This window comes from Stegodyphus dumicola, chromosome 9, assembly GCF_044657685.1.
Source record: "Stegodyphus dumicola isolate Sdum_Otavi_A_Nest chromosome 9, ASM4465768v1".
Taxonomy (NCBI): Eukaryota; Metazoa; Arthropoda; class Arachnida; order Araneae; family Eresidae; genus Stegodyphus; species Stegodyphus dumicola.
The window spans coordinates 55,947,565-56,019,653 of NC_140776.1; the positions used below are offsets into that span (position 1 = coordinate 55,947,565).

A 72,089-nucleotide genomic window follows, 5' to 3' on the forward strand; every position below is an offset into this window, starting at 1 on the left:
GTTACTCATAATATTCGACGATTTTCAGCTGTTAATGAAATAAAGATACCAAAAAATTGAGCATTGTTATATGAACCATTTTCTTCACCATTATCTCATGAATACTAATAGGTATTATTGAGTTAAGTTGACTGACATCTAGTAACATATAAGAGTGAATTTGCTTACCTTTCTTGAGGTTTTTTGAAACCAAATACTGTTGCAACAACTTCTTCTAGAAACTCCATTTTTGCTAATCTGTCTTGAATAGCTGTAAAATTACAACAAAAATATACTTCAAAATGTTAATCTTTCAAATTAAAGTTACTATAGTTCATATGTTTCATGTACATGTAATGATAATTATGCACATATTATCCTGGCCTCTAACTCAGCCGGATATTAAATGAAATTCATTAGTTTCTTCCTCAAACCTCTACAGCACAGATGCCATTCCCACCTTTTGACAAAGAATGATGGTCAGAAAAAGAAACGTGTTTCAGTGTATAAGAAGAAGTCATATACTAATTTAATTTTCATAGTCTAGGTCACCCTGACTTGTATAGGTGATTCTCAATTAATATAAGAATATGAGAGTGGCCATTGGATATTGCGAGTTCCATGCCCAAAAGAATTCTATGAACTTTCCAATGTATCATCCAACAGACCAATACGATATACCATCCAACAGATTGCGAGGAACATAAGCATAATTTTGATATACATCCAAACCATCTGTACACGGAAAACAAATAGGGAATTCTCCAATAGACCATTTCCCAATCCAAATCTATACGAACGGATCAGAAACTAAAATGTCTGTTGGAAGTGCCGTATGTGCCTACAGAATTTATTTGCTCTTTAGAATATTGCAGGCAAAGACAAATTCAGTATTCTAAGCTGAACGTTTAGCCATCAGAGAAGCTGTGAAATTTACCAGGAAACAACAAGAAAAAAGCGTTATAATTACCGACAGAGCCTCAAACCTACTACAGGCAATAATCGGACTGAGCCGCTCGCCTCTTGTAAGGGAAATTCAACATTTACTACCTTCTTTCCCAGAGAATAGCCATCTCAAGCTACACTGGCATGCGCTCGTGTGAGAACAGTGGGCAAAGAAGCAGCCGACTAACTGGCAAGAGACTTGATCCAGCCAACTCTTTGCCAATTCCATTATCACATCTTAAATCAAGACTGAAACGAGAACTTATGTGCCTGTGGAAAACTAACTGGACACAAGAGCTAACAGGCAGGACATTTAACTTCTTCCCTATGCTCTCAAGGGAATTAATCATTACATGGAGAACAATGACATATTTCCTTACGGCGCATAGCCCTTTTGCAGCATATCTCTTTTGCTTCAGATTGCACCACACAGATTCATGCATATGCGGCTTAACAAGTACCATCGATCACTACATGTCCGAGGGCGAAATCATCAAAGACCTACATTTTCGGCAGTATAGTATACAGCTGAAAATGCCCAGTTATGCCTGAAACTACTCCAAAAAAATAAGCTACTACGAAATAAACTTAAAACTTTCATAGACTACCTGGCAGTGAACTGCGGAAACCTAAAAGCTGTCTAAAATTTACAAAATAAAAAAAAAAAAAAAAGCTCTCAGCATAGATCTTGCGGTGAGTAGTGGTGAAATTACCTTCATATTTTCTAGTCCCATCTTCAAGTGTTCTGTACTAGCAACCGGTACAAAATGCCGAGGAGATATAAAGTGGTACTCCGTGTATAAGTAAACCGCACATGAGTTTCAGTGAACGTAGAAATTTCCAACTCTACACACTGATTTGTATTTCTTAGTTATCAGGCATACTATGCGTAAGTGAATTGTAAGCGAACCATAATTAAGGGACTAACTCAAGTGACTATGATGAATGTGACAAGCAAATATTACACAGGAATTCTGCAAATATATAAACAGCACATATGATACACCCTAATATACCAAGTTGGATATTGTTGAGTATAATATCAACAATCTACTATTGTTCAGTATAATGCATCTGAATAACTTTTTATATCCAAGTTACAGCTGACTTCTAGAGCAAGCATTCTCTGTAAACTCAGAATGGAATTGCATGAAACATTGATAAAATCCTCATTCAGCTCAGTCAAAGTCTTGACAGGGTCTCTTCAATAACAACAAATTTCCATCTTCCAAAGTTACTCTTAAATTCCGCTATAGAGATTTTGGCTAGGACTAGCGACAATAGAATGCTCCATCAATTTGAGTACAAATGCTGATAGTCATGTAACAGGGGATACAGTATCTCAGGTGGTGGGTAAGTAAATCTGTAACAACGGTGATGCTCCGTTTCGAAATACTTTTTCTTAATCATCGAACCATAGTCAAATTTTATTAAAATCGCTAAAATCAGCAAACTTTCCCATTACATACACCTCTAATCTACAAACTAATGGCTCTTTTCCTAGCAATCGTTCAATAGCATTTTAATTCATCACCTGCTATTATATTATATCATTCGAGCGAGCACCTACTCATAGGATAGGGGTGATCAGCTTTTTTAAAAATATGTGCTGTTGGAAAACTTACACGGTTCTAGTTAAAGTATGTTTCCTTGGCAACTAGAACTTGAAACGAGTATGGAGATTATTCGCTGTTCTCCTTATAACTGTAGAAACAATGCCCAAAGAAGGGATAAAATACCTTTTTATTCCACTCCTGAGTAATAACAATTGGCCCCTCTCGGGCTTACAGGAAAGCCTTCACTTGGGCTGTAACGTAAGATAGAAAATAAGAAACTAACGTAACTAAATAAATCCTAGCCGAAAGCTGTACAGAAAATAACTAACCGAGTTGGCCCTTAATTAAGCCTCACCCATGAATACTTACAGGCACGTAAAGATACGATCGAATGCAGTAAGATAGGCTTAAAACAATGTCGTGGCCTCGAAAACAGAATACGAACAAGAAATGTTTAGCTTTTTTACGAAAGTGCTTGAACTTCCCATTAAATACTGGTTCTACCTCCTTTGCCCAAAACGTGATACTGAAAACTCATTCTGGTAGGTAGTTGTAGGTGGAGAAACAAGATAATATAGGAAAGTGTTTCAAAATTCAAAATAATTATTAAAAATTTAAAATAATCCCCACAAATTAATTGATGTATCTAAAGCTAATATACACGTAAGAAATTGAAAAGGCTTTCTTTTACTTCTCGTATACGGTACATTTTACTGCACATATATGGTATTATGTATATGAGGTGAATTTAACAGAGATATTATAAAGATTATACATTCATTGCTTATTTTCAATAATAAGTTTCATATTATTTTAACAATAAAGGAACAGAATAAAAATAAAATGCCTTATAACAAACATAGATTATGAATTTTAGCCTGCTAGTTTGTTAAACTGGTGAAGAGTGTGCTGCTATAATTTGAAAATAAATAGGCCGTCTTATGTCTCAGACATTGCAATATCTTTAAGAATATGCTATGTCTCATACGATGTTGATGTATAATGCCAAGGTAGGATTAAATTAATATATCATCATTATAGACATTTCTAACATGTCAAATTCATGCCAAGAGAAACAGTGCTTATTAATAGGTCATGCTAAAAATCTTTCGGAACGGATTAATACAAATTTATTTCGTTTCCCAGAGATATTATGTGAAATTCTGGAAAAATGGTTAAACATATTTACACTCCCTGCCTGATTAGAGCTAAAGAAGTACAGTTTGCACCGCATAACTATATTGTAAAAGTAGTTTTTGAGTTTGTTCTAGCCTCACTTAGTACTTTCAAAATCAACAAATAATTCAGCAATCAACATAAACATAATACTTCTGTTATTATTTGAAGCAGGTGATAGTCAAATAAACATATTGAACAACTATAATTTCTATTGCAGCTTTTAATGTTTATTAAGCATGTTTAAACAGTATAAACCATATATTTAAGTAATAATTTAACTTTAATTTACACACCCTCCATGTCTTTGGGATCCAAAAGTGCTGCAGAATTGTCGCCATCATCGCAGTTTGCGATGGCAAACGCACTGGCCACTAAGAGTACCCAAAATACTTGCATCTGGAAAAAGTTATGAAAAATTAGATTCTTTGTTCTATAAAAAACAAAAATTCAAATTGATTGAAAAGATTTTATGAAAATTGTAAAAAAATATAACATGTAACTCAAACGTAATGTTTTGCACTTAATGAGAGAGTAATTGTAAATTAGTTCAATATGATCATCTAGAAATGGAAAGGCTAAAATATATATTTAGTTTTTTAAATGTTTCTCAAGTTAGGCGTAATTCCTCTTTGATGACTTTCAAACAGATTTTACACTATTTGTAGTATAATGCTATTGTAGAAGACTACAAGTCTATTGTAGCTACAAGAGAACTATTTGTAGTATAATGCTAAAGCAAAATAACAATAATAATAATAATTCAGCAAATGATAATAATAATTTTTATAATAAAGCACAGATGGTCTCTTTTGAACCTCTTCCTGTGTAACAAGTTTTGTGTTTAATGGATTTTGCCATCTATAGCTTAATATAATCCACCTGAGCACACAGAGATAAATTTATAATGTTTGTTAAGTATATTAAATATATCTTTAGCTTAACGTGTCAGAACTTGTGTTTCTCTTGATTTGCTTTGGAAACATGGTATGCCCTGAATAAGAACAGGGAGCTTACTCAAGCTATGTTCAAGATTTGCGTATAACAGACGACACAAGCAGGAAGGGTATACGAAACCCTTTATTTTCAACACTTTACAGGCACTTCCGAACTTCGGAATACAGAGACCAACCACTTGTGGTCTGAACGTAAGAATATAAAACTACTAACTAAAACTCTAACTAAAAGCTAACTTTGAATTAGTATACAAATGCCTAGCACTAAAGCCACAACTTAAGTACTTGGGCGTTAGCAAGACAATTTGCATAAAAAAGTTAAAGCATTTAATTCTGGCCGGAAGTAGAAAATAAGATGTGATAGTACTGTTTTAAAATAAAATAAACGTTAGTAAAACTTAGGATCGTTACAATCGATGCATTCTTTCGAAGATGGAATAATGATGATGAAGCCTTATCTTAATTTGCTCAGCATCCGTTTGAGCATAAAACTAATAAAAATGTTTTACAACTTTCTTAACCATTAATAAATAATTAACATGCATTAACACCCAGCTTACAACTAAGCTTGCGACTTAGTTCTTAGTATTAACAAAATAGTACTTTATTCTTTTCCAAATTTCTTGAAATTAGTTTACGATAAGGTACTCGAGTAATTAGTAATTCTTAATAGTACATTTCGTAAAGTCAACGTTCCGATTTTTACAAATCTATAGGACGTTTCTGAAGTAAGCTGTTTCAAGTATTATATTTATAACTGAGCAAGTGCTCTTTTAGTTTTTAAATTTATAAACTGTTACTTAAAATATTCAGGTGTTCCTAGCTTTTAAAATGCACTTTAAACTTGCACAATATTACTCAAGAATACATACAGATATTTTTACATATTAAGTAGAGTAAGCCAAGACTTCTACAGGAATTTGAAAAGAGTTTATTTCTTAAATTTTCATATTTATTAGCTGAACCTAAAAAATGAAGAAGAATATCTTAAAATTAATTATAATTTAATCTTTTTCTTTTATGAGAAATATCCAATGTTTGGAAAATTAAACGTTTGGAAAGAAATTTTACTTCAAAGTTTGGAAAATATTTTTCCGAAGAACTGCAGAGTGGCGTACTGCTAGATAGTGATTAGGATAGTATATAACAAATGGAAAATAATTAGTGCATACTTTCTCTTAATTAAACTTATTTAGAGCTGCTAAAGAACGAGAATAGAATGCGTAATTCAGTTTCAGTGATATTTTGAATTCGACAAACGTGATAAATAAAATCTATTAATTGTTCCTAAGAAATGCTTCGGAAACTTTTCTTACCCATAGAGCCCGAAATATTAGGAAAAGAATGTTATAAGAACGTTTTAAAATCTGTATGCGAAACACTTTTAAAATTTTTTAAATATTTCAAATTTTTTCAATAAAAAGATCCACAGTTTTGTATTTCCATTGTGATAAATTAAATGTACTCATCTGAATCTTAGAATTCACGAAGCTCAGAAAGGCACCTTATCCACGAGGCATGTTTCTATATATTTTCAATTTTTTTTTTTTTTTTTTTTTTTTTTTTTTTTTTTTTTACAACTGCACAAAATATTGGCACTAGTATTCCTTATATGCTGGTAAATTTCGTACCGAAAGATTTACTAAGTAATATAGACAAAAAAATTCTTGTTTAAAAAATCTAATGAAAATTTGAATTCCTTCAATAATGGTTAACTGCTTTGTGTTCAACTCATCGTAAACTCTTCAATTTTTAGTAAATTATTAGTAGTTTATAGACATTGTTTTAGTATTATTACTAATACATTTTTAATTTCGATATACTCCATTATGTAATAATATTAATGCTCTCCTTTCTAACTATTATCCATACGAGAAGGCTCTCAAATTTACAAATTTAACACTCTGCGCCCTGTGTAGATCAAAAAAACACACTCTTCAATTATTACGACAACAACTGCGATTTTCTAACTACTCTCCTGTGTGAAATTACAAAACTGCTTCCATACAATGCTCATGCACTTATTAATAATACTACTGTGAGATAGACATTTTATTATTGTCTGATTAAACTCAGTAGCTACTTAGAATGCAAGAAACTGCAGTCATCTAACAATTGCCTTTGGCTGAGAATGAAGTAAGTAAGACTCCCGTAAAATATAGACAACAAAAGAAACCTAAACACAATGTGTAAGACATTGATGGAAAGGTACAGATATAGTTATTCTTAACTACAGGAAAATATGTGAAATCTTCTTATTTACGATAACCTCTTTCATTCTGATGTTTTGTTGAACCAGAGATCTTGAATAGTTTTGTGAAAGCAAAATGTTCTCGAGATCTCACCGATTTAAAGAAAATTGAATCAGTATTGAGGTCTTGATGTTTCTATAGTTTAGTTTATGCCAGGAGATTGCATGTAATAAAATCTAATACCAACGATTACAGATTTTGATTTGAAGTTGGCAGTAAATCAATAAATTTAAATTTAAAACTATGATTTTTTGTTAACCACCTATTTTTCAACTCATCGTAAACTCTTCAATTTTTTCAAGCCAAATTTATTTTTCAGTTATTTTGACAGTAGAAATGATAAATTAGTAGTTTTCGCAATTATTCAAGTAACATTCATGTAATAAAAATATAAAATATTTTGTCCTGAAAAAATTCGGAAATTGCTACTGCTATTCCTACGTCATCAAAATAAAATAATAAAAATGGTCTCATTCAAGGCACCATCTTTAACCTGTTAACAAATATTTTTGCACATACATCCCATCCGGATTAATAAAGGAATATTGCAGGCCAAAATAAAAATTTTAAATGCTCTTAGTTCATCCTTTTTAAAATCAAATTACGTTTAATCAGCCAACATTAAACTAACTTTATATTCCAATTTATAAAAAACAGAAATACAATCGTGATTATTTAGTTTTAGGAAAAACGCGAGAAGAATCTCTTCCGGAACTTCATGTCAGTTTTGACAAAGAGCACCCTCCAGATTATGTACACTGGTGTGCAAAACTTAAGCAACATATGTTCTTTTTTGCATAACTCCACGAGAAATCATCTGAGAGACATGAAATTCAAAATTAAGAAACAGCATTTTGTATTTAAACGATGACGAAAGCATAATTGCGCTAAAAATGAATACAATGCACACAGTATGAAATCAAACAAAAACAGGCTTTATTGAACTCATAGTATCGTTATACATGATTGTATAAGACAAAGAACAACAAGCAGATGTTCCTTACTATGGGATATGCCCTCCCCTTACTGCAATGGTTACTTCAAACGGTCTCTCCATACTCAGCACCAGATTGTCGAACAGCACCAGATTGTCGAACAGCACCAGATTGTCGAACAGCACCAGATTGTCGAACTTGAGGTAAGAGTGCCCATTCCTCAATCAGCATCTGTTTCAGTTGCTGGGTGTTCCCCGAAGGATGTAATCGTGCCACAAGACATCTCCCCAAAGTATCCAACACATGTTCTACGGGATTTAAATCAGGGCAGCACGCTGGCCAATCCATTCGAGTAATATGTTCACTTTTCAGTAGCTTCTGAACAGCAGGAGTTTGGTGTGGCCGTGCATTGCTATCTATAAAAACGAAATCTGCTCCAATGTTACCTCGGAACAGACGCACATGGGGAAGGATCACCTCCTGACAATAGCGATCTCCGGTTACAAAACTTCTGTCGAAAACGTGGAGCTCTGTCCGCCCGTTCAGCATAATGCCTCTCCAGACGAGATCTTCAGGACACCGTAACGGTCTCTTTCCGTAATGTTACTGAGATTAAACCGTATCTCGACCTCTCTCCAAATCAATTTGTGTTGAAAATCGCTTGTGGCACTAAAACGACTCTCATCCGTAAGAAGGATACGACTCCATTGATGAGATGCCCAGTTTTTGCGCTTCTTGCACCACTGTAAACGGTGACGCCGATGGCCAACTTTCAAAGGGATGCAGCGTTCAGGACGGCAGGCGAATAGGCCACCTTTGTGAAGGTGTCTGTACACAGTAAACCGCAACACTTGTCGCCCCGTTGCTGTACACATATGTTGAACTATGGAGTGTGGTGACTGGTTTCGGGCTCTTTTCGCCTGCAGGACAATATATCAGTCATACACTGCAGTTATTGTCCTTGGGCGGCTACCACCAACCTTTCTAACAGCCGTACCTATGTTCAGAAGTCAAACAACAAAAATCAGCGTTATATTTACAAAATTTTCACAGGACTAGTTTCGATGGTTTTACCGAACCACCATCCTCAGCTGCAAAACCGCAAATAACGCTGATTTTTGTTGTTTAACTTCTGAATTAGTATTTATTCGGCGTGTTATTGTGTCTTAATTAGCCGTACCTATGGTTTGTAAGGCTTTTCAAGCGCGTGAATTGACACTTTTGTTGATTCCGAACTCTTCTGCTATACTGGTAACACTTCGCCTCTACTCCAGATTTTCGATCATTCTTCCACGTGTGAAGTCATCCAGATAATTTCTTCTAGCCATATTTCACGAAAAAACTCCCTATACTTGCAGCGAATGTCTTTAATTGCGTCTCCATCCTTTCTTTTATGGTAGTCTCGAGTTGAGCGCGCCGACCGTACGCATTTTGCGTACGCTCACGTAGCCTGTGACGTTTTTTACTTGCCATTTGCATACCCATCACCTTTCTACTGAATTGCTTGTTCATTGTACTGAATACAAGAACCCATTTTCTACAATTTAATGGCTATCCGATTAAAATTTATATTGTTGCTTAAGTTTTGCACACCAGTGTAATTCTATACATACGTAATACTTCCCACACTTCCGCCTCTATCATTAACCTATTGAGTGAACTTTCGGACTTACATATTATAAGTGCATCGCATTTTTAAAAAATGTTATAGTCATCAATTTACAGATTATAAGTATACAAAGTTTATTATAAATGTTATAGTCATCAATTCTGTGCCTTACCTAGGTTTGGAAGAATTCGAATTACTCAAAGTAAGCGTTCAATTGCGGCAATCACAGAAAGTAACTTCCGATACATCTTCAAAACATTTAAAAAGAAGTACAGTAAGAAATGTTAATACTCTTGAACTATAGAAAATGTGTTCTTTACTTTTCAAGAAATTCTACGCTTCATTACAAGTAAAAAGGTACTCGAAGGGTATTATAGAATCACATTGTCCGGTATGCACAGAATTCCTGATTTCCAGTTTATTTTAGAAAAGACATTACTTACCTTTCAATTACTGCTTAGTGGGTTATCATGATAAGGAGTCTGGGACCATTCCTTTTATAGAGCTTCTTGTAGATTATTTTTATTTTTGGCATTTAAATAGATCCCATCTGTTGCAACATACTAAGTGAAACTGACATCTGAAATTAATACGCAAATGTAAAGTATTAAAATTGACAGCAGACTTGGAAATATTAAGATTCATATTATTCAATATCAGAATGACGTGTAATGACAGGATTTCGTTTCTGAACTTCACTTGTAACTGGAATTTTAACATAAAGATACGTGCAATATAAAAGGAACGAAATGAAATTTCAATTGGCAAAGAAATAAAAACGATTAGATTTACAAAATAATAATTACATATTATTTAATACATAGAGAAAAATAGGAACAAGGGTTTGCATTTAAAGTATGTTTTAAATAATTTAAAATACTATAACAGATTTATGTTTTTCAAAATTAAAATTAAAGCTCAAAACTATTTCATTTTGAATTAGTAAATCTGACAATACTTTTCTTTTTACCATTACTTATATGGCAGTAATTTATTCTCTTTTAATGCCTTGTATCGATATGTTATAAATTGGTTCTGGAAGTTTGGAGGATTTCAGTAAAATTCTTTTTTTAAATTTAATTATTATTTATTTAAAAATAAATTGCTTTAAACATTATCCAATAGAAGCAGATGTTTTATACTATGTTAACGCTAAAATATGATTTTACATACGCTTCAGAAATTATGCGTCTACAACAGTTTTCGACGTACATATGAAACAAAATTTCAAAAAGATTTACATCTACCGTACATTTCATGTAATTACACCATGTAACACTGCTTTTCCAGAACTTTTAATTTTCTTTGCTAATTGTTCAGTAATCTTTGCTAATTGTCCAGTAATTAAGTTCGGTAATCCCAACAGAGTCTGAAAGAATAATTATTTTACATCAATTTTTGAAAATTATGTCTGTTTGATATTTAAGAATTTTTAAGAATTTATCCATTTAGTAAAAAATTTCTTTGTTTTGATTTGATTAATTAAGTACTTGGATTAATAAACTAATCATAGAAACTTCCACAGTTACAAACGATCTGAAGGAGAGATGTAGAGATTTTTCCAGTTATATGAAATATATTACGACAGAATGTTTTTGATAAAAGCATTTAAAGTCTCTACTTAATTTGGAATTCTCTCAGGTTTTTATTTTTTTCTCAGTGGGATTTTCGGGTAAAGCTAAATAGCTGCTTTATTTCAAAATGTAAGTACAAATCGTACTTTGGTTACATAATTTGCAAAAGGTATGAAGTCTGTTTTTAATATTAAATACCAATATGAAAAAGAATGTTAGTATAAAGTTGATTAATATCAAGTCGTACATCCTTTTGAATTTCTAGATCTTACCGTTGTAGAATCATTAGGGCATTTTTTATGCAGTAGATGTTAAAAATGTGCAATAACTTCTCCTGGAATCGAACCTTGAACTCTAGAAAGCGCGCCGAGTATGTTTCGTTATATCACGAAGGCATGTTGGAAAAAGAGAGAAAATAACTTATATACACCTCCTTTAAAATTAGGGGATCCAATCCCCAAATCCTGGTGGTGATAAATTATTGTAGTTCGAGCACGATTTTTAGAGTCATTAGGGTTTTTATGTTGAGTACATGAAAAAAAGCAATGCCCTTCCCGGGACTCGAATCTGGACCTCTCGAATACCGTTACACCCTGAAGGCATGCTGAAAGGAAGCAGCAAAACACCTTGTACTGTTATTGACACTGAAAGCGTTCTACAACCAGTTTTCAGTGGCTGAGCAGCCTCAGATTAAAGACTTATTTTATTGTTTATTTCAGAATTATTGCCTATTACATTAATCAGAAATTTAGTAATTTGTAATACCGATATAAAAAATGAAGTGTATAAAATTGCTTATACCTGAGGCAATAATGATTTCTAAATTTTTTAACAGTAAAAGCTGCATTAATTTAATAAAATGTAACAGATAAAGCTATCGGAAATGTTTTCAGCCGTATACATAAATGCATATCCAAATCATTCACTTTCCTATAAATACCTTTCCATATTGCGTTCGGAAACTTAGCAGTTTACTCATTTGTCAAACAAAGCTGTGAAAATAGCTTTCCATCAAATGCGAGCTTATTTCCTCTGAAATTGAATCTGTAGTAAATTCTAAACTCTTCCATGTATGAAATATGGTGCCTGATGATTAATAATATCCAACGAAGCGTCCAAATGTTTCTTCAGTTTAGAAGCCATAACATGGACGAAGTTTATTGTTAGCACATCAAAATAAGAAGTTGGAGAATAAAGGGTTTACAATTTTACCTTCTTATCTCGCTCTACTTCTTTTACTCCCATAGTTCACTGCATCAGAGTCTAGTTAGTTGTATTGTTTTAAAATCAAATAGTGAGGTCATGCCATAATTAATGCCATTTACCATACAGAATTTATTAAAAACCTTTTCTAACAGGTTCAAATAAGTGATTTTTGAGGAGCGTCTAATGATCACTTAGAAAAGACCAACACATTCAAGCAAATTCTAGCTTTAAAGCATATGAATGTTAAACTGTTGCTTTTAAAAGTCCCTCATAAAATTATTGTTACACAAAAGTATAAGGAACACTTAAATGATGCAATTGCATAAAAAACTTAAATGTGTAAATGGTAAAGATGAAATGATAAAGAGGTTAAGAAAATGGTAGATGGTAAAGATATTATGAATATCGATGAGTGCCAATCATGGTTTCGATATGCTATGACTGCCCTTTTTATCTGATAATGATGCGCTGAATTCTACAATTGAATGAAATCCATACGCAACTGCAGAAGAGTTGGCAGAAATGGTTAATTTCCTTCGTCTTCATCACTTATCCACCTGAATTTAAAAGAATTAGGAATCATATACCAGGCGTGTTACACATTGACGATAATCGAAGAGAACGAAAGAACATTTGCACTGTTTTTCATTTAAGTAAAAATATTCTGCTTTTTTAAGCCATATAGCGACTGGTTGCTCGAAGCCTGAAAAATTTGAGAGAAAAATATATATTTGATGGAGGCATTTTCTAGATTCTTTCTCCAATACTCTGGTAAGTTTATTTAGTCCAGGAGTCCTGGACCTGATAAATTCCATTTGGAATTTCTGGAACATTTTGATAACAGTGTGCTTTCTGTGTTATTGGAACTTTATATCCTGTGATTTAGAAAAACGCAGTCATTGTACCTATACATAAAAAGTAAACGACATGAATATTTAAATAACTACCGCCTTATGTCTTTGACGAGTCTCAAAAGGTCATGGAAAGAATGATCACTTCTCGTCTAAATTGATATCTTGAAAATTATGACCTTTGACCCCAACGCAGGCTGGATTTAGAAAATGTCAGTTAAAAAATCAAAAAGTTACAATTCCAAGTCAGTTTATCAAGATTGCCGTTGATCGAAGATGATCCAATCTAGCTGAGTTTATGGTCGTTGAAGCTGCTTTTGATAATATTTGTCAATTCAGATGTATCCAAAAATTACAAACCCTATCTGTGTAGCAATATGTTTTCATGGATTAGGAGTTTTCCAAGCTCTTCTGCGCTTTCTTTACAAGCTTAAGCGCCACTTGTTTTGATGATTCCATGTGTCGCTTTAAGCGAAACTGGCTAACTTTAGGGTACTGTTGTCAGGACTTGTGTTTCTCTTGGTTTGCTTTGGAAACATGATGTGTCCAGAATAGGAACAGGGAGCTTACTCAAGCTATGTTCAACAATGTGTGGAGTAGACAACACAAGCAGGAAGGGTATACGAAACCCTTTATTTTCAATACTTTACAGGTACTCCCGAACTTCCGGATACAGAGACCAACCACTTGTGGTCTGAACTTAAGAATATAAAACTACTAACTAAAACTCTAACTAAAAACTAACTTTGAATTAGTATACAAATGCCTAGCACTAAGACTGGCCTTTATTTAAAAGGGTACATATGTAATACGCCGAGCTGCTGAAACTACAATACGTTTACAAATATCAAGAGGGCTAAACCTCTGGCCTTAAAGGCAACCAGCAACTGAGTGAATACTCGTAGAACTGCAGTGGCAAGCGGCTTGCTTCCTAAATCTCCTTCTCTCTCCCTCTTGGCAAAAAGCCACAACTTAAATACTTGGGCGTTAGCAAGACAATTTGCATAAACAAGTTAAAGCATTTAATTCTGGCCGGAAGTAGAAAATAAGAAGTGATAGTACAGTTTTAAAATAAAATAAACGTTAGTAAAACTTAGGATCCTTACACTGTTAACTAGTCCTACGTTATTCAGTGGCTTTATTAATGGTCTCCCCGGTATCTTGACAATTGACAGGCTGTCTGATAAGGCTCTTTTTGCGGGTGACCTTGATATTTGGCACTACACATCAGAAAAAGATTCAGGCTAAATAATACCCTGAATTCGAACAAATTAATGATCATATCGGGAAGCCGAGTTTGAAGAATAGTGAAAAACCCGTTTTAAAGTTCTCGATTTTTCTCTAGTGAGTGGCAGCAGAAATGGACTATCCATCAATGGACATATCGATAGAGTCCCTTGCAATATGATCATTGACACAGCTTATGTTACCATCATTCGGAAATATTTAGCTCAGCAATTTAAAGACAAACTCATTTGGACGCCATTTTGTGTTACCATCCATACTACGTTTGGCGATAAAATCGACATAGCTGGGAAATTAAACGTGAACATTGCGTTTGCAAGTGCCATCTTCTATCACAAGGCATATATGACAGATATTACAGATCCTTGCATACTCGGATTGGAAGTTTTAAGGAACTACAATTTTTCCTTGAACTTCAACAAAAGGCTTTCAGCATCAGATGACATAGATATATATCATCAGAAGGGATCCTCACCTGGAAACGCAGACATCTTTTTTGAAAGACCTTGTTCAGAAAGCTTCGAAATCATACTAGTGTCGAAGAGAAACACGAGACTACCGTCTATTCTCCCTCCGACTAAATCATCGTTCATGACATTCGTCTGTCTTGTGATCTCTTGTTTGGTCACCCTCCGGATGCGCCTTCATCGCCTCAGGAATATATCCATGATCTCCCAGGCACAGTTAGATGTGAAGCACAATTTTGCACGAGAGCGAGTCAACTTGGCGACGGACATCCGAGCTACTGAACATCGACTCAACGAAAAGAGACAAGGTTTGGTTGTGGAAATCCGACTCGACGGAAAGGACTCTGTCCTAAACAATAGTCGCCCACCTGCGGCCGAGCGGTAAAGTCGCTAAACACTGGTAGTTCGGTCCGAGGTTCGAATCCCGCGAACGGGCTGGCTGCATGGGTGTTTTCGTGGTTTTCCCCATGTGTAACGTGTATACGAGCCAGTTTCCCTTAGAAAGTCCTCCACGAAGGCATCCCTCCTCTTAGGCAGATAGCCCTCGAGGCATTGCCATAATCACACACACCACACCACACCACACCACCTAAACAATAGTCACTTTGGAATCGTCCGTACCCAGTCCTAATCAAGCTGAACGACGTCGTAGCTCGGATACATAAGTCATCGAATTCTAATTCATTACGACAGGTTATCTCCTTACTATGTCCATAATGCGTAGTCTATATAGCGTAAATATTAGAAGACAATGGTCCGTTTTGTTTCCAAATGTGTAAATTTGTGCATTCATTTATTGATTTATCATTTGATTTGTTTTATATCACTTATTGCAATTATTGTATGTTATTATGTTGTTTGTTACTTGCGTGACAAATTTTAAGATAGATCTACGCCGGAAAATTAAAATACAAGAAGCTCGTGCATTTAACATTTAATAAATAAATATCACTTTTAATTTATATTTAATTCGAATAAATGTAACTGACTAGTGCGTAAGCTGTAACCGCAATTCTACTGTTTTTACATTCCAAAAATAGCTAGAACTGTCCCGCGCGCTCGATATAAAAAGCAGAGAGAGAACATATCAGCTCAGTTGTTTAGATAACTGTTATTTGTTGATTGTAGTGAAATCGCGATGAGATCGGATTAGATTTTTCTGCGCTTTGGATTGCGTTCTATTGAACGTTTTATTAGTTTAAAATATAACTACTGCGTAATATTGTGATATTGTACAAAAATCTTTGAGGAACAATTCAGCGTTTTATTATATTTCTTGTGATAAGAATAAATTTTATTAATTTTTTATCGGTCTAGTGCATTCAACCTATTACGAACCCGTACGCACGCAACAATATATTTCTTTCAATAAATATAGGAATTTGCTCTCAAAAAGAATTTTCATTATCATAATCATTTGAATTTAAATGTTTTTTAAACGAACGGTGCTGTGTGTTAATTTGGTAATATAAAAATTTTTCTTGTAAAAAAATGAAAACGAAATACTATTATGTAATTTTAAAAGGCTATTATACTGTGCATTGCACTTAACATCATGAAAAAGAAAATCAAATTATTTTTATCCTTTATCGAACTGGCTGATATTCAATAGCTAGAGGGTATCAGAATTAGATCTTGATTTGCATTATGTATTTTGGTATTATTTTCAACTAAGAAGAAATTTATGACATTTATATTCACCTTGAAAATATGACGTCTATAAATTAGAGCAGAATTCACGTTTTGCATGGCTGTTTCCTCATATGTTCAAATTGTAACAAAGCTTGAGAGTAGCCCAAGATATACAGGCAAATAACAATCATCTCTGAAATTTTGTCAAAATAAACACAGAACATAATTACAAGCATTAATATTTTATTTATTCATAACGAAGAGAGGAATTTAAGGTCGTTTTGTCAATGCATCGCTCTGTACTTTACCTATTTGCCCAAACTTGCGAACCAACTTCCGATATCATCGAGCCATACGCCTAGTTTGTAATCACGGCACTTAGAAATCCAAGTAGCGGAGCTCTTGGTTTTGGTTGCAGGTAACTGCGTGTCCCAGACAATGCACCGCGTCCTTAAACCACAGCAGTTGGGCCCACTCCAGAAATGGCACTCGGCTCCAACAGGTAGACAAGTGTCTTCCCTGAGAAAGAAAACAAACCACTCGGGCACAATTATGAAATTAATAGTAAATGGAAAATAATAATATTCTAGAATAAAAGAAAATGTTTCTGACATTTTTAATCTGGTGGAATAGTTCAAGTTGTAGATTAGGAACAAAGTCAAGCTGAGCCAATGGAACAGAAACGTAAAGCAAAATTAAATGCTGTAAATGTCTCGGTAAATGCATGCTTTCGCCACTAAAGGTCACTTTAATATTTGTTTCATATCGCCGCAGAATAGTCAAAAGTACTGAATCTTAAAATTCCTAGAAAGTGGCAAAAACATGGAGAAATATCGCAAAGTTTAGTTAAATTTAGATCTCTTTAAGCATATTGTTTATAATTTCATGGGGTATTTCAGACGAAAGAGGGCAGAATATACGAGAAATATCATTGGCTAGCCTATAATTAACTGCCAAACTCTCATACATCTGATATTGCTAAATTCTCTGTTTAAATATATTATTATTTTATTTATTCCTTTCCGCCCTCTATACTACAGCAGAGTCTCACCAAATTATCGGACTTAAACATTTGTCTCATTTATCTATTGGTTAATCCGTCAGTGCTCATAATGCTTCTATATTTTCCAGTAGATTAAAATTTATGAATACAGCAAAAAATGTAAAGTTTTTGTATTTATAATGAAAAATACTTCTTAACACAGAGACGTCACATGTGTAAAATTAAAAGTTACAGTAGAAGTGCCGAAATGTAAATACCAAACGTCGTTTAAATGCTAATAGTAATGCTAGAAAGTGATTATCTTCCTAAGCAAAATAATTACAGTTCTTTTAACATCTAAGAAAATAAAGTCTTCAATATTTAAATCATATTGCAAAAAAATTTGAAAAGAAAATACAGACTTTTGCTGTCTACATTTTCCAGCATTATTATTCTTCTCGGGTTTTATTTATTTTGTTATTATTATCATTTTAATGCAGATAATATATTATTATACACAGATTAGAGCAAAAGTATTTAAAGAGTAGCACATTGAGATGAATCTCTGTGATTATCAAGCGCAACTAAATCAAATCCATGAATTTTATCGCGGCAAAGAGACAAAAGCTGCTCCTACTATTAATCTAGGCTTTGGTCCTCTAAGGCCCATATCACACACGCACTTGGTTCACACAAATAACTGTTTCGAACAGTTTTTCTGCTTGGTATGGTACTGAAAGAAAGAGGCGCGATTTTTTCTTTCCTTTTGAAAAAAAATCGCATGTTGTTCGTTTTCAGCCAACCCCTGTGTTAATTCCAAAGCGATCTGGGGTAATTGGCTGTCGTGACAAAGCAGAAAAATTGTTGTTCCAAACAGTTGTTCTTTCGAAGGAAACGGATGTATGATAGCAGCCTAATAGATTGGGTACGAATTTTCCAGTCTCAGTCCTAGTTTTGATAAGAGAGCCAACCCGGCGGTACGAATACGAAGATCTCATTCCACTGTTTCCTCTACCACAAACCTATAGGGTTCAACAGTATTTTAAGCGCTGCCATCCCGCTAAAAAGTAGTTCAAACCTAGGCCAAGGCCTTTTTCGTTAAGCTTTCTAACCATCATTAAGTGTTGAGAACCACTAGGTTCAAACAACTAAATTCTTGAGACTCGTAAAATGTGATATTAGAGTTATTCTTTATTAATTGCGAAAGTCTTGAAATACATATTACGAAATAACTAATCATCTCGAAACATCAAGTAGTTATGAATATATTGCAAGGAAGTCATGGCTAAACCTTCAAATATTCAGCTCATAATCCTGCTGCCCCCTAACATGTGAGTGGATTACAAAAATGTAAGTCATTTTCAAATAATTCACATTCTTACATCGATAATAAATGCGAGTAGGAAATAGATAATATATAATTTCTCATTTACTTTAAATGGTTTATTCATTAACATTCTCTGTTCTACATCGATAAGAATCACGGACATAGCTGAAACATTTCCTTCTACCTTGTCAAATAACTATAAAAGTTATTTCCTTCCTCCTTTTTGCATGCTTTCATGGTGTAATTAGAAGCATACTCGAAGCACCTTTGAGAGGTCTAGGGTTCGAATTTAAAAGGACGAGGACACTGTATATTGTTCACGTCTTCTGCCTCAAAAGTCCTAATGACTCTACAACTGCCTACACACTATATTAGAGAAATAACTCAAATACACTCTCAATTGACAGAAAGGCTTTAATTTGCTTACCTTTCTTCAGTTTTCTTGAAACCAAATACTTCTCCAACAATTTGTTCTAGAAAGTCCATTCTTGCTAATTTGTCTTGAATAGCTAAAACGTAGTGAAAATACTGTATTTTAAAATCATTTCAAACTGGAGCTATTATAATACATAATAGGAATTTTCTAGAGATAATAATGACGCACATGGTATGCTAATCAGGTAAAATGTTATGCAGGTATTCTACAAGTCCCTGAGAAGAGGAAATTGCATTCACGCAGTTCCTTAGAACTACAAGTGCTTGGTGAGTTTTGAGCTGATGTTTCATAACATCCTAGAAGTGCTCAATAGGATTAACATTCGGTTAAGTAAGAGGCCAAGACATCAAATGTAATTTATCAGCTTGTTCCTGAAATCACTGCAGCACAATTACCACCTCATGTCAAAGAATGTTGGCTGAGGTGGTAATTGTGCTGCAATGATTTCAGGAACTACTGAGTACTGGTTACAGTCTGTTCCGGCAAGTAAGACAAAAGTTTGTATTTGGTTTTCCTCTAGTCTACGCCATTCTGATTTGTACAGTGGTTAGCGTTGTCAGCTGTCGCACAACTGGGCCAGAGCTCGAATCTCAGAGAATGCTTGCATATTGTTAGTTGTAACGCTTTCTCTGTGGCATGAAGCACTTAAAATGCATGGCAAACCGGAAGTTGTTCTCTTAATTGGTTTGGTGGAAGGGAAAAAGAGATGGAAACCCTTGAACTCGTCCTCTGGGGGGGGATTCTTCTCCAAAGTTGGAACGAAGATGGACAAAATCCTATCGTCACCTGCAATGCACCCACGGCTCATGTCAATGACAAATGAGATGCAGCCCTTCTCACCACGATAAAGTTCGTGCAGTTCTTGTGATGTTATTGTCAGATAAGTAAAACAAATCACAAGAAACACTATGTATTCCACATCTGTCGTAATGTTTTCTAAAATAACCTGCGGTTTCAGACACGGCGTGAGAACATTCTTTAATGCATAATGCTACCATCACTGGCCTGTACACGTTTCGCAGCTTTTGCGTCCATCAAGTGTTCGCCTAGAACAAGGCTAATCTAAAACGATCATCGAGTACGATGCAAAAAGAAATTATCATTCGTCCAACTAGGCAACATTTTACACTAGTACAGGATCCAGACACGATATATACGGGATATAGGATGTGTCGAATCCAATACTTAGTAGAATCAGGTGAACTGTGTGTTCAGATGTACTTGTATTTCGACTTGCATTGCTAAAACTGTCAAGTAATTCGCAGCTAGCGGCATATTTTTCTTTACTAAGCGGAACAATCTCCTACGTCCGTATTTGCTGATTAGAAATACGCCCCAACGTGTCGAAGTTATATCCCCAGTTTCACTGTTCTTTTTTAATTTTCTATAGGTGCGAAAAATGGAAGTTCATGAACATTCAACAAGTGGGCCCTTCCGCTGATGTTTTAGTTTTCTCGGAGATGGAAATCAATAATCTTCATCATTACATACATATCTAATCTACAAACTAATACCTCATTATTTCTGATAAACCGTTCAATAATATTACATCTTGTCACATGCTATCTGGCAAGAGCCATCTCATAGAATAGGGAGGGTGATAATGTTTTAGCTGATCTGCGAACAGTACGCAGATTACAAACTTTATTTTAAAATATATTTATATCAAACAATGATGTTTAGATATGGTCAGATTATGCTATTAATTATGGATTAGTTTTGGATCTGCAGAGGATTGCAAAAGATTTTAGAAAGGCTTAAAATAATTATACATATATGAAAAGACTGTTTATAAAATTACCTATTCATTGCCTTGTAAATTATCAATTACATAAAGTAAAGAAAAATTCTTAAGAAACATGCATCGTAAATTCTAATCTCATAGTGTTTTACAATTGTAAGCAATGAGCTGCTATAGTTTAAAAAGTAAATAAATAATCTTATGCCTCAAAGATAACAACAGCTCTCAGAATATGCGATTTCTCACATCATGATATATTATAATGCAACGATAAGTCACAATAAGTCAACGAAACTTCATCATAGACATTTCGAACCTTCTAAAATTGATTCCAAGAGTAACAACATTTATTAATAGGTTCCGATATGAATAGTTTGGGAAATACATTAATAAAAAGTTATTTGCTTTTACAGATGTATTATGCAAAATTCTGAAGAAACAGCTGAAAGATATTTGCACTCCCTGTTTGATTACAAGCAAATTATAGTTTGTTTCGTACATTACTATATTTTTAAAAAGCAGTTTTTAAGCCTAATTTACTTAGCTTTTGTAAAATAATCAATAATTCAGAAAGCTCCCTAAATATATTTAATTTAACACTGATATTGTTTAATGCATCTAGAACCAAATAAGAATATTGAACAAAAAGAATATTTACTGCAGCTCTTAATGTATATTAAGACAATAATTAACTATGTATTTAAGTAATAGTTGATATGTAATTTACACACCGTCCATGTCTCTGGGATCCAAAAGTGGCGCAGAATTGTCATCTTCATCGCAGCTTGCAATGGCAAACGCACTGGCTGCTAAAAGTACCCAAAATATTTGCATCTGGAAACATTAATGAATAGTTAGATCCTTTATTCTATAAAAATTAAAAATGGTTAGGAAGATTTCTGAAAATTATAGGAAACTCGTAATGTATAACTTAAATTGTAATTACAAATTAGTTCATTACAATTATCGCACAGGGTCAAAAAAAATTTTTTTCGTTAGAAGTTTCCGCATAATTACCCTTGCGCTACTTTTCAATGTATTCTATTTTAACTAGAGAACTTTTATTTGCTTAATAATCAAGCAAAGTAACATTTAAAAAGAAAGAAAAATCTAAAAGTGTTTAGATTTTAACGTCGTCCTATAGGATTTTTTAAGGTTTTTTATGCTCTCGTTGAGCAACGTAGGTTACCGTGTAGAGACATTAAGATATTTTTGGAAGCCGGAGAGATGAAAAATTAACGCCTTCGCCGGGAATCGAACCACGGACGTCTGGAATAACAGGCCCAGCGTGCTACCATTACACTACGAAGGACGCTTGGAAAGCGGGAGAAATACCTTATAACCGATTTGTTCTTGGATTCACACCTGCTAAAACAATACTTATCGTGTTTTCAGCTGTATTATTCAGCGTCGCTTTCTTGTCACATATGGCACATAAATTTAAAGATCAAAATCAAAACATATTTAAAAACAGCATATCATCAGAATTCCCGATAAAGCGTTACAGGTTGCCGCACATTTTTTTTAATATTTCCCTACATTATTTCTTTAAAATTTGCCGCTTTAGAGGCTAGCCACCTAAAAGAATAATCATAATATAGTAGTATATAATGATTTTTAATGAATTCAGCTGAGTTTAATGAACGTCATTTCATAAAAGTATTTAATAATTCTAATTAGAAATTTCATGATTTAAATTATCAGATTAAAAGCAGAAAAAACTATTTTTAAGAACTGCACTTTTTGCCTTTGAATCGCTTGGTTTGCTACTCAGTGCTAGAAAAATTAAATTTGGAAATTAAATAACTTACGCATTACCAAATGGTACTACGCAGGTTCGTGGAGATAATTAGTTTTCTCTTTGAGACAATAGCAACAAATTGCTTTCAAATAGCCTAATTTGTGGATTAAAATTGGCAGATAAATATCCTTTCAAAAAAAATTTTTTTTTTCATTTCTCGTTTTTAAATCGCTGAGTTTGTTAAATAAAAATTCGTTAAATTTTTACAAAATATGAAATAAATCGAAAATAAATTCAAAACTCAAAATTCGAGCTTCAAAGTGCCCATGTTCGGCTGAAGGACTATATATAATTAAAAATTTGGTGGCTATAGGTGCTATCATTTTTCCACAATGTGAGGAACATATAAACATATAGATTATACAATTTCTTCATTATTTAATTTTTGAAAAAATAAATACATTTTGACTAGTTCGGTCGCAACAATTTGAAACGTAATTCGAACACATAAATGATACGGATAAAAAGTGAATTTCGAGCCTAACGTCACGTCTGGTGCTAATATGTCACAAAAAGTCCATTTTGTATCTTTTTTATGCTTCAAAATGGTATGACTACATCCACACAATTGATGGAAATTGAGTATCATACTTTGAATCTTGGTCATTTTTCAAGGTAATAAAATAAGGGTCACGTATGGGATATACAGACACATTTAAACAAGGAAAATGAATGAAGATACAAAGTGCTTTTATTGATTACCGAGACATGCAAGCTAAAAGCAAGATCAATTTCTGTGGTCTGAAATTAACGCCTTCTTAATGCAGTTCAATATTGCAGACATTTAAATCTCAATTTTCTTTCATACCGTAGCAGCATTCCATTTCCAGCATTTTCATATTATTTCATTTATATACCATAGCAGTATGTTGCTTACGCAACTGCATTGCTAATGGCTTTCAGTATTATTTTCTTGGCTATTAAAATTTTTATCAAAAAAAAAAAACAAAAAAAAAACAGGGTATGGGTTAAATGGATTTGTTGATTTGCAGCTTAACGTAAGCGTTCTTAACACATTAAGATAGGCTATATTACATCTATGATGCTTCCCAAGTACATCAAACACATTTTTGGCTTAACGATTCTTTCTTTCAAAGATGCAATGATGATTATGAAACTTTAAGGAATTTTTCGGAAAAGGCACAGCCTGCTCTCACCTTTTTCCTGCTGCAAAAATTCCAGATGACTACAAATGGAGCTCGAAATCAAATGTGTTGGACGATAGTTCTCCACTATAAAAATATAGAAGAAAATATAGAGAGTATTCTTCTTATTAATATAGGGAATATCCTTCTTCCTAGCCACGTGTCTTTGTGATGTAATCAGAAGTATATCTGGCTAGAAATCAAAATGCAAAGATAGTTGGAATCCTGGGGACAGAATTATTGATTTTTCACGCAGTCTGCCTCAAAATGCTAATGACTAAAAAGCCTCCTCTTAATTTGGCCAACATCTGTTCTTGTATTAACTGATAGTAAAGCGTTTTAAAATTTAATTGAATTATAACTTGTAGAAATAATTAGAAAGCAATAACATCTACTACCTTAAAACTTCAGCATATTATTTATAGCTTGTTATAGCTTATGCTGTTATAGCTTTCTTCATAGCCTTTTTATAGCTTACTATTTATAGCATGTTATAAGAGCAACTCGAACACTTCGAAAATAATTCCTAATTATGCATTTAACAGGGTTCATTAGAAAACGTTAAACAATCTTACATAAATATTTAATTAAATTACATGCTTTTAAAATCATTCTACGTTTTCGATATATATAATTTATGTGACGCTACAGCAGTAAGGGTTTTCAACTATAATCGGTAGCAAGAACGTTTTAAATTAAGTTTTATTTACTTACAGATTGTTTCTTAAAATATTCAGTTGTTCGAAATTTTTGAAATATAGCACTTCAACAGTAAGCCGAAATTCTACAATAGTTAAAAAGGAGCTTATTTCCGTATATAGTATTCCGTATTCCTTTATATCCCTCCCACGGATTTTTCCGTATTGAATGATGTCTTTCCAAATCGTCACCGACGGAATATTTTGCCAGCTTTTGATGGATCCGAAAGCGTTTCAAACGATTTTTTCTGCATTACATTTTCCGCCTCGAAATCGTTGAGGACGGAATATTCTGTACTGTCTTTCCCTCCGACCTCCTTTCGCGCTTAATTGGTAGTGGGGAAACAGCGATCGTTAGAGAAAGATATTACAATGGGAGGGTCATAAATAAAAACATCAAATCCAGCCGTACCATCTGCCGACCTGAGGGCGGTTTTCGTGCAGAAACTGGAAAATACTGGAAAGCCTTCAACGCAAACCTTTGTGTATGAGAAAAATTTGCGAAACAAAATTTCTTCTGCAAAAGTAAATGTAATTTGCACGGAACCCATGAATAACTTTTAATGAATTCAGCATCACCTAATTTATAAAGAATTTCTTTTAGCGTAGAATAAATACTTAAATAAGTATCTTACAATGACTGTAGAAACAGAGAAATTTGCTATAACTTTTGTTTTAGCTGTGCGCATTGATTAAAAATACTGTATTTTTTAAAATTATTATAACAGTTCACAAAAAGAGTTACTTCAATACATGTTTTGAATAATTGTTCTGAAATTAAAATGAGATTTTTCAAAGAGTTCAAATCGTGTAATTCCATTTCAAACTAATGTGTCATTTATATGTTTGTATCGAAATTCCTTTAGTTGTGTGAATGTGAAGTATGAACATTTTATTATTGAAATATGAGGACAAGGTGCGTTTCCTTAAAGAAAAATTCGTTTTATTTTTCTGATTTCTCGTCTAAAACGAACTACTGAGAAACTTCCTTGGCATGGTATGAAAATCATTCGCAAATAGTATCGTATTTGATTAAATGGCTTTTTGATGTTGATAAAATAAAGTACTGAAAGTACATGAAATCGTATGATGCATTTTTTACCCTAAGCAAAATACTTCCGTTTTAACGAAAATGTTATCAAATAAAAAGGTCCGAACGATATTTGATTATGAATATTTTACTGTTATGAAGATGTGTTTATTTCCAAATTTCGAAACGGTTGGGACATAAAATTCTCAGCACGTAGGAGTAAATATTTATGAAAAATAGTTGTTAGTAAAAAAGAAATGTAAATAGCTTTTTATAAAATCGTCACAAGCATTATACGAAGGTGGAAAAAATATGATGTTGATCTGGGTGATGCAAAAAATTTCGAAAAAGGAAATAAGAATTTCCGATTCTTTGTCTATATCAAGATTTCAAATGACACAATTAGATGCTCAAATAAAGATAGACAATTTTAACTTTCATGAAGGACTTTGGATGGGAAAACAATTTGTTATTTACGACTACGGTTAATTAAACAAAAGAGGCCTGTCTCTGTATGAGAAGGGATGCCTTCTTGGAAGACTTTTTAAAGAAACAATGGCTCGTAGTCACGTTACAAGTGGGAAAACTCAAATCCAGATCAAACTTCTAGTGTTCAGTGACGTTACTGCTCGGCCGCTAGTGGACGTTATTTATGACTAAAGACTGATGAGCTACGTTAAATTAGGTTCTGATTACCATTTGTATAGTTACCAGATGTAAGAAGCAGCAGTCTTCATACATTATCTCTGGCTGAGATTACAGATCATTAATGTTCAGTGACATTTTAGCTTGAAAGTATTTTTAGGAAAATATAGACAACTAGAGAAATCTAAACACAATGTTACAGAAAAATTTAAAAATAAACAGGAAAGTGTAAATATATTTATTACAGGTACATGAAAATGTATCATATTTTCTCATTGTCGATATCTTCTTTCAGTCTGACCTTTTTTGAACTACAGATACATGAAATAATTTTGACATGAAAAATTTTACATTAGAGAAGAAATCGATGTAATGAGAATCAAATCCTTAATATTTCCATGCGAACAGTTAAGTTTGCGATAGAAGATCCGATGTGATCAAATATAACATCCATAATCAAATACGAATTTCAATTCAGTTTATCAGTAAATCACTAATTTTAAATTTAGAATAACGGCTACGTTCAGAACTTCACCCTCAGGCCAAATTTTTATAACAATGTCTTTGATAACGGGAAAAATTAAATTCGTAGTTTTACAAATTAGTTATAAGGTATTTCTCCCGCCTTCTTGACATGCGTTCGTGGTGAGGTGATCTGCACGTTCAGCGCGTAATTGAGAATTCCGTGCTTCGATTCCCGACGAAGGCGTTTGCTCCTTTTTCATCTTTCTTGCTTCCGAAAAAAATCAATTCATCTTTTATTAATCAATGTAGTTAGCTAACAAACAAAACATTTAAAGTTCCTATATATGTATTTATAATGAACAAGATTATGACTGTGATTATTTAATTTAGGCAGAACCAAGCAAAGAATCTCTTCTTAAACGTCGCCTTAGTTTTAATAGAAAATACTCGTAAGATGAAATTCTAGCATTTCGTACTCCTCTTTTCATACTATTGACCTACCGAGTTCTGGATTTATATATGTAAGCGTCCTTTTTATTGAAAAGCACAATCATCCATACCTTTATAAGATTTGGGTATCGGGTCTAACGATATATAACATCAATTACGACAAACAGAAAAACGATATGGTGAAGCTATAAGGTGTTTCTCCCACTTTCCTAGCGTCCTTCGTGGTATAATGGTTCTACACGCTGGGCAGGTATTTCAGAGGTCCGTGGTTCGATTCCTGACGAAGGCGGTTGCTAATTTTTCATCTCTCCGGCTTCCAAAATATCCTAATGTCTCTACAAGTGGCGCCCGAACTAAAAGGGTTGTGGATGATGATTCTCCACACCCAGGATTTGGCGACTGGGTCCCCTAAAACCCTAGTCACCCTTTAGAAAGGGTAGTATATAAGGTGTTTCTCCCACTTTCCTAGCGTCCTTCGTGGTGTAGGAGTTCTGCACGCTGGGCCGGTATTCCAGAGGTCGATTCCCGGCGAAGGCGATTACTAATTTTTCATCTCTCTGCCTTTCAAAATATCCTAATGTCTCTACAAAGTATCTGAATAAACTTAAAAATAGTTACAGGAAGAAACATCGAATCTTGCACTTACCTTTTCAAGAAGTTCGACATTTCATTCGTAAGTAAAATGTCTGATGTATGCACCACATGACTTCCTTGTACGGAATATTAAATTATGTGCAGTTTTCCAGCATTTCATTTAAACATATTGAATTCACAATTAACGAATTTTGAATGTAATCTACTTCGTCGATAGCGCATAAACCACAATAAAATAAAGACACTCTTTAAAGTTCACCATATTTATTTACCATAGCGAACTTTCGGCGCTACTTTCACTTACCAATATTACATCTCATTCATTTTATAACTCAGAGTGCACAAAAATTATATCATCTGGAGAATTCCCATAAGTTCTATTCAAGTATTATAATAAATCTATTAAAAATGTATATAAAAGAAATTAAACAAATAAAAAAGAAATAGTTTTTCGCAGACGATTCAGCGCAACTTACTTAATTCGCATGCGCAGCTAATTAATTCAGTTCTCACTTCGCGGCAAGGCAAAAATACATAAAAATTCAAAATATTTTCATTAGAATTTGAAAGATATAGAAAAACATAAAACACAAAGTAAAGTTAAAACAATTTAAACAAAAATTACAGTTTAACAACGCAAAACAAGCTAATAACTTAAATGATAATTCCAAAATGAATTAAGCATAATTTAATTCGCAATAATAAAAGACGTTACTCTCTTGTTGCGATGATTAGTTTCTGTAGATTGGCAACAAATCCACTATTCTGCTAAGCTTCAAATGTAAACAAACATGGCTGCTATGGTACTCAAAAATTAGGCTTAGCCGCACTTAGAAAACTTTTAAGTTGTTGATAATTCCACAATTATTGCATGCAGGTTAAATAAAGGCCTAAAAATCTTACCCAGAAAAATTTTCAATCATTTTTAAAGCAAAAACTGCACAATTTACAAACATATAAGAATAAAGAAACTCAGTTCACTGAGCCGAGTAACAGAATGGACTAAATGCATATATATTTATATATTTTTGGTTTGGCCGATTGCAACCAAAATGGGAGGTGCACATCTACATGTTATAGCTGTCCTATATAGAAAATTTCAACGTTCTGAGGCTACTCATTTTTGCGTTATGCGAGATACGTACGTCCAGAAGCCACGAAAAAAAATCTCTTCAGAATTCATTTTAAATCAGTTTTATAATGTTTTTTGGGAAAAAGAGTCCTTTAGTTTGTTCTTACGTACAGATGTCACGCAAAAACATCGTTAAATACCATTCGATAGCGGTCAAAATGGATATTTTCGTTGAAATATGATACACGAAATTTTTTGCGATTATAATATTTCGGAAGTCAAAATTAACATTAAATGAAGTATTACTTACCTTGAAAATACTGCTTAGTGCTAAACAAATAATCATGGTAAGAAGTCTGGGACCATTTTATATAGTAGCCTTTCTTGTTGATTATTTTCTTCTGTGACATTTAAATAGATCTCATCTGTTATAATAGTATACTGAGTGCAACCGAAATCTCAAATTGATAAGCAAATTTAAAATGCTAAAACTAACAGCAGATTTGGAAATATTGTGAGCAATATTATCTAAAATCCGATTGACGTCTGTTTTCAATATGTCTATTCTGAACGTTTGTTTTAACTGACGTATGAATGTAAAGAAATTTACAATTTAAAACACATAAAAGGAAAGTTTGATTGATGAAAAAGCAAAACGATTAGATTTCAAAGAAAGAACTATCAAAGATTAAACAATAGATACAGAAAATAGAAAATGCGTTTGCATTTAAAGTATGATTCAAATATTTTAAAGTGCAGCAGGTTTCTTTTTCAAAAATTTAAATTAGAGATGATTTTATTTGAAATCTGAAGTAATGTTTTAGAAGATTTGGGCTATGCTTTTCCATACAAGTTCATCAAACGTTCATAAAAAACTCCAGCAAAACTGTATTTCACTCAAACACATTTTCATTAGATCTAATTGGTTAGGTTTATGAGATTGCGTCAAAAGTTGGAGGGCTACCTGCCGAAGGGGAGAGGATGTCTTTGTGGAAAACATTCTAAAGGAAACTGGCACCTATATACGTTACACACGGGGAAAAGCACGAAAACTCCCATGCAGCCACCTCGTTTTCGAGATTCGAACCTCGGACCGAACTACTAGTGTTCAGCGACTTTACAGCTCAGCCGCTGGTAGGCCCCAGGTAAATATAAAGCGTAAAAGCTGAAGGGTAAAGCTATAGATTTTCTTTTAAAGTAAAAGTTTTCATGAGAATAACTCAATTTTTTAATGTCTTGTATCGCTATATTCTATAGTAATTGAGGTATGAAGAACTTCACTAAAATATTTTTTTTTCACATTTACTTAATAGTAATTTTGAATTCCTTTCTAAATTTGCAAGATTATACGTCAGAAACAGATATTTTATTCTCTACAGTAACGCTAAAATATTTTTTTTTTCATATATTTCAGGCATATGCATTTACCTATAACAATTATCTAAGCACATATGGAGTCAAATTTCACAGCACTTTAACATGAATAATACATCCTTTTAGTTCTTAGTAACTCTGCTTTTTGGTGAACGTTTAGTACTAAACGTATTTTTTTTCACAAAGAGTGTACAACTTTCAGATATATAAGTATAGGAACCAGAAGACGGCATTAAAAGTTAGACTTCGCTATGTGTCGAAAATTAAATTTGTTTTAAAAATTTGGCATTGCAAAGATTTTTGATATTTAACACACTTCTGTAATTGATATTATATAACTACTATGTAGTATATGGCCAACGATTGCGAAAATAAATGCCGGATTAATGACTGGGTATACATATACATACATATACGTCTGACGATTTAAAAAAATGAAGATGCAGAACTAAATGTTATAATAGTCCCATTACACAAAATTTCAACGTTCTACGGCTAATCGTTTGCGAGATGCATATGAGTTATGCATGTACACATATATACGGTACGTAAGTAAGTACAGACGGCATGACAGAAATTTCTTTTGAATCCATTTTACAATCCCTTTTAAGAGAAAACAATCCTTTATTTTGTCCGTAGATACAGATGCCACATAAATAATCATCCAAATGGACTCAGGAACCATCAAAATGGGTATGTCTGTTGGAGTATTATATCCGAATATTTTCGCTTTTACAATACTTCCTGTTCTTCTTACGAGGAAGCAAAAATGGCTTTAATTCTTTGTCCAGCCATATCCTAGATCAAGAACTGACTGTAAACCATGTTTTTCACTTAATTTGAGAAGTACGCAAACATAATCTAAGGAGCAGAAATGTGAATTGGTATAAGGATTTATCGTCAAAGTTACGTCCAAAAACGTAAGATTATATATGATTAAATTTTTCTGTTTGAAGAATAATTATTTTTAAGTTTACCAATCAAGTGTGATTAAGAGTCTTGAAAACATTAAGAAAAGAAGGCTGAAACAAAATTTAGTAATAAAAATATTCTTAATATATCATAGGAATGTTTTGATTTTCTTAAACTTTTAAATGATACTTTTATCAAATTTTTAATTCTTTTAATTTTTCTCTCAATTAATTAATTTGATTTATTTAGATTTTTACTTGCTTGTATGAAATAAAAAAGAAATATTGTAATCGTGAATAATTTCGAGTATCACATTTCAACGAAAATATCCATTTTAATCGCTATCGAATGCAATTTAACGATGTTTTCGCGTGGCATATGTACGTAAGGACAGAATAAAAGACTTTTTCTCCAAACGAATCATAAAACTGACTTAAAATTGATTCAGAAGAGATTTTTTTCGTGATGTTTATACGCACGTATGTATGTATTTCGCATGACTCCAAAACAAGTAGCCTTCAAACGTTGAAATTTTGTATATAGGACTGCAAAACATGTAGATGTGCACCTCCTATTTTTGTTGCAATCGCCCGCACCAAAAGTATATAAATTATATGTATGTATATATATAAACCAATAATTCATAATAATTTATAATAGATTTAACGATAATATATTTTACCATATACAAGTATATATACATCCACTCTGTTACTCGGCTCAGTGAGCTCAGTTTCTTTGTTCTTATCGGTTTGTAAATTGTAAATTTTTCGCTTTAAAAATGATTTAAATGCGTTGTTCTTATCCTCCAGTTAAGGTTTTTATGCCTTTAGTTAACCTGCATGTTATAGTTGTAGAGTTACCAACAATTTAAATGTTGTTTAAGTGCGGCTAAGCCTAACGTTTTTAGCATAGCAGCTATTTTTGTTTACATTTGAAACTTAGCAGAATAATGGATTTGTTGACAATATAGAGAGACTAAGGCTTGCAACAACAAAGTAGCGTCTACTTTTATTATTGCGAATTAAATTATGCTTAATCCGTTCTGCAATTATCTTTTAAGTTATTAAATTATCCCATATATTGATTCAGCGTAGCGTCCACAACAAATTAAGTCAGTTTCTACGCCTTCTGTGTCTTTTTGCCATGTGGGACCGAAAGTAAACTTTCAGCTTTGTACAACGAAAAATGTGTCTCCTTGCCCGCTGGTCGAATTGCTTGTTTTTTGCGTAGAAACTGTAATTTTAATTGTAAAAAAAAATAATTGTTTTAACTGTATTTGGTGTTTTATGTTTTTCTTTATATGTTTCAATTCGTAATATAGATATTTTGAGTTTTATGTATTTTTGCCTTGTCGCTAACTGAAAATTGAATTAATCGAATAGGAAATAGATCTCTAATGAAATTCGAGGAAATAAGTTTAAATGAAAGGCGGGGAAAAATGCGTATGGTAATGTAAGTAAAATTTACGAATATATTCATTACCGTATGTAATTTTTTTTATTATAACAAGAAAAAAATTATTTGTTTCGTAAATGTTCCTCAAAACGGTAGTGTGCATTTGTATGTATCTCCCAAAAAGATAATGAAGAAGGTTTTTTTTTAATTATATATCTCCCACAGCAATCTGCTTTAAAATTCTAAGATGTAATTTAAAAATTATGCTTATTGTTAGTTCAATTTATTTTGTATTTTTTGCTTAATGACTTTCATAATTTTTATCTAATTCTTTATTATATGAGTAAGATTTTTCTGGGTAAGTATTTAAATGCAGGGGGAATAAGATATTGCCTAACTGAAATTGACTTCTTAGAATTTAATTGTCTAAATTTCTAATGAAATTCATATTTCTGTTTAGAAATCATTTTGTTTTATGGAATTTGCGTTTCATGGGAAAGTTGACACATTTTTGTTTTCATAAGCACAAAATAATTAAAAATTTTTTATCATTTTTTATTTCTGGTATTTACTAGTTGGAGAATTTAAAAAACATAACCCACTATACTATATTTACAATTAGCTATTATTTTATACGTGCATACAATTTTAATTTTATTACTATTGCCTAAATTAACTGTCCAAATTCAAGTAGCAGGGAAGAATTAATTCCTTCGAAATTATATCCTTATGGCTCTCATTGCTATTTTAAAGGCATTTATTTTATTATCTTATTTTATGCCTATTGCAAACTGATAATACTTCTAAACTTTAACGCTGAAAAGTTAAAAACCATTTTAATAGTGCGTCAGAAACTTAATTTAATTGCAAGAATGTATTTTTTCGCATGTTTAAAAGGGTGAAAAACATATAGAGTTACATGTTGTAAAGTATATTTTAATTAATTTTATGAGAGTTATTTTAGTTTAGTTAACCTTTCCTTTTTTTGCCTCGTTTAAACTTACGACTGCCTACGAGAATGATTTTTTTAGAATCCCTTTGAATGCAAATGAGTAAGAAATAATATTAAAAGAAAATCCAACTTGCTTCAAAAGAGAGAGCTAGGAATCCTGAGTAGAGAGCGTTTGCCTTTGGTCTAAGTCTCCCTAACTGCTGTGACGCTTGGACTCATTATTATGTGCCTTTTGATAGTCCGCTGACTAGTTTAGATTAAGGGCCAACTCCGTTATATTTGTCTTAGCTTCGACTAAATCTTATTTAGTTAATGTTAGTTTTTATTTCTTATTTTCAAGTCCAAGTATAGGCTTTGTTGTAAGCCCGAAGAAAGGGGACGACTGTTCCTCTTATTTTGGAATAAAGGAAATATTTATTATGGAATAAAGGGTAATTAACCTTTTTTGAATTTAAGATTACTGCTATCTGAAATGAGGGATTAATTTCTTTACAGTTTACAAGGTTAGTCGACATTTAATTTAGACAGAATAAGAGTGAGGAACTCTAGAATGTAATTAGTAGTCTGAATGGTAATTAGTAATGAAAATTAAATAATTTGGGAAGCTTAATCTGCGAAATGGATTTCGACCAGTATTGCTGATGATTATACTTCTATGCATTAAAAACTTGGTAGATGGAATTCATGATACTGTGATACTGCAGTATTATCTGGGTCTTTACTGCCTAAGCAATATTTCCAGGAGCAATTACAGATTTACATACCGTGCCTTAGAATAAATAATGCATGAATTGTGTCCTTTGCAGGAGATACTGGATGGTGAAAAGAAGAGAAGAGGCTCTTTGCCTTTATAGCAGCTAGACTCGTTATGCTTCTTTTGGTATCCAGTACTGGAAGGTAGGCGACGGAGGAGATAAGTCTTCCGAACTGTGAGAATAGCGTCAGTTTCCAAGTGACGGTATCCAGTCAAGGCAACACACGAGAAAGGAAAATATGCAGCATTTAAAAATTTATATCATGAATGTTATAATACACTGAATACAATTGTTGTTTATTCATGAAATTTTTAAACACTTGTTCATGAATATTTTATTAAAGTTTTATTTTCAAATAATCTCTTAGGTGCATGTTATTTTCATAATGCCAATGAAATGAAGTTGTTTTAAATACACTCATGTCCATAAATTAAGGATAATGCCAGCTCTAGCAAATAAAGATTCAGAAACAAAACAAACCTGACTTATTCATAAAGCCCATTTATTAAGAAAAATATAAGAAAAAAAAAAGATGGTGTATGTATGAGACCACTCAAAAGAAACTGCGAGTTCCGGGAGCAATTAACAAAAAATATATTCCTTACAAAAACTTCACATTACATGATTGGTATGATGGATAATACACACTGTATGTGTCCCAGACAATGAAATACACTCCGTGCACCACCTAGTAATTGAGAAGTCCGTGTTTCGATTTCCAGCCAAGGCGCTTGCTCATTTATCATCTCTCTAGCTTTTCCAATTAACCTAATGTCTCTACACCTTTCAATGTTTACACGTGGGAACAGGCGCTGTGATCCATAAACACAAATTCTGCTCCGACGGCACCCCTAAATAAAAGTACATATTGTTTAAGAATAATGTTCCGATAAATGTGGCCTGTCACGGTTCCAATCTGAATATTCAGATCTGTTCAGGAGCCCAGTATAATTAATTCACCTCAAACGAGCAATCCTTCAACACCGTAACAGTGTCGTTCGATGATATTATCTTGGTGGTAGCAAGTACCTGGAGTTCTCCATATGAAAGTCCGACGGGAATCAGACTGCAAGCTAAAGATAAACCTGCACTCGTCGGGAACATGACACACACCCACTGTAACAATGTCCACATTGCATATTCTCTACTCCAGGCTAATGATTGGCGACAGTGAGCGGAACACATTTGACAGGCCTGCGGGCATATAGACCAATCTGTTCCAAACGTCTGTACACGGTATGCCTTGAAACTGTCGTACCCGTGGCTGAAGATAGCTGACGAGACAGGTCTGATGCTGCGCTCCGTCTCCTTCTTTTGGCAACTACCGCCAAACACCGGCCATCATTCGGCGTCGTAACTCGGAGGCGACCTGTACTGCAACATCTACTGACATTTCCATTATTTTTAGAATCGTTACCAAAGCCTAGAGATGACACTTAGAGCTATTCCTAGTTCCTCGGATACTTCCATCTGAGTACGCCCACATTCCAGGCGGCCACGTAAAAAATCATCCACATGCATCATTGTGTCATAACTATTCGGTTGTGATAGTAAGCTAGTGCATGCAGATTAACTAAAGATACACAAAGATTAACCGGAAGATAAAAACAGCATAATTCAATCATTTTTAAAACAAACAAAAAAAAATGCACAATTTACCAATATATAAGAATAAAAAAAACTGAGCTCACTGAGCTGAGTAACTCAGTGGTGTATATATATATAGTTCTGAGTGCGGTCGATTGCAACCAAAAAGAGAGGTGCACAACTACATATTATAGCAGTGCTATATACACAATTTCACAGTTCTGAGGCTATTTGTTTTTGAGTTATGCGACATACATTCATGCATATATACGTACACAGACGCCACGAAAAGATCTCTTCTGAATTCATTTTAAATCAGTTTTCTAATTCATTTGGAGACAAAAAGCCTTTTATTCTGTTCTTACGTACAGATGACATAGAAAATAACTGTTAAAATTGAATTCGATAGCGGTCAAAATGTATATTTTCTTTGAAATATGATATCCGGAAATTTTCGTGATTGCAATACTTCCCTTACTTCGTACAAGGAAGTAAAAAAGTGAAGATTAAGGATTGCGTTTATCGAACCCAATACGAAACAGATCTGAACTCAACACAAAAGTAATCTGAATGTCTAATGTACTTCAATTCTAATAATATTATATCGTCTGGAGTTTATGAAAGCCATGCATTAAATAATGTCATTCCACTCAGCACTGCCGTAGTAAATAAGATCGCTGAACACTGATAGTTCGAGCCGGTTTGAAACTTAGAGAATATGTTACCTGCAGGGTCATTTCCATGGTTTATGTCCATGAGTAACACAAATATTAATCAGTTTCCCTTAGGAAGTTCTTGATGAAGGAGTAAACTCGCCAGTTCATTTGGCGCCCAGGCGAACGGACTGCCTGCAAGTTGGTTTTCGTGTTTTTTTCTCAGCAAATTTTCCTTAGAAAATTCTCTTTGTAAGTATCCCTTCCTTTAAACAAATAGACTTTGCGTGCTTTATCACATTCAGACAACATAACGTCACCTAACCATGATGAAGTTTATTTACGAAAATCATCCCAAGGGGAAGGAAATCCGAGGGTTTCCTATTTCCTGAGACCGATTTCAACAGGTGATTTTCGCGTCGACAATTTTTATATCCCCTAATTTCATGTACAGTAATGTTACATATACATTTAGCAATCAGTCTTATTGAATGGAATTTTATGATGGTTTCATAACTGTTGACTGCCAAAAACCGTTAATGGGAAACGAGCCTGTGTCCACTGCTGTATGTAAACAGACATAAAAGGCAGAAAGAAAGTTTCAAATCATTCGAATAAAAGCTATAAAGAAATATATAAAAAAAGTCAAATAACCCTAACACGTCGAAAATGTGAACTACACTTTGCTAAAATTCAAAGCTTCAGGACAAGCAAAGAAACAGCATGAGCAAATTCTTATCAGAAATTGCAACCATAGAGATATGTGTTCTATACCTGCAAAATAACGTTTCTTGTTACTTATTAAATTTAAGTGACTTCGACATCTGTTGAACATACCGAATGATCGACAAGTAAAATTGACAAGCCAGTTTTAAATATTATGATTTTATTGCAGTTCGAAAACATTGTTGTGGAAAATCAGAACACATGTTGCCGTTTTCTATCTTCTTGAACACCTGTTCTAAATGGCAGTTTAATAGAAAATCTGTAACTGAAATAAATTAATATATCTGTGTTGGAAACGTGTGAGTGATATCGTAAATGTTTCTTGTTTCGAATACTTGAAAAGTAAAGTATGCCAGTCTTCAGTGAATTATAACCTTCATTATGTAACTAGTTCTTTAATTTAAAGAGACTAAACGTTTTTCAAAAGCATTGGAAGATTTTTCTTCGGCAACAACAGAAGTGTCCCAATCTGATTTAAAAGTAAAAATGAAAATTTGCGGATACAAATACCTAAAGTGTGACGAAAAAATATGATTGATTAGCTTCTTTAGCCAGCTTCTTTTTTTATGCTTGCCTGCTTGTTTAGGTTATCATTGCAAAATACTCGAGGTCTATCTGCGTAAAGAAAGAGTGCCATCAGGAAGGTTTGGTTTAGGTAACTACGACAAAGCCCCGAGGTACAGGGTTCGTACGGTCCTTAAGAGTCCTTAAAAGTCCTTAAATTTTTTGGAATTGACTTTTGGTCCTTAAAAGTCCTTAACTTTGCCCAAAATCAGCAAAAGGTCCTTAATTTTAATCATCTGAAATTTCTGTCTGTTTTTATGATTGCCATTTTGAGTGAGAATTAGCATTTTGGAGGAATATTTTTGGCGATTCACTGACATATATGGTTATCTTTTGAATGTGTTCATGAGTTATAATTTGTTTCTATTTCTAATAAAAATGATGGGATACTCGAGTTTCTAAGCAAGAAGTGAAACATAAGCATTTCGAAATTCTTTTTTTCTAATAAAGAACTCTTAAACAACTTTTCGCTTTTGGGGATGTAAATTCTTTTATTAAACGGCTCTAAATTTGGCGACTTGTCAACATTTTGGCGATTTTAGGATCAGTTTCTATAGAGAATTTTTAATTCCGAGATCTGACAATTTTTTGACCAGTTTTTTAAAGCATCATAACATTGATAAATTTCATTAAAATAATGGTAATATATTGAAATTATATATAAAAAATAACATTAAAATAAAACATTCTATTTTTCGCTGTCATATTATAAAGTTTCATTTTGGCAACTTATACAATATTATGAATCTGATAAATAAGGCATATTGCTATAAAGCATAATTAACGAAACAGCTCTTAGCAAGAGCAAAATTAGCTATGCAATTAATTAAAAATGCCTTCTTTTTAATTTTTTTATAGTAAGCGTTTTTCCCATGCAATTGTCTCGGAATATTCAAAATTCTCAGAAAAGACTGTAAGAAAATTTATGTGGAAATATATTTTAATCTCTAAAGAGGTAATATTTTATATTTTTGGAGCCCAACACTTGCGCACGAACAGTTTTTTTGATTTAGAATGCGGTGTTTTTCGTGTTACTGAAAATTTATTCCTTTGCACTGAACGTGGCGGGATTAACGTTCAGAATACTTGTGTATGTGCTTCACCAGGAAAGTGAGTTACTAAATTAGGAATTAACCATTTGTAGCCTGCACCAGGTAAGAGAATAAAATTACTTTTGTTGTTATTATGGCAGACGATATTATTAAATTGAAATCTACTAGAAAAGTCATCATACAAGTTATTTCTAAAATAATAAATGCTTTAGAACCTGAAATTAAAAAAGACATTTGGGATAAGAATATGGTAGAAGAAAATGTGTTTTTACTTACTTCTAAACAGTCTGCGTTGAAAGAAATTAATGAAAAAATATTGGATTGTTTTAAAGGGGATGAGTCTGAAATTGAGAAAGAATGTAATATTGTGTTAGAGTGTGATGAAAAAATAAGTTTATGTATTTTTAGGGCTAAAAAGAAAATTTAAATTCTCAGATAGTGAACATTGAAAATGAATCGCCTGGTAACCATACTGCTGCCGTAAAGGTCGAAAAAAAACTAACCTTCGGTTACCTAAAATTTCAATTCCTAAATATTATGGTGATCCTAGTTTATTTTTGGAATTTGATAATTCTTTTGAAAATGCTATTGGTAATAATAATGAGTTAACAAAGTTCGAGAAGTTTACCTATCTTAAATCCTTACTCGCAGTATCCGGGTTTGCACTATCTAATGAAAATTATGACGCTTCTATAAGTTTAATTAAAGAAAGATTTGGACGAACAGATTTGGTAATATCTTCGCACATGAATAAACTCTTGAATCTTGAACCGGTTAGAAGTTCGTCCAATGTGAAAGCACTAAGAACACTATACAATTCCTGTGAAATCAATATAAGAAGCTTAAATTCATTAGGTATTGTGTCGGAAGCTTACGGAACTCTTTTAGGACCTGTTATTTTAAAGCTTTTACCTGACGATATGAATCTGGAGTTTAATAGAAAAAGAAACTCTAAACTGCAATATAGCCTAACAGAACTTCTCGAATTCATTAGATTGGAAGTTGAGAGTCGGGAAGCTTCTAATTTAATAATAAACTCAAAGAAAATGGACACAAATTACGGTGTTAAGCAGAATAAAAATAATTACTTAAAAGGGACAAGTGTTCCTACTGCTTCGTCGTTAGCTACAGTGACTAAGCCGTATTGTTTCTATTGTAATCAAAATACACATGATGTAGGAAAATGTGAGAAAACAAATGAGCAAAAAGGAGCGATATTAAAATACCATGGAAGTTATTACAGATGTTTTGAGAGAGGCCATGTATCTTCCAGATGTAAAATGAAACTTCAACCTTGTGAGTTGTGTAATGGTTTAAATCATAATAAGCTATTTTGTAAAAATATTCTTCCTGAAGTGGAAGCAGTTTCAGATGTTAAACAGAAAGTAGTTACAGTATCAGATTCTAAGCAGAATGTAGTTGCATCCCTGTCGTTTAACTCTAGGATTGTTTCTGAAACTGCTGATAAAGGTGTATATTTACGCTTCAGATACAGATAATACTAGAAGCCAAATAGTAAAAATCTTAATTGATGGTGGATCACAGAGGTCATTTATTAGATCTGATTTGGCTAAAGAACTAAAATTAAGGACTTTAAGGAAAGAAAGGTTATATATTTATTCATTTGGGTACATCCAGGGTAGACTAATGGAATATAATGTTGTTCAAATTACCCTAAAAAGTATGCATTGCCTTAACGACTCAATCACTATTGAAGCTCTTTTACAGATACAATTTCTGAAGCGATCATAAAAATTCCCTCCAAAAACATTTTAGAAATATTAAAATCAGAAAATCTAAAATTAGCCGATAATGGTGAAGCAGCTGAAGTAAAAATATTGTTAGGATCTGGTTCATGTTGGGAAGTGCAAAAGGCGAAAAGAAAAGAGTAAGTAATAAATTATTTGCGGTGTCTTCTATATTTGGTTGGTCCTTAGTTGGATCTTTAGAAGGCGATCAGTCTAGTGCCTGTATTTTTACAACTGGTGTTTCTCATTGCTTGAAGGAAAATAATAATTCAGTTAATGACTGTTTGCGAAGGTTTTGGACTCTGGACCATTTGGGTTTAGAGGAGAACGAGAATCCTGACGATAAATCAGTCATTGAGAAATTTGAAAAAGAATTGCATTTTACTAATGGTAGATATGTAGCTCGTTTGTTATGGAAATCACATCATGCAAACTTGGGTAATAATTTAGAAAATGCCAAGCGACGTCTAGTATCTTTGGTTAATAACCTAAAAAAGTGATGAATGGCTAAGGGCGAGTTATGATAGCATAATAAATGAACAGTTAAAAAATGAAATAATTGAAGAGTGGGAAATTGAAAGTTTTGATAGTAGTAAAATGTATTACATGCCACATTCTCCAGTTGTAAGAAAACATTTATCAAAAACTAAAGTCCGTATCATGTTTGACGCATCTTCGAAGTGTAATGGGGTATCTCTGAAGAATTGTTTGATGCCTGGCCAAAAGTTGAATCCTTCTGCTTTGGACTTGATATTGCGGTTCAGACAATACAGGCATGCGTTCTCAGCAGACATTGAAAAGGCCTTTCTCCAGATTGGAATCTCTGAAATTGATAGAGATGTATTACGGTTTTTATACTTTGATAATAATTACAATTTGAAACATTATAGAATGACTCTCGTTCCTTTCGGTGTGTCATGTAGCCCTTTCATTCTGGCGTGCACTATAAAAAAGTATATAAAGAAAATAGAGTTAGAAAATCCAGATATTTTTTAGATGTTGAACTGTTCGACCTACGTAGATGATGTTTTCTATGGTGCAGATTCTGTGGAACAGGCTTTTAAGTTAAGTACTGGAGCCTATTGCTTGCTTAAAGATGCCGGAATAAATTTGTGTCAGTTTAATACAAATTCTGAGAAACTAAAGAAATTTTGGGATGATTGTGGAATAATTAAATCAGAAAATGAACTAAATAGTTCTTTAAAAGTATTAGGGCTTAACTGGTGTACGAGTAAAGATGTAATTTCCTTGAACATAGACAACTTGTGCGAAACATTAAATAGTTGTAGAAAAACCACAAAAAAGAAATATATTAAAGGTGACTGCTACTATTTTCGATCCAGTAGGTTTCTTGGCGTCACTTGTATTACAGGAATGCGTGCCTGTACTTTTTTTTTGTATTACAGGCATTACGTGCAAAATTGATAATGCAAAACCTTTGGCAGTTGGGTTTAGAATTTGACGACGAAGTTCCAACTGAATGTAAGCAGTTGTGGTCCGAGTGGAGCGGTGAAATTGAAAAGTTAAAGAAATTTGAAATTTCTCGAGAATATTTCCCCGGCAAATTAAATCAAAATAAAGATATCGAACTTCATTTATTTTGTGATGCATCTATTAAAGCGCATGGTTCAGTTTCATATTTTAGATCAGTTGAAGAAGGACAGGTAGCATTCATTATGGCAAAATCTAGAATTTCACCAATAAAACAAAAACTCACACTTCCAAGGTTAGAGTTGCTAGGAGCATTAACATCGGCAAGACTTGCTAAAAATTTAAAAGAGCTGTTTTCAGTTCATGAAGAAAATATTTATCTGTGGACTGACAATATGATAGTGGTTCACTGGATTCATAGTGTACCTGAACGATGGAAAATGTTTGTAAAAAATCGAGTATCTGAAATACAATCATTAACTTGCCCAGATAACTGGAGACATTGTAATGGGAAGTCCATTCCAGCGGACATTTTATCTCGAGGATGTTCAGCCGAATATTTGTTATCTTCAAGATTATGGCAGTCTGGGCCAGACTGGTTAGTTGAATCAGTGAGTGCTTGGCCTAGTAAATATATCGTGACAACGGAGTTTTCTGACGCTGAATTAGAGCTGAAAAAGTGTATAAATGATACGACAATACTACCACCTATTGCAGAAAAATCTAATTCTCTGTTGAATCTTGAAAATTATAGTAAATTAATTAGAGCTATTAGAGTAACTCCATGGATATTTATGTTTATTCACAATCTGAAAAATAAAACTGGCAAGAAAACCGGACCCTTGATAGCAGAACTTTTTGCCGCAGAATTATATTTGATAAAAGAAGTTCAATATGAACATTTTTCTGATGAAATTAATAGTTTAAAGTCTGGACAGTTCATTTCAAAAAGCTCAAACATTTATCAACTAAATCATTTTCTAAACGAGGAAAGAGTTTTGTTAGTAGGAAAAAGACTACAAAAATCAACTTTAAGTTTTCATGAAAAGCATCCTATAATTATTCCTTCAAAAACTCATTTTACAGATCTTCTAGCTAAGTGATGTACATGAACGAGTTCTTCATACAGGTGTAGCTAGTACTCTCATGTTCGTCCGTGAAAAACACTGGATAATTAGATCCAAACAAAATGTGAATCGTGTTATAAGAAACTGAGTACTGTGTCAGCGTTATAATTCCTGACCGATGCGACAAGTCATAGCACCATTATCTCCGTCCCGAGTGCTAAGAGTATTAATATTGTATGATAGTATATTTCTTACTGAAAATGTAATCGTAATGCTACTAATGTTGTATCTATTTTATTTAATTGCTATTTAAAGTACTGTATATTTAATATTTAAAGAAATGTATATATTAGAAAACTTCAAGGTTGTAGAAATGTATAAGTGTATTTAAAAATTTAATTTAATTCTGAAAAAAAGGCAGGTTTCTTGTAATAATTCTAGTATTTTAGTTGAATTATGATAATCTTGATTTTGAAATCATTTGTTTAATATTATCTTGAGTTATATAAATTCTTGATTTAAATCCTGATGCTTGAACAGGAATGTTATAACAATAATTCTTGATGAAATTTACTTGAAAGTTTACTTGATATTCTTGAAACATATGGTAAGTTTTACATGTTCTTGATATTTATGTAACATTTCTTTATTACAAAACTTTAATTAGTATTGAAATGCATAATGATTCTTGAAAATAATTCTTGAAAATATTCATGTCACTGATAATCTTGATTGTTCTGAACTACAGTTTAGCAGGACCCAGTGTGTAAGAAATTTTATGTGGAAATATATTTTAATCGCCAAAGAGGGCGTAAATCTTTCATGATGTATATATACTTCTTGTTCTTGGATCTGGCACCGCCAATTGAATGTGTGTTAGACATGAATAAACTTGGCAGTTTTAGAAATCTGATTCGTAATGTTCATTTATGTTATGTGTAATTTGAATTAGTGTTTTTTGTTAGAATATTTTATATAGACATCAGTTTTCTCTATAAAATTAATTTTACACTTTTTCCTTCCTTCTTTTTTTTCAATCCGCTTGAGAAGTTACCTTATAAAAAGATTTTACTTCAAAGTTTATGCTTATTACTACGTTTTTTTTTTTTTTTTTTTTTTTTTTTTTTTTTGATTTTTGTTTTTACAGTATCCATGCAGAATATATTTTTTTTTAAATCTAAATCTTTACTTTAATAATAATACATGTTTGTTTATGCCGTAAACTAGGTTGCTTGTAGAGCCATTAGGGTTGTTTTGAAGCTAGCGACGTGAAAAATGAACAATGCCCTCGCTGGGACTCAAATCCGGACCTACCGTTACACCATGAAGGCATGCAGAAAGGAGGGAGAAAATACATTACATAATCCTCCCTTTTTAACCATCATCTACCACCTTTTAGTTCGGGCGCCACTGTGGATTAGCTATGTCACATTAAATGCATTGTAAGTAGTAGTACATATTTTTTTGATTTACCTCACAATAAGCGAACTGTATAGCAAACACTAAGCGAATTGTCTGTCTTACTGGTTGAACAGTAAATTTGTTTTTTCAGATATTTGAATTTTTTAAATCTTGTGAGTGGCACAATTCACAAATTCAGTTTCTTTTTAATCTTTTAGATTATTATAGAAATTAGATTTGAAACAATTACTTAAAATTATCAATAAAGGCGTTAGATCAGCATAAGATAAGCATTCTTAGGCATGACACATCAGCATCCACACAATGCACATGCAATCTACAATCAACATGCTTTTTTATTTTCCACTCAGACAGAACCTTTGCTTTTATTCGTGATTGCATCTAAACATATTTAAGAAAATTTAAATAAATATGATGAAATTTTCTTTCAACTAAGACTAAGGTTGACACAAAACAATATTCAATCCGAAAATAAGAAACAAAGCTTGGAAAATATCTAAATTCTCCTGTAACGGTATTAAGAATCACTAATTCAGAAATCAAACAACAAAAATCAGCGTTATATTTACAAAATTTTCACAGGACTAGTTTCGATGGTTTTATCGAACCACCATCTTCAGCTGCAAAACCGCAAATGAACCAGATAGGAAATAATGATTAGATAAGATAAGAAAGCCTGGACAAGAATAAGCAAGTAGCGCCATCTGTTGGTGAAACCAGAACTAAAACATAATTTCTTTAAAGGCCGAAGGCAAATTTGGATTGGAATTAGGATCGTTAACTAGAACAGAAAGATTTTTGTGAATGTGAAATGCCTCTAGAAAATCCAGTTCTCCAATGGAAGATGTTTTTTGAATAATTTTGGCAGCAGAAAAACTGGAAGTGTGGTTTTCGGACCAACAATGTTGAGCAACAGAAGACTTCTGTGTTTCCTTTTTTCTAACATATGCCTCATGTTCCTTGACGCGAAATTTTAAGGCTCTCTTAGTTTGGCCAATGTAAATTAAACCACACTGGCAAGGAATCCTATAAATACCCCACGAATTCATATCCGAAATGGGGTCCTTGAGTATGGAACTCGGAATTTTATTGATGGGAGAATAAACAACCCGAAAGTTAAATTTCTGCAAAATATGTGCAACTTTATAGCTAATTGATGGAAAGAAGGGAATGACAACAGAATTTTTATAATCTCCTAAAACAAGAGTGTGCCTTTTAGTGTGTTGAGATGAGAATTTTTTAACTGCTTGATTAATAATGTTGGGTGGAAAGCCCCTGTCAATAGCTATTGCTTTTAAATAATTTAGTTCTTCATCAAGGGCTAGTTTGGAGGAGCAAACTTGAAGAGCACGGAAAACATAGGAATAAAATGAAGCTAACTTTTGTTTAGTCGGATGACATGATTTAAAGTGTGGTGGAAGGCAACCCGATGAAGGTTTACGGTAAACCGTAGTACTGAAGTTGGATGTGTTACGTGTGACCAGAATGTCGAGAAACGGAAGAGAATTGCAAGTCTCAAGTTCAAAAGTGAACTGAATAGCAGGATCAATAGAATTCATTGTTGAAAGAACTTTATTTAAATCATCTTTATTACCTTCAAACAGAGTAAAAGTATCGTCTACGTAGCGGAACCATGCCGGGAAGTTTAAAGTTTCAAACAATTTTGATTCATAATAATGCATGTAGATATCAGCCAGGATGGGACTGAGGGGGCTTCCCATGGCTAATCCCTCAGTTTGCTTGTAATATTTATTTTGGAAAACAAAATGTGTTTGTTTCAAACAGAGTTGAGTGAGAGAAATTAGCTCATCAATTTCGATGCAAGAGAAATGAAATTCGCGAAGTCTGGTTTCTAGACATCTTAATGCACCCACCACTGGGACATTGGTGAATAATGATTTTACATCAAAAGAAACCATGAGTAAATTACTAGGAGAAATGTTCTTAACTTTTTTTACAAACTCTATTGAATTTTTTATGGTGTAAATGTTATTGTCTAATAGAGTTGAAAATCTAGAAACTAAATATTTAGCTAATGGATTCGAGGCAGTACCTAAATTTGATACAATAGGGCGGAAAGGAATACCACTTTTAGGAATTTTGGGAAGAGCATATAATCTGGCACAATTCGCAACAAATGGGATAAGTGAATGTTTTAAGTTGCCTGAAATGATTTGCGAAGATTTGATCGCAGTTTTTATTCACTTATCCCATTTGTTGCGAATTGTGCCAGATTATATGCTCTTCCCAAAATTCCTAAAAGTGGTATTCCTTTCCGCCCTATTGTATCAAATTTAGGTACTGCCTCGTATCCATTAGCTAAATATTTAGTTTCTAGATTTTCAACTCTATTAGACAATAACATTTACACCATAAAAAATTCAATAGAGTTTGTAAAAAAAGTTAAAAACATTTCTCCTAGTAATTTACTCATGGTTTCTTTTGATGTAAAATCATTATTCACCAATGTCCCAGTGGTGGGTGCATTAAGATGTCTAGAAACCAGACTTCGCGAATTTCATTTCTCTTGCATCGAAATTGATGAGCTAATTTCTCTCACTCAACTCTGTTTGAAACAAACACATTTTGTTTTCCAAAATAAATATTACAAGCAAACTGAGGGATTAGCCATGGGAAGCCCCCTCAGTCCCATCCTGGCTGATATCTACATGCATTATTATGAATCAAAATTGTTTGAAACTTTAAAATTCCCGGCATGGTTCCGCTACGTAGACGATACTTTTACTCTGTTTGAAGGTAATAAAGATGATTTAAATAAAGTTCTTTCAACAATGAATTCTGTTGATCCTGCTATTCAGTTCACTTTTGAACTTGAGACTTGCAATTCTCTTCCGTTTCTCGACATTCTGGTCACACGTAACACATCCAACTTCAGTACTACGGTTTACCGTAAACCTTCATCAGTTTGCCTTCCACCACACTTTAAATCATGTCATCCGACTAAACAAAAGTTAGCTTCATTTTATTCCTATGTTTTCCGTGCTCTTCAAGTTTGCTTCTCCAAACTAGCCCTTGATGAAGAACTAAATTATTTAAAAGCAATAGCTATTGACAGGGGCTTTCCACCCAACATTATTAATCAAGCAGTTAAAAAATTCTCATCTCAACACACTAAAAGGCACACTCTTGTTTTAGGAGATTATAAAAATTCTGTTGTCATTCCTTTCTTTCCATCAATTAGCTATAAAGTTGCACATATTTTGCAGAAATTTAACTTTCGGGTTGTTTATTCTCCCATCAATAAAATTCCGAGTTCCATACTCAAGGACCCCATTCCGGATATGAATTCGTGGGGTAATTATAGGATTCCTTGCCAGTGTGGTTTAATTTACATTGGCCAAACTAAGAGAGCCTTAAAATTTCGCGTCAAGGAACATGAGGCATATGTTAGAAAAAAGGAAACACAGAAGTCTTCTGTTGCTCAACATTGTTGGTCCGAAAACCACACTTTCAGTTTTTCTGCTGCCAAAATTATTCAATAAACATCTTCCATTGGAGAACTGGATTTTCTAGAGGCATTTCACATTCATAAAAATCTTTCTGTTCTAGTTAACGATCCTAATTCCAATCCAAATTTGCCTTCGGCTTTTAGAGAAATTATGTTTTAGTTCTGGTTTCGCCAACAGATGGCGCCACTTGCTTATTCTTGTCCAGGCTTTCTTATCTTATCTAAACATTATTTCCTATCTTGTTCATTTGCGGTTTTGCAGCTGAAGATGATGGTTCGGTAAAACCATCGAAACTAGTCCTGTGAAAAAATTTTGTAAATTAACGCTGATTTTTGTTGTTTGACTTCTAAATTAGTATTTATTCGGCGTGTTATTGTGTCTTAATTAAGAATCACTGTTTTAACAAAATGCTCTCGTAACGGTATTCTGAATCACTGTTTTAACAAAATACTCCAGTAACGTTGCTCAGAGTCACTGTTCTAATTAAACTATCTTTGCTAGAAAATGCTTTCATGACTTGTCCCAATCTCAATTGGAAGATTATAGGAAGGAAATTTTACTCACTGAAGTTTATTTAAAAAGTTGCCTTCGCGTTTCGACCTTTACACACAAGGCGCTTTCAACATTGCTTTGCGCAAATGAAAACTTGCTGACCTCACGATCATGATGCTCCTGATTCGCAGATTTTAATTCCAAGACATTTTCTTACTGGTGCTTCTTTAACAGCTTCTCCCAAGTTGAATTAAATACAGATTTGAATAAGTTGTTTGGCTCTTGATAAGCAGTTCCAAGTGATGTTTTACTACAATGGGACAGATGGTAATAGAAATCTTTATCACATCTTCATTGTTTACCCAGAGCAGTATTAAAGAAATATTCATAGTGCTCATTCAGAATGAAAATCTTGAATCCGTAGCCCATATTTCATTTTAGAACATTGACTTGGTAAACCCATCACTTGGAACTGCTTATCAAGAGCCAAACAACTTGTTCAAGTCCGTATTTAATTTAACATAAGAGGAGATGTTGAAGAAGCACCAGTAAGAAAATGTCTTGGAATGAAAATCTGCATATCAGAGTGTCATGATCGTGAGGTCAGCAAGTTTTAATTTGCACAAATAATGTTAAAAATGTCTTGTGTGTAAAAGCCGAAATGCGAAGGCAACGTTTCAAATGAACTTCAGTGGATTTAAAATCTTCTTTCCAAGAATCTCCCGAATGAGGTGAGGATAGAGTCATTAGGTAATTTTTGAAGCAGAATTATGTGATACATGTGCAGTGCTCTCGACGGACCTCGAACCTGAACCTCTTGTGTACACTTCAAGTGTGCTACCTTTACAACACAAAGTCATGATGGAAGGAGGGATAAAATAACCTTATATACTTTCCCTTTTAAAGGGCGACTAGAGATTAAAGGGACCTAATTGCCAAATCCTGGTAGTGACAAATTATTGTCTACCACCTTTAGTTTGGACGCCACTATAGAGTCATTAGGTTATTCTGAAGCAGGAGACGTGAATGCAGTGCCCTCGCGGGGAATCGAACTTGGACCTATCGAATTCGCGCCGTTGTCTGCTACCCTGACACCACGAAGGAAGGAAGGAGAAAACATATTACTTATTCCGTTTGATGTCTTCTGTTGTCAAATAACTCTAAAGATTTTTAACACGTTGAAATGAGGCAAAATCTTCTTGTAATTTTCTTGCTGGCCCCATCAAAAAAGAATTTTTTAGAGCAGTCACGGTATATTTAATGTGTTTTATCTCAGTTGAATGACAGCAATTTTAAATGATGCAAGCAATACTTTGTAAATAAATCTTTCATTATTTCCAAATGAATTGGGGCCGTTTAATTTATTTTTAAAATATATAGCACTTTTTTAAATGTTCGTTCTGATAATCTTTTTTAACGTACTATATGTCTGCATCGTAATTTCTCATTAACAGCTTTCATAGCATTTTCAAGGAGTTGATTTCCAATCATCTACCACTAGTTTCCAGAGTCATTAGTCATCGTGGTGGGTTTGAGCTTACAGAACTCTTTTCAAGCACAGTCCGTTGGTGAAACGTTAGGGAACTTCGCAGGAATAGGCTGAAAATGTACATATGCTATGCCTGTATTTGTCTACATTCTTTCAAGGAATGCAGTGGTACTTTTCAAAGTATGATTTGTTTCTTTGTCTTGATGCTTTATCTTTGAAATTTTACTCTTTTAAAGTCATCGGGAAAAAATGGAACTACTTCTGTGAAATTGAAAGTAAATTTTCTTTTCATAGTACGTTGAGTTGATTTTTTTCCACGTTTCATATTTTTAATCTCCCACTGCAAAAGAATCTTGCAACAATCATGAAACAGTTACTGAAACTTCCTTTGTATTTACAAACCAGGTTTGCGCAATCTTTTTCTCTTCGTTTTCGATAAGAAATAGATCTTTTTCTATCTAAATGACTTCCCCATGGGTCACAATGTATTTCCATTTAACTTCTACTAAACAGTTTCATACAAGGTTCTATAAATTGTTCTGCGTCGAACCACAAGCTTCGCAAAAGCTGGTGAACATTATGTGTCTTAGCTTCTTGAGTTGCAGATCTCTGTATTATTTTACTTATTGTTGCTGCTAATGCATTTAAAGACTTTGCAATTGATTTCTGCAACGTCGAGTTTTCTCTTGTTACCATCGATTTAATTTTAGAAACGTTAGAGACAATACGCACCTTTTTCGAGTATTCTTTTGGAGTTTCCTTTCCATGTAGATGTAATGATTGATGATCTCTCTTTCCAATAAATAATTTTTAAAATTTTTTTAAAAATTTTAATACGTTGCATTTCACAATGTTTTTTTTAATTAGGGAATCGGTATATTCATGCCCTTCAATCCACAGCTTGTTTACATACGAGATTTTGAAAGAAGAATAAATTTAAAATTAGGAAAGGATATTTCTTATTTCAAACGATAAGCTTTTGAGAAAATATTTATTCCAAAATATATTTTTTTAACATTTTTTTTATCAAAACCGTTCTAAAAACCCTCTGTAGTATCTGTAATAGTTGTTGTTACTTTTGCTATAATGTAATGCCACTATGTTGCACCTAGTGTAACAAAATAAAAGCTAACTTTGTTATATTGTATGAAAGCAATACATAAGTAAAATCTCGATAAAAAGTATGTGAATGGCGGCTTTTCAAACGGCGTGGAAGATAAATGAAAGGTCATATGGGACGTGAAATGCAGTGCCCCAAGCCTCGTGGATGATTAATGCAATAACTGTGTTTATTAAATTATAGCAAACCACGCTAGAGTTATCTATCTAGGAAGCAGAACGTCGTTAGGAGATCACAAAATTTTACATATACGATCTATAATGAAATTTTAGTGTCCCACTTACTTGTAATCTTACCTACCTCCATGGAGGATTTTCTAAGAGAAACTTCTTTGTACTAACGTTACAAGAAAAGCCACTGTCGTTGAATTCTAAATCCCCAAAAGCTTGCTAGAATTGTCATTCATTCTATGACCAAATTCTCCCCATCTCCATGAAAGTAGGAAGTAAACGACTTTTTACTTCGTCTGCTTTTAACTCTGTGATTCCCAAGAATAAAATCAGACTAAAAGATATTGACATTCATAGCAACCTCAAGGTCTCACAAAGTTCAGAATATCTTATTTCGAAGTAGAAAAGATCCTAGTTTTCAGTATGTACACAGTAGAGAGAAAAAAAATTAAAAAAACCCTTCAGCTTATCATTTTTCTTCTATAATGATATGACACCATTTACGTAACAGGATTTACATTTTAGATATTCTGATCCAGACTTTTACTTTCTTCCCTCTTGTATAAGTAGTGTACAAAAGAGTAAGAATGAAAAAAGTCAATGCCCGGGTTGAAACCTTCAGTGAGAATCTGAAAGTAGTGCCCTTCCGGCAGGTAATAAAAACTGACTTGGTGACCTCTTACATCATTTTCATATGTGCGGAAGTTTTAATAGTAATTAGCATTCAAGATACACTTTGAATTGCATCAGATGACAAAGAGCTCAACTAGACATTCTCTAGCTCTAAAATAAAGGAAAAGTTCTTATTTGGCATATATTGCTCGAACTCTGATATGTTCTTTCAGAATTCTTTTTTCTCAGATTTATAACACAATGGAAGATTTAAAAAACTTGGAATTCTTGTACTTTTCTTGAGTTTTTTAAAATGAAATCTTCCTAAGATGATAACCATTCTAGACAATTTTGATCTTCTGCGGACAGGAATGTGGAGACATTAGGTTATTTCGAAGCAGGAGACTTGAAAATGAGCAATGGCTTGCCATGACTCGAACTTCAGATCACTCGTATATGCGCCGAGGGTGCTGACCATTACACCACGAAGGAATTCTAAAAAGGCGGGAGAAATACCTCATGTGCTGCTCCTTTTTAAAAGGGCGGCTAGAGATTAGGGTCTCAATCGCCACATCCTGGTGGTGTAGAATCATCATCTAGCGCCTTTTTTTAGTTTGGGTGCCACTGTAGAGACATTAGGATTTTTGATGCTCAGAGACGAGCAAAATGAGCACTGCCCTCCCCGGCACTCGAACCTCGGACTTCTCGAATGCGCGCCGAGTGGGCTGGCCATTACACACGAAGGCATGCAGAAAGGAGGGAAAAAATACATCACAGGATGTTCAACGCCATCATTTATTTATACTCCGAGAAATATTGGCAACTTTCAGCTATAGTCGCATATGGGATGTGGTTGCTATGAGAGGGGATTCAGATTGTTGTATAATACTAAGCGTGAAAATATTCCAAGATAATTCGCAATATTTTTTATATATCTCATTGTCTTTATTCTTTGGCTTCATTTTCGATCAAAAACTCTGAAATTCATTATAATTGAAAATAAGCTATAGTATAGTAAACGAAATCAGTGATAAAGACAAATCTAATTTTAGAATTTTAAAAATTAATACATTCTAAATGTTTGCTTTATGAAATGTTTGAGAAGTTTCATAGTTTATTAGAAATAAATCTTTGTTAAATAGAATTTTTATTTTTCTTAATACTCTCAGAGAGACTGTATGAGTAAATGAAACTAGTAAGCACCATTTTGCGTTCTGATCGATTGTACTTATTGAACAAGTTAGTTGTATGGGGCCTTAATACATTTCTTTGCGTGCGTGAATATGATCAAGATTGTCTCAAAAATAGCTTCGCAAGGGACTCATATTAAAGCAGATAGCTTTAGATAGTTTATAACACATTTCAAGTTAATTAACGAAACTTCTTATTTCCTTTGTCCTCATCAAATGTAAATTAGATGGTAGAGCTTTTACGCCAAGGGTTTTGAATGTTTTAGAGATAGAGCTTTTGGCAGCGTCGCTTACACTTCACGTTCTTCCGCCCAGCTCTGCTAGTTAATATCTCGCCTTAGCCATTCTGCTAGCCGACATTTAAAACGCGCCATTAAAATATTGAGCTAGCTTAAATAGGCTAAATTATATAGCCTCCAAACTACTTTACCTTTAATTTGAAACTTTAGCTTTGCTATTATAAATACCCGCAAGTGGCTTATTTTATTTGTACTCGCAAGCTGTGCTTTCAGTTCATTTAAAAATTTGATAAAAATGTTATTTAGAACCTTCTTAGGATTTCGTCACAACAGTATAGATGCTTATCAGTCTGATATCATAAGAAGGACTATTTTAATTTCCACTAAATGATCATCTGGCAGTAGAAATAAAAAGAGCAAATTTACTGGTAATATCCATACGCGAAAGCATTGCGAGTCGTCTACTGCACAACTGAATGTGACTCCTTCTGCAAAGAAAATAAAACTTTCTAATAAGCAGTTGGAAAATGAAACTAATGATGATTTTAAAAGATTTTAGGATCTTGGACTTGAGTGTAATGATTTTTTTTTTTTTTTTTTTCGAAAAGGAATTGTGCTGCAAAACATGTGGCAGTGATGTCATTATCAAAGATGAATTTGTGGACTAAGTTCTAAATTTTCTTTAAATTGTGTAAATATTATAGAACTGTGTGCATTTAAAAGTTAAAAGAATGATTGGTAAGAAGAACAATTGTGCTGACATTAACATGCGTTATGCTTATGCCATGCGAACAACTGGAATGGGCTACTCAGCAATGAAACTATTTTGTGGTATCATGGATTTTCCACACCCGGTATCGAAGAAAGCATACAATGCTACAGTAAAGAAGTTTATGTCGTGCTCAAGTAATGTGGCACAACAATCCACGAAAAATGGTGCTTGCGAAGAAGTTCAGCTAACGGGTTCTTCAAATGTTGTGGTTAGCGGCGATGGTTCATGGAAAACCAGGGGTCACACATCACGAATAGGTGTGTGTACCGTTATTGGAGACAAAAGTGGTAAGGTTCTCGACACAGAGGTTCTTTCATCTTTTTCTAAGGCATGTGATACATGGAATTCCATGAAATGTACACCAGAGTATGAAAACTGACAAATGAAACATGAAGCGGAGTGTCTTATAAATCGCAGTAGTTTTGCGGGTAAAATGGAGGTCGTCGGTATGGTTCGAATTTTCCAGCGGTCAGAAACGAAGCATGATATGAAGTATATTGGATACATAGGCGATGGAGATTCCAAGACATTTCAATCTAATACGGAGGCCCAGTCCTATGGTTCTGATGTCCCCGTTTCTAAAATCGAATGTGTCATTCATATTCAGAAGAGACTGGGAACGCGGCTCAGAGAATTGAAACTGAATGTGCAGATGGAAAATTTATTGGAGGAAACGTTCGCTTGACTGATGCACAAATTGACAAATTGACTGTTTACTACGGTAATGCAATTCGAGAACACAAAACTTCTTTGGCGGAAATGCGTAATGCTATATGGGCAATCTACTTTCACACACGGTCAACTGATGTCGAACCGCGGCATACTTTTTATTCAATAGGTCCAAATACTTGGTGTAAATACCAGAAAGCTGTAGCTAATGGAACTGTCAGTGAATTCATAGATAAACCAATACTTCCTTTTTGTGTTATGGATGTTATTAAACCAATATTTAATGATTTATCGCAACCTACACTGTTGTCTTGGCCTTTCCGCCAAGACAAAACTGCAATGAATTTTTAAATAATTTGATTTGGAAATTGTGTCCCAAGACCCTTGGTTCAGGAAGAAGAATTGCTGAAATAGCAACGAGTGAGGCCACAATACTCTACAATGAAAGTAATCAGGGAAGATTAAAAGTTATGGTGGAACTTGGGCTGTCAGATGGTCCGTGTAGTCGAGCAAGTCTATGTAAATTAGACGAGCAACGAGTGCAAACTAGTGAATTACACCTTTTGCAAAGCACAAAAGAAATGCGTAAGAAAAAGAGAAATAAACAAAAGGCTATTGCGGAGAACGTATTGTTTCATGAAGGGAAAACATATTCACCTGGTGTATTTTAAATATATAGGCTTTACTTTTTTATTTATTTATTTATTTATTTATTTTTTTGTTGTTGTTGTTAACTTATATTGTCCATTTTTACAACCTGTATTGTATAATTTTAGAGAATTTTAAGTGATTTTTTCCAAATACCACTCAGTATGAATAAAAATTAATCTCCAAATGACTAGCCTGGGAAAAAAATGAATTTGTGTAAAAATTGTAAATTTTCTGGTCAGTGAGTTGCAAATTTCGTTTCATATTTTCACGAGTTGTGTGAGCTTATTTTGTTTTTAGATGTTTTTATACTTGAGTATCCACATATGAATAATTATATTATGTATTTAATTTAATATGAACACTTAGTTTTCTTAAATAATGCATATTTGTTTGATAAAAACATACTTTTATCCTTAAAGTCAATTTTCTGAAAACTATGATTTTACTCACTGCGCGCAACATTTCTCTGAAACGGCTAATCTAAAGTGCACCAAATTTTACATGGATATTTATACGCTAGATATGCTTAATACGACGAACCAAAATGGTTCTTATGTAAAAGCTTTAAAAATTGTTGCTAATTTATGCCTAACAATTTGATAAAAATGTAAATTTTGTTTTTAAAAAATTATTTTTGTAGGAAAGGAACATTTAAATAAAATAAATCTTCGTCATTTTAAAGATACAAAAAAGAATTGTTTTTCTACCATATGAAAAAAATTCGGTTCCTCTTATGCTTTATATAGTTGCAATGCTGCGCGCAGTGAATGTCAAAATATTAGCTATGAAAAAAGGGCTCTACATTAAAATATTTATTTAAAAGATTTACTAATGCACATGACTTATTTAGTAATCTTAAACAAATAACTAAGAGTACTACTATATGTGTTAGAAATTTCATTTTTATGGGACTATTAGTTCTGGAGTTACATCACTTGTAATTTGAGTAATTTTTTGACATATTTTACCATTCAAAAGGTACCTGACCCCTTAAGTGTTCAGAAAGCCTTTCCATTACAATATAATTTGTTATTCTTATGCAAAAATATTCTGTTACACTTTTAGTTTATTTTTAGTACACAAACTATTAAATTCTCTACGGATCCTACGGCACAATGATTTTATAAAATGACTTTTCGTTCTATTTCAACTAAAATTTGCTGAGGACATTAATTAAGCTTTAAAAATCTAAGTGTGCGTTCAGTCTGTTTTCCCATTTACGTTACAGTTGTTGAAGTTGGGAAGATCATTTTTCACTTACCTATAATATCTTTCTTTATATAACGCTTCGAAAGATTTAACGTATTTATTTCCTCTAAAGTTCAGAACATGAACATCATTTTATGTTATTTTATGAATTTTACGTTTTTAACAATGAACTACGAAGTGTTTGCTAACTTTTTATAACACGCATTTAACATTTCCTTATAATTATAAGAACTTATGAATCTCCTTACAGTTCCTTAACGTAATAAATCCTGTAAAAATATAAAGGTAGATATAAAGTTTACATTTAACTGGAAGAAATTACAATAAATCTTTGGCTTTCGTCCTCGAAAGGTGACCAGTATTTCTAAGACACTGGAATTCAACATCATCTTTCTAGGCGCAAAGGCAAATAGCATATTCCAATTTGTTTTCATAAAAATATCATCCAAAGAAAATAGGAATACAATTTGAATGAAATACTTTCATTTGTATTTTTTATTCAAAATTGTCTAGTATGTATTTAATATCTGAACATAGAAAAGTAAGAAATGGTTTTCATATAATACAGTTGTTGTCAAGCACCTTATAGTGAGCAGAAATGTAAGGCCATTGTCAGAGTTATCGACGCGAAGATTAATAAGAAATTTTTCCCTTAATTACGTTTACCCCAAAAATATAAAGGAAGAACTCTCAGAAGAATATTGTACAGAAGCATTCTGATTGGTTCCTGTCCTTCCCTTTCGTGAAACATTACTAAGATTTTCCCCCAGTATTACAAAATACTGCAGCTATGTATACAAAATAGATCGTTGAACCCAAATGTTGTCTAGAAATTGCTGCCTGATAACACTGCATACTAGTTCTGGAAGAAACGTAATTATCATAGAAGTTCCCTATTTAGTTTCACTTTGCAAGATCTGATTAGACTATAACTCTTTTTAATAATTCCTCTTACTTTCCATAGTTAGACATTAGTCATGTTTTTTCTGTTCTGGAATCCTACACGAAAGCCCCTCTACCCTCAGACACATAGCCTTCCATTAAACAAACAAACAGATTTCTGAACTCTAATGAAAATTTCTAAAACGAAAATTGAATTTTAGAGGCACTTTTCCAACATTTCAGAAATTCAGGAAACAGTTACAATAGGATGAGTTCCAAGAACTGGCGTCTAAGAATTAATTCAGAAACAGTTTGAATGTGTCAGATTGCGTGCATTTCCTTTTGATTCTATGCACGAGTGCTAACTAATGATAAATTGGTCTTCTTCATATCTTTATATTTTGTGAATTTACTTCTAGAATCTTTAGACACATTGTATTCGTCTCCTCCGGGTGTTTTAAAATATATAATTAAAAAAAAATAACTGATTTGCTTCCAAATGTTTCGCAAGTTACCTATTTATTTAACGTTACCTATTCCGCGTGCTTTAGGGAGAATGTTTTTGAAAACTAAACTAATACAAAATATTTATCATCTGGAATGTCCGAAAAAATACTTACCTGATTTTCAACTCTAATATGAAGAGTGGCATAAAAAATTATTTACATTTAAATGAATTAATTTTGAGGAGGCTGAAACTAGGACGATAAGTATAAAATGAATAACAGCATATATACTAAATTTCAGAGTAAATCATAGATTTGGGAGGTTTTGGTAACTGAATTACAATTCCTAATGAAATTATCTATAAATCCATGCGTACATTTTATAATTTTACACTAAATGTATTTTAAAAATCTTTAAACTTACCTCATTTTGATTTTTATATTTTCTTTGAAGGGAAAGCGCTGAAAATTTGCACAAGGGCGCTTTCGACCTAGTAAGCGGTGGCAGTATATAAATAAATTTCGTATGATATTATATTGTAATGAAATCAGTGGCGCGATGTACTCTTACTATTCTTGAGTCACCAAGTAAAAAATGAATTATCTAATTTAATTCTGAATTCAAGAACTTCGAAACTGTCAATAAAATACATTAATGTCAAAATTTTATTGGTTTTCTTTTCTTTGTTATAATGAAATATGAAATTCAAATGTAAATCTCATTCTTGAAACTCTGAATATATTTTATCCCAATATTAGCTGCCCTTAGTTCTTCCATGGCCTTAGTTCATTTTATTCTTTCATTAGCCATTTGTGATATTTAACGCAAATTATAATTTTTAATTAAAATTTTTAGACTTAAGTCTTTGGCGCAAGAACTTATCTTGATTAATTTTTTTAAGACGAATATTTATTAAATAATAAAATTACATTCGCAACCAAAGTTGAAATATTTACAGATTTTTCTTTCTTCCCTCAGTTCCGTATCAAACGAAATCGGAAACTCCTTTACACAAGAACTTTTAGGATTGCCATTTAATCAAATTAGTTACTACACTATGCATCACATTCAAGAATTCGGATAAGAAAAGTAGCAGTATTTTGTAGCAGTCGGCTGGTTATGAATACCTTTATGTATCGTCAACTTTACGTTTGATGATATTGCATGTAGATAGTCTGAATACACTGTACGTAGTCCAGTAAGCATATTAGCAGTAAACAGTACAGTAATACATACACTTAATGATACTGTACGTAAATACATATATTAGATATTACTCTATCTACGTTTGATGGCATTGCACGTAGATCAAAAATTGCCAACAATATGTGAAGAATTCAAAACATCAATAGGGGCCTTATTCCGTATACTCAGAAAAGTCTTCTCTTCTCAGCAACCGAAAAAATAGAACTATATAAGACAAAAATATGGGCAAAACATGTGACGAAAGAAAGCAAAAGTAATTACAGGTAATTCAGCACCCATTACCTCCTTCGAATAACAAGATGTTCGACAACTACATCACAACCAACTCACCAGTCTGTGTACTGGGAGGAACACCCCCTTTGCGCATCACAGAACAGGTAGAACTCGCGAAAGGAGTTAACTTAAGGTAAAAAAAATATATTATAAAAAATATATTATAAAATATATTATTAGCACATAATATTCGAAAAGCTCCTCAAAAACAGTAATTCGAAAAGTCGCTTACAATATCATTTCAAGTTCAACTCTCTGCAATCAAGATGGCATTTACACTACCAGATACTGAAAATGCAACACCAATAAGGAGTGTCCCGAAAATTATGCAAATTTAAGGGTAGATGCATGTCAACGAGTTAATGCGAATGATGTGAAATGCCCAGCTTTTTCCAGCGCACATTGAAGAAGATATAAGGGAAAAAACCTGTGGAATATTCAGTTTTCGTTCCGTTATTTTTGCTAGGGAAATCATCGTAGAAAATTTTTTCTTGTCTCACAGGACGCGTGTAATAGCAAAGAATGCCAGACCATCGTCAACGGGGGCAGTTCCAACAGACAGGCATGGTAATCAGACTGGTCAGCAGGCATGGTTCGGCACATTTGCCAACAAGTGGTGGCGCACCCGCAAGCCACTTCTACCTCCAATTCTTTAGCATGTTCAAGACTTATGACCCTTTAGCATGTTCAAGACCCTATTGACCAGAACCGTTTGCTGTCGATTGGTGGCTAGTGGCCTGAACTCTTGATGTCTATTAAGAAGACTGCCATTGACCCCACATCATAGACGCCAACGCCTGCAATGGTGCCGGGCTCTAGCGATGTGGACGACGGAATGGTACAGGGTCGTATTCTGAGATGAATGACGCTTCCGTTTCTCCAATGATAGTCGCCGCGTACGAATATGGCGTCGATGTGGAGACAGGACCAGTCCGGAGCAATTGTGGAACGCCCCACCGCGCAACATCATCGTGGTTTTAAGTGCAATTCCGTAAGATTCCATGTGACCTCTAGTTCGTATTCAGGGCACTCTGACTGCCCAACGATACGTGGATGATATGTTTCGGCCGATGATACTTCTCTACCTACAGGGAGTGCCCAATGCTCTTCATCAGCAAGATAACGCCCGACCGCACACTGCTCGCATCAGCTAATGTGTTCTGCAAAGTATACAGACGCTACCCTGCTAAACAGATTCTAAACTCGTATCTAATATGGCGAAGCCTTTTCCGTACATTCGTAAAGAAAAAAAAAAAAAAAAAAAAAAAACATTGTGTCTTCAGTTACATGTATATATGGGGAAATAGGTTTTCCAAAACCATTTCCTCATTAGTTCTTCACTAACAAGTAAACATCACATAAAGCTACCAGACACAAATATCAACTACGAATATGTCAGCTATGAAATAAAAATCTGATGTGTACACCAAATGACTTCCTTGTACAGAATTGAATTAAATCTACTTCGCCGACAGCGCATAAACCACAATAGAATAATGTATTCTTTAAAATTCACTCTAGTATTTGTTTAGCGACACTCTGGCGCTAGATTCACTTAACAGTATTATATTTCGTTCATATTATAACTCAAAATGCACAAAATTTATATCATTTAAAGAATAGAATTATCTAATCGTTGCCACATGTTCTATTCAAATACTTTAATAAAGCTAGAATGATGTATAAAAGAAATTAAGCAAACAAAACAAAAAAGAAACAGCTTTTCACAGACGATTGAGTATTTCTCATTCAATTAATTCAGTTCTCACTTCGCGAGAAGGCAAAAATACATAAAAACTCAAAATATCTTTATTAAAAATTACGAAGTAAATCTTAAACACTTATTTCCTCGAAAAAATTCCAGAAAGGATTAAGCATGATTTAATTGGCAATAATAAATGAAGGCGTTATCTTTGTTGTTGCGAAGCTAAGTTCCTCTAGATTGGCAACAAATCCACTAGTCTGCTGTTTCAAATGTAAACAATCAAAACTATCCTTACATAAACAAACTAGTAAATAATGGATATTATGCACAAGTATTTAGTGATAAATAAGTATTTTATTCAAGAACAGCATGAACTCTTCTAAATCTTTGAAAGTAAGAAAGGCACCAACTATTCAAAATTTTTGTCAGTGAAAAAAGCACCAATTGCAAAATATTTTTCAAGATACTCGACGGGTCCCTCTAGGGGTGACGTGTTCTATGGTCTAAATACTTAGTGCAGTTGGAGTACTTCAACCCAACATAACTTGTACGTTTGATGCACCGCCCAGCCGGTATAGTGATAAGCAACGTTGACTGCTGTACCGATGGGCTGGGTTCAAATCCAGGAGAAGATCCAAATGTTTTTTTAAGCGTACAGTGCCCATGCGACAAGCATATACAGTACGAGCCAAAAGTTTTCTCGAGAGATTAGTGGTAGGCGAAGAGATGTGGAAGGTCTTCGGACCGGCTGGCGGTATATCCTCCCTCAAAACTAGGTGGAAAGTTTAAAAGGATTAATAGTTAACAAGGGCCAGCGATACCTAATATACACCTATGGGGTTGCACAGGTTTGACCTTGCTTCTTTTAGAAAAATCACGAAAACATTCATGTGACCAGTTCGTTTGCTTGGTTTGACACCACTATTAATTATCAGTTTGCAGCAATCTTATTTACCCGGCTTCTGGTGGGTTAGAGTTTGTAAGGCTTTACAGCTTTAGTAAATTTTTATATTAGTTTAAAAAAAAAGCTGAAATCATTAAGTGCAATATCATTGAGTATCATAATTTGGAGAATGTACTTTAAGCACGTGCTAACAAGTCTGGATAATTTAAAGATACTTTGAGGTACATAAACATCAGAGCGAAATTTAGATCAAAATAATTAATATAGATTAAATTTCTGTTACACTTTTCTTTCACGTGTCACTGGAATTTATTTATAATGTGGCCAACTGAAAATCGTTTATGAAATATTTTACGTTTTATAAGAAGACTAATAAAATTAAAGAAAAATTATATTAACATACATTAAAATTAAATTTAGGAAATGCACATATCCCACAAATTATAAAATGATCGGTGTTGAAGACCAATATTTTCTTATAAGGCTAACATGCACTACCCGACATTGAAAATGCAACACCAAGAAGGAGTAGCCCGGAAATTATGCAAATTTCAGGGTAGATGCACGTCAACGAGTTATGTGACTGATGTGAAACGCGCAGCTCTCCAACGCACGTTAAAGAAGATATAATAGAAAGAACCTGCAGAATGTTCAATTTTCGAGCCGTTATTTCTACTAGGCAAATTATCGTAGAAAATTTGTTGTTGTCTCAGAGCACGCGTGTAATAGCAGAGAATGTCAGGCCGTCGTCAACGGTGGCAGTTACAGAATCCATACGATTTTACGAGGGCATGGTGATCGGACTGAGAAAGGCAGTTTAGTCCATACGGCAGCTCTCAGCGGACACACACTCAGAAACGTTAAGAGTGCACCGGCTGTGGTGACGATGATTAGAACCAGGAAATGTGACAAGTTGGAGGGGTGCCGATGCAACCAGAGTGACGTCAGCATGCATGAGTCGACGCATCCGCCAACAAGCGGTGGGCCACCCACAAGGCACTTCTACCTCCATTCTGCAGCATGTTCAAGCTACCCTAGATATTCCTATATCGAACAGAACCATTTCGTGTTGATTGGTGGCTAGTGTCACTATAGTGTCTGCACTCATGATGTCTGTTAAGAAGGCTGCCATTGACCCAACATCATAAACGCCAGCGTCTGCATAATGTTGGGCTCGAGCGATGAGGACGACGGAATGGCATAGGGTCGCGTTCTCAGATGAGTCTCGCTTCTGTTTCTTCAATTCTTAGTCGCCGTGTACGAGTGTGGCTTCGATGTGGACACACGTCCAATCTGGCAGAAACGCCCCATCGCGCGACTACGCGGTATCAGAGTTTGGGGGCAATTGCGTACGAATTCCAGGTCACGTCAAATTTGTGTTCAGGACACTATGACGACCCAACGATACGTGGACTATGTGCTGCGCCGGTGACACTCCCCTACTTTCAGGCAGTGCCCGATGCCAGCAGGACAACGTCGCCCACACGCTGCTCGCATCAGTCAACGTACTCTGCAAAGTGTACAGATGCTTCCCTTCTCCCTCCCCGCTCTCTCTTAATCTCTCACCAGTCGAACATATTTGGGAGGTGATTGGACGCCATTTGCAGACGCTGCTATTGCCGCGTTCAGAAGATCAACTGTGGTAAATTGTCCGTAGTCTCACTGATTCTGAATCTAGAGATGTTGCTTCGTGTATTACCGCCCAAGTTGGTCCTACAAGCTACTGTGCCGAAGCGCTCTCCATTATGCACATAATTTGAAAAAAAAAAAAAAAAGAAAAAAAAAAGATCACTTATTGTCCGTTGTTGTCTTTCTCTGTTTGCCGAGTTTTATCTCTTTCAAGCCACTCCTTCCTGGTATTGCATTTTCAGTGTCGGGTAGTGTAAATCTCGCAGACTACACTCTAGTTCAGGTGGCATTGAATCCGATTTTATTGTGTTATTAATCGTAATTCATTTCGTAGAAATTCAGTCTAATTTAAAAGGAACTTTCAAAACATACTTTGAAAATTAGTGGAAATTATTTAGATGATTGTTTATAAATAATGCAAGCTATATTTTTTCCGAAAATATATATTTAAAGACCATAAAAAATCACTGCAAATTAGTGTTTCTTTCTGTTACTGATTGCAAGCTCTTCCCTAACAACCCCGAATATAAGCGGTTACGCCGCACGTAATTATGCTAGGTCGCCGGAATTATATGGCAGCTTACATGACAGCAAAATGTACTATATCATTGTACTTAAAACAGAATGTTAGGATAAAATATACGAAATACAATTGATATGCAATGCTCAGTCGGATTTTTAATGAATTATTTATTATTTTTAACTCATTAGATATTTAACTATCCTTGGTTTAAAATCTCAGCAGTGTCCAAGATGTTGAGACCGCTGATTACTATAAGTGCGTCCCGCGCTCGACCTCAGAGTAACGAGTTTCTCGTTTTCGTTATTTTCATTTTGTGTAATGTGAATATGACCATGTTTTCATTAGAATGTCCTTCATAAGGACATGCCTAAGGCATAAGGACATCCTTAGGCAGATAGCCTCATGTGCTTTGTCATATTAAAATAACCTTATCTAACTTTATTCGGAAAATTTCATCGTTTATGAGATTTAATTTAAAGTAAAAATTCTCTTTTTTATTTGATTTTCCTTTTCGGTTTTTGGAATAATATTCATATTTCTAATATCAAAACAGTTTCAGTTCTGAAGAAAAATTTTTCTTCCTCCGAAATGCTTAATCTGAATAATGTTGTAATGATTTAATTATAAATATGATACAAAATTTTATAAATAGAATTTTTAGAAGCAATTTAAAGTGATAAAAGATAAGTGGAGAAAAAAAACCGAACCATTAGCTGTTACGAAATAACACATTGCTTCTTTCTCATAAAGGAACGCCTAGCAAAAATAAAAGAGGGCCATATGGGATCTTCAAAACCAGTTCCTGTCTGAGAGAATAGAAGGACATTTCAAATACTTACTCAAGTGGAAAAGAAACATAACTCAAGGCTACGATAAAATAGATAGTGCCTGATTCTTAAAGAAAAGCCTTTATTTCCATAATAATAACCCGGATCTGCATAAATTTTCATACAGCGGCTCATTTTGCGTTTGGTAAGTAAAACATATTCATTTTGACTACAAAGCTGTTTATCTCTATGCATCTGCATTTATGTTACCTATTGCTATTTAATTATGGCTTTACTCATGCTTATTTACAAAATGTATGTGTTAATTTTTCATTTTTTGTTAGATATTGTTTTGATAAACCTTACATTTATCATGTTGGATAGAACACTTATATATTTGATTTCATTACTACTATGGATTTAAATACAAATTTTTATTTGTTTTATACATAAACATTTGTTAACACAAGAAATCATAGAATATATTTTCGATGCAGAGAATGTTTTAATTAAATATGCCGGATAATTTATTCTATAACTCTGCGGAACACTGAATTAAATATACTCATCAAAATCGAATTTAACTAATTATGAGTCGGCAAGAAAATTTATTAAATCTTAATTATTCATAAAATTGGAGTACATTGAAATAGACGAATATAAATATGCCATGATTTATAAAAATGCATGCTTTAATAAAGGGTGTCGATGAAGTGAATAGAGGAAATGTGTTCCTGTCCAAAATGTGTGTATGTAACTTTAAAAAAAATATATTATACAATAGATTATCATTAAAAAATGAAATCTGATATTAATGACTCAATTTCATTCTCTAATTTTGTTTTAACTTTTAGAAAGTGTTAGATATTCCATCTTTAATGTCATAATTGATGAGAATTGTGTTACAGTTTTCTAGCTTCCCTCTCTTCTTAAAAATAGTACCTGCTATGGTCATGACTTTCTTTATTGTGATCACACTGCCCGATACCAGTCGAACCTATTCTGCGCCGAAGTAGAAAATCTCTTTTAATGAATATTAAAACTAGCAAAATAGCTTATCTATTAATTTTTATCAGATTTTCGCTAAATTAAGGCAAGAGCACTTAGCTGCTGCCCTAACTCGCCTCTTCATTTGGAGTTAACTTTGACTCCTAAAGTCAGTTGCACATATCATGTGAAAATTAACACATATATTAAATAACATTTTCCACATCGAGAGTGTCTTCTTCAGAATTCTTTATAATTGTAAACAACTCCTAATGAATTGCATCTTTTAGTAATAACTGTGCTTTTTACAACAAACATTCCTAGTTGCCAATGTTATTTCATTCTCATTAATTTCAGGCAATGAGCGTTAACATCAAACTGCGTCCTGTACCTGCGTCCTGTAAGTCTTATGGCTCTAGATTATGTTACAGGGTTTTCAGTAACTGCAGCTCAATCAGCATGGATCACTATAAACCTTAAATAAAGCAGTAAGACTTATAGGAAATACATAGACAGAAATTAAGCCGAGGAAAATTTTAAGTTTCTTGAAGCATTCTACGGATTCCGAATACAGAAATATATTCAAGATTCTATGGATGTAATACTTTGTGATAGTGGTTCCGTAAGTGAGACATGAGGTGGCGTAGCTAGAGGAGGACGAGGGGCTTTCTACGTAGCCGGCATATTTTTAGCAGTGGTAATTTTTTATGTGAAATATAACATTACAGTAGTCAGTCGTGGGGATCGTCTGATCTAGAATAACAACAAAGATTTTTTCGTTATGGCTACGGTTTTGTGCTTAAGAGGAGGGATGTCTTCGTGGTGGACTTAAGTCTCGATGAAAGGCTTAGAAATTGAGAACTCGTTTTTATTCACATTATGAATGAGACACTATGTTGCATGCCTGTTACATACAATATATAGCACAAAAGCGCTCAAGCAGTAGGACCATTCTTTGGGATTTGACCCTAGGTCAAATTACAGATATTTATCAATTTATTACAGATATTTACCAATTTTATTGATTCTTTTACTGGCGAAGTGAATATATGCAAAAATGCTGAACTGTCGTACGAAACTGAATCGAAGAGATAATGGTTTTTACACTGGACAGCTTTTTGATCTTCATGTTCTTGCTAAATTTTCCTTATGCGAACAAAACTTCTGGAGTGAATTAAATTATGATCATAATGACCTAAATAAGGAAAAATTCTTCCCTGAGAAAGTAATACTTTGGAGTATGATACTGTTGCTATTTAGTAAGACAGAATATAGAGGTGGTAGGACAGCACTTTGAACTTGTGTAATTTAATCTGAAATTCAATCTCCAGAATGCACTTTCAAATATTGAAATATTACATTTAATTCTTCTCACAACTGATGTTACTCTTACTTATTCCAGAAATGTATTGTTACTGTGTATAATAATACACAGTAACAATAAAAATAAGTGAGTCACTTGCGTTTAAGAAATCTCACCGTTTTGTCTCCAGAACAGAGAATAGGGCAATGAATTAAACTTCTAGAATGTCAAAAGAACACTTTAGAATGTTGGAATAACGGTTTTCTTAAAAATTATGCACATAAATCTTATTTTCTTACTTATCGGTTTGACATTTTGTAAATCCTTTGGTGTGCACTGAGAAGGGTGGCCAACGGAACTCCCATGAGTAAAATTTCTGGCTACGCCATTGACGCCTCGATGTACTGGGGCTCAGTGATTGGTTTATAAGAATGCTTCGAAATAATATTCACGAAAATGGTATTTAGTTGGCATGGTTTTCAAATCAGATCATAGATTTATTGTTGCCATAATAATAGGTAAAACATTTAACATACACTATATAAATCCCTGTATTTAAAGATCGCCTATCAACTTATCAACTGGTTTGAAAATTATTTTTAAGAAAATAATGTAAACATGGTTACTTATATTCGATTCCAAGGTCAGTCTGAATTTAATTCTATGGCAGGAAGTTTTTTTGACAGAGCTTTTGGTAATGAAATAAAGTTCAGCAACAGTGAATTAATTGGCTTTTGGATATCATTAAAAGATAACCAGATTCTGTGCAATACCATACCTGAATTTTCGCAGTCGCTGGGATAAAAAGTAAATCGCAATAAAAATCAGTATGGAGAACGAAATATGAGGACAATATCCAATTTGATAGAAGATGCCAAAAGATGTACAGAGGTAAAAAGTCTCATCCTTCTCGCTAAATGCAATTCATTTATTCAGTGGCATGGCTTTCTAAAATACATATTTATTAAAGATATTTTATCATATTTTCTCGCGTATTCACCCTACTTTTTTCACTAATTTTATCTTCCAAAAATCGAGAGTGGAAAAGTATGTGAATAAATTTATTTCCGAAGGACGCGATTATAGTAAGAACGTACCAAATGAGAAATAGTCATGGATAAACTACAATTAACAATATTATTTCTTTAAAGGAAACCTGCATTTCAGTAATATTAACATACAGTATATAATTTCTGCAATTCTTTAGGCCGTAAATCATCCATAAATAATTATAGAAGGTAAATGTGCAGCTGACTTAGTGAAATCGTTTACTTTCGTGTTTGCTTCGCTGAGATGGGTCGTTTCTTGTATTAGGTTGGTATAAAGTTTAGCAGTTAAAAGGGAAAGTTTTGGCTTGTCTTCCATAAGTCGTTTCCTAGCGTTTATCTTTGCTAGTAAGACAAAAAAATCACTATGCGAACAAATCCATTTTACAATTTAGGGAAACTCGTTTTCTGAACATTTTGAGGAAGGGGGAAATTATGCGATTATTAAAAAAAAATCAGAACCTGGAGCTAAAACGCTAGGGGAGAAATATGCAAGGAAATGTGGTATATAAACTTATTCTGAAACGTAGAAACTGGTTTTTTTTTCTTATTTAACCTATCTAAGCGCATCAACTGCACGCTTTTAACTGTTAAATAGATCTATGTTATGATTTTGAGAGCGGTGAATCAATTAATCACTGTTGTATTTTATGACATTTATGACAATTGGGATGTTTAATGCATCAGTCAAATTACCATTAAACAATAATAGCAAACACCGCATTGCAATAAAGCTATCTTATCACCGCAGCTTCATTAATAATTGACAAAACTTTGGGCCCATAAAGAAACATTTACCTTACATATATTGTAGGAATACAGCATATACATACGTAGTTTGTAAAATATAAGTTAATCAATTTTTAGCTATCGTTAGCGTTTGCTGTTAACATTAGACTAATAATAGTTGATCTTTAGATGAGGTAAATATTATGCAGAGATTTGGAGTTGCACAGTGTAGAGTTCCAATCTTCAGATAATTCAAGGGTCGTCTTTATTTTATTTTACACGAACACGAAATTTCAGTACCCATTCTCGTGCAGTTTTCATAAGGGGGGAACAAATTTTAAACTTGGCATATCATAATTTATTAGAGGAGGGAAACAATAGTCGATGAAAAGGATAATTTCGAAATTTATTTTTTATTGGGAGGATTTACCCCCCAATCTGACATATACAGACCAATAAGAAATCTTATTATACTCTGAATACACTAATTCCAATTTAGCTGTTCATTTTCGAAGAATTCGCTTAAAAGCACACCATGCAGTAGGATTTTTTTGCAACTGATTTAAACAATTAATTTCATATAAAAATTCGATATAGCTTAAGTAAGATAGATTAGTAACGAACCAACTAGGTTCAACAATTAGCTAAAGTATACTTAAAGAAAACAGTTTGCAATCCAACATGTTGAACTTTTTCAGCAACAACAAGATGTAACACTCTTGATCTATGAATACTTTGCTTTGTGTAAACTGTATTCGCATTCCTAGGAATTCAGAAGCTTTTCCAAATTTAGACATCTTGAATTCTTCAGTTAACAGTTATACAATTACAATAAGTTCATGAGTATTTAATTCAACAGCTAATAGGTCTTCCACATAAAGAGCAATACTTACCTTTGAAGATCTCTTTGGTGAGTCAAAATACAAGGCTCAATGTTTAGATGAAATTTGAATTTAAAACCTAATTTTTCTGTGAAACGGAGACATTCTTTATACCACTGCAGTTTTCTCTTTCAATCACTATAAACTCTTAATTTTCTATCACTGTGGTCATCGCAACTTAGTGGCGATCCAAATTAATACTTTCTTTTAAATCATCCTTTAAGAAAGTAGTTTTAAGATCTGAGACAGATACAACTCAATTTTCTCGGAGAATAATCACCAGGATAAAAGATAAGGCAGGCATACTAGTGACTTCTGAACAAATATAATATTTCGTACCTTCTTGTTATGTGAAGCCTCAAGAGACAAGTCGAGCTTTGTACCAGCCATCTCGATTTTGTCGTAAAATTGTTTGTTTGCAATTGATATTCATTCACGTTAGAACTCTTCTAGAGTGCAAATATAATTGTTATTCATATTCTGCATTTCTTTATCCATGGTATTCCTCCATACTATTTGTTTATCCTGAGCGGCTCGGGTTTTTGGATCAACCATGAAGACTTCTATTCAAAAAGCCTTTAACAGCTAAACTTGTATATTTACTTAATTTAGGCTCTATTTTCACAAACCTTAAGGCATTTAAATAATTAAATAAAGTAAGAAAGCAAAATATCATAAATTATAAGCTAATATATACCAAGTGACAAAAAATCTCATAACCGGATAAAGCCGGCCATGGTGCTCAGAGGGTTAACATCGATGTATCTTTATAAGATATATTTCTTGATTACCATTTATGGCTCTGTACATTTCTGGCTCGGAATATCTAATTGGCGGCTCTCTTTTTCTGTGGGTCTTTCATCTTACATTTTTTCTCCACGTTTCATATGCACACCATTTACCTCTTTCATTAGTATCTTCTGTCTGCAGAGCATTCATTTGTATCTTCTATCTCTTATTCTTCAGTTTCTGTTCCAGAAAAATTAAAATTATTTGAAATAAATTTTTGTGATCATTTTCAACTTTTCTTCATTATATTTGGCATTACTGAATACCACGATGCGCTCTGTCCCTAGATCCATCAAACGATACGCCACAGAAAAATATCCGGCAAATACCATTTTCTTTAACTTAGCGTATAATTTTATATATGCAGATATCAAGTACAGTGAATTTATTTGGCGTATGTAACGTCGAAAGAAATTATCTCCTTCCTTAATGCGTGCCTTCGGGATATTATTGGGAAGCACCACAACTAGCAATCGGAAGGTCAGGAAATTGAGCTCCGGTGAGAGCATGGCTGATTTGTTATATTTCCTGCTCCAAAATAAACCTAATTGACTCTACAAAGTCAATTCTCTTCTTAAATTTGAAATGTAACTTCTATTATTATTAAATAAATTTGTGTACAGTGTATTAACCATCAATTATTGATTAGCTGGGGAAATAAAGGAGACAATTTTTACAATTAATTAAAAATCGCTGTTAATTGAGAACAATTTTATAAAAAAAAAATAAGAAATTGAAATAATCTATAGTATAATAACAGAAATTTTGTATTAACAATTAACCTATATTTTTCAAGAGTTTTAATCAGGAGAATAAGTTCACTTGGTAAGATATATCAATATTAAAAATGAACACATTGTAAATGTAAGAAGAATGATGATCATTAAATAATGGGAAAATTAAGTTATACGGCATTTAATAATATACTTGCAAACGAATTAAAAAATTGTCATTATATTTGAACGTCATCTTCTATTACTGTTCTTATATTAAGTGCTTCATTTTTTCTACTCATGATTTTCGTAGGCAGTTTTGTTTTATATTGAGGGTTTTGTGATTGCGATTTGTCATTGTTCCTTTATAAGCAAACATAAAATTTTTTACATAAGTTTCGGTTAACCTAGCCCGGGTTGTCCGAAAGTTAATGTAAATTAGAGTAACTTAGACAGAAAAACTGTAGTCGTTATTAACGTCTTTGAAAAACAAAAGGTTTTAATTTTTCTTCTATATTTCTTTACTCTAACTTATGGTTTCGTTTCCGCTTGATTAACGATTACATTTTAAATCTCAATATATATTCATGATTGTTGTAGCAACTATTGTATTGCACAGTATATATAAAAAATTATATAGGCCTATATATAGTTTTAGAAAGTCCCATCAGCATGAGATAGGGACATCTCGAGTATTTCTTATGGTTAGTCAATTAACCATAATGATTACTGCTTCGGGGTGCTCCTTTCTCCTATGCTGTTTCATCCATAAAAGTTAAAAAATAGCTCCCCACTTCCCCGCCCCAAAAATG

General features: G+C 33.4%; 3 protein-coding genes and 1 long non-coding RNA gene across 4 annotated transcripts in view; 2 read left to right on the forward strand and 2 right to left on the reverse strand.

Annotated features, from left to right (window-relative positions):
* The window catches only part of LOC118203689 (uncharacterized), a 15,225-nt gene extending 5,337 nt beyond the window's left edge, over nucleotides 1–9,888 (reverse strand). The window contains exons 1-3 of the mRNA XM_085823460.1: nucleotides 9,852–9,888; nucleotides 3,953–4,055; nucleotides 169–250 (exon numbers count right to left, since the gene is read on the reverse strand). Coding sequence (XP_085679586.1) covers nucleotides 169–250; nucleotides 3,953–4,055 — 185 coding nt within the window. The 5' untranslated portion in view covers nucleotides 9,852–9,888. The remainder of the gene's footprint in view (nucleotides 1–168; nucleotides 251–3,952; nucleotides 4,056–9,851) is intronic.
* Nucleotides 9,889–16,609: 6,721 nt separating this feature from the next.
* On the reverse strand, nucleotides 16,610–29,251 carry LOC118191526 (uncharacterized). Its single transcript, XM_035362330.2, has 4 exons — nucleotides 29,080–29,251; nucleotides 21,601–21,703; nucleotides 19,120–19,201; nucleotides 16,610–16,902 (listed from the first exon to the last, which is right to left on the reverse strand). The coding sequence occupies exons 1-4, from the start codon at nucleotides 29,113–29,115 to the stop codon at nucleotides 16,692–16,694; spliced, it is 432 nt and encodes a 143-aa protein (XP_035218221.1). The 5' UTR covers nucleotides 29,116–29,251; the 3' UTR covers nucleotides 16,610–16,691.
* A 119-nt stretch (nucleotides 29,252–29,370) lies between these two features.
* Nucleotides 29,371–34,519, forward strand: LOC118191528 (uncharacterized). Its single transcript, XR_004758615.1, has 2 exons — nucleotides 29,371–29,914; nucleotides 34,212–34,519. It is a non-coding gene; the product is annotated as an uncharacterized LOC118191528 (long non-coding RNA).
* Nucleotides 34,520–64,819: 30,300 nt separating this feature from the next.
* LOC118191524 (uncharacterized) overlaps nucleotides 64,820–72,089 on the forward strand; it is a 12,809-nt gene continuing 5,539 nt past the window's right edge. Inside the window, exon 1 of the mRNA XM_035362327.2 lies at nucleotides 64,820–65,034. The gene's annotated coding sequence lies outside the window, so the exon portion shown is untranslated. The remainder of the gene's footprint in view (nucleotides 65,035–72,089) is intronic.

Excerpts from the sequence above, each read along its gene's own strand:
- LOC118191526 (XM_035362330.2), bottom strand. The coding sequence starts at position 29,115 with ATGATTATTTGTTTAGCACTAAGCAGTATTTTCAAG. Across the intron at positions 19,202-21,600 it reads GGATCCCAGAGACATGGACG|CTATTCAAGACAAATTAGCA; the intron begins GTGTGTAAATTA and ends ACTACGTTTTAG. Across the intron at positions 16,903-19,119 it reads TTCAAGAAAACTGAAGAAAG|GGAAGACACTTGTCTACCTG; the intron begins GTAAGCAAATTA and ends TTTCTTTCTCAG.